We start from the raw sequence: 72,089 nt of genomic DNA on the forward strand, positions 1-72,089 counted from the left end.
GTTTATATGTATGATTAAATACATTTCTTTGCATCTATTTCCTTATTATCTTCTGTAATTTTCTCACACTGACTTCTGAATTCCCTGAAAGGATTAGAGACTCCTATACCAACTGGGCTAAAGACTTGCTTTAAAAACACCCAGTTTCAGCCTCTTTTCCTTCCCGGTCTCACTGACTCTTAGACTCGCTACTAGTGTCTCCTGTGATCGCCTCTAAAATCTATCGCTTCCTTTTAATCCTTGTCCTGAGCCTGCTTCTGATGGGACTGAAACGAAAGAATCAAGGATCCACAGAGAAGAGTAAGAAAGTGAAGGTGGATACATGGGAATCTTAATCATTTTGAAAGGAAAAATCATCCAAATCATTCCAGTCCCAAAGAAAGGCAATGCCTAAGAATGCTCAAACCACTGCATAATTGCACTCATCTCACACGCTAGTAAAGCAATGCTCAAAACTCACCAGGCCAGGCTTCAACAGTATGTGAACCGTGAAGTTCCAGATGTCTAAGCTGGATTTAGAAAAGACAGAGGAACCAGAGATCAAATTGCCAACATCCGTTGGATGATCGAAAAAGCAAGAGAGTTCCAGAAAAACATCTACTTCTGCTTTATTGACTATGCCAAAACCTTTGACTGTGTGGATCACAACAAATTGTGGAAAATTCTTGAAGAGACAGAAATACCAGACCACCTGACCTGCCTCCTGAGAAGTCTGTATGCAGGTCAAGAAGCAACAGTTAGAACCGGACATGGATCATCAGACTGGTTCCAAATTGAGAAAGGAATACATCAAGGCTGTATATTGTCACACTGTTTATTTAACTTATATGCAGAGTACATATGAGAAACACTGGCCTGGATGAAGCACAAGCTGGAATCAAGATTGCTGGGAGAAATATCAATAACCTCAGATATGCAAATAACACCAACCTTATGGCTGAAAACTAAGAACTAAAGAGACTCGATGAAAGTGAAAGAGTAAAGTGAAAAACTTGTCTTAAAGCTCAACATTCAGAAAACAAAGATCATGGCATCCGGTCCCATCACTTCATGGCAAATAGATGGGGAAACAGTGGATGCAGTGACAGACTTTATTTTCTTGGGCTCCAAAATCACTGCAGACGGTGACTGCAGCCATGAAATGAAAAGACACTTGCTTCTTGGAGGAAAAGCTTTGACGAAACTAGACAGTATATTAAAAAGCAGTGACCTTTGCCAACAAAGGTCCAGTCAAAGGTATGGTTTTTCCAGTAGTCGTGTATGGATGTGAGAGTTGGACTATAAAGAAAGCTGAGTGTCAAAGAACTGATGCATTTGAACTGTGGTGTTGGAGAAGACTCTTGAGAGTCCCTTGAATAGCAAGGAGATCCAACCAGTCCATCCAAAAGGAAATCATTTCTGAATATTCATTGGAAGGAGTGATGCTGAAGCTGAAACTCCAATACTTTGGCCACCTGATACGAAGAGCTGACTCATTTGAAAAGACCTGATACTGGGAGAGATTGAAGACAGGAGGATAAGGGGACAACAGAGGACAGGATGGTTGGATGGCATCACCGACTCAATGGACACAAGTTTGAGTATGTTCCTGGAGTTGTTGATGGACAGGGAAGCCTGATGTGCTGTAGTCCATGGGGTCACAAAGAGTCAGACACGACTGAGTGACTGAACTGAACTGAACTGAAGTGATTCCCATAACCACCTTCAATCCACCTGAAGCTATTATAATCCTCCACTGTGGGATTGGGGGCAGGAGGAGAAGGGGACAACAGAGGATGAGATGGCTGGATGGCATCACTGACTTGATGGACGTGAATCTGAGTGAACTCCGGGAGTTGGTGATGGACAGGGAGGCCTGGCGCGCTGCGATTCATGGGGTCGCAAAGAGTCGAACATGACTGAGCGACTGAACTGAACTGAACTGAACTGTGCTCTATTATGGTTACCTGCTTTCTAGCTCAAATTCCTTCTCATGTCACACCCTGAAAATATATACTTTTGACATTGAATATCTTTCTATTGGGCTTCTCAGGTGGCACTAGAGGCAAAGGACCAGCCTGCTAATGCAAGAAGCAGTCCCTGGGTCAGGATGACCACATGGAGAAGGAAATGACAACCTACACCAGTATTCTTGACCAGAGAACCCTATGGACAGAGGAGCTTGATGGGCTACAGTCCATAGGGTCGCAAAGAGTTGGACATGACTAAAGCAACTGAGCATGCAGACTCCCATGCTTTCTATAAATATTGATTCATTGAGTAAATAATTGGAATTTTCTGAAAATATTTCAAAAATCTGTAAAGTGCCAAAAAAAAATCAAAGATTTATTGAAATCATGCAGATATTGGCATACCTATATGATTCTGATATTTTATGAAATATTCACACTGTAGCCACACGTCCTCCATTCATTTCTCTTTTATGCTTCAACTTTTATTTTGTCTTGTAATATAGTTGATTTACAATATTGTGTTAATTTCAGTTGAATAGCCAAGTGATTCAGTCATATATACGCATATATCCACTGGTTTTCAGCTTCCTTTTCCCATGTAGTTAGTTCCAGACTCTCAAGTAAAGTTCCCTGTGCTATACAGTAGGTCCTTGAGTCTCTTTTTTATATATAGTAGTGTGTAAATGTTAATCCCAAACTCTTAATCTATCCCGCCTCCACTTTTCCCCTTTGGTAACCATAACTCCATTCATTTCTTATGTGCTTGGGTCTCCTAGTTGTGTTCCTGGATTCTTTAACTGGATCCTTTAACTGGATCAAAGCCTTTCTTCCAAGACTTCAAAACATTTCTAAAGCAGAGTTTAATTATAAAGAATAAAAGTTTTATGAAATGATTATGTCATAAGATAATTCTAGAAAAAATACTTTCATCACTCTTCTATCCTTGAAGGCAAGTAGTTAGACAACGCAGTGACTTTCTCACTCTGTAACTCCAGGCTGGTCTTGGCATTGGTCAGTTTCTCCCCGCTGGGATTACCGGGAGGTCTCAGTGAGATCAAAGGTCCCCAGTACGCTCACTGCTGCAACATAGGTCTACATTCAAGTTCAACTTTTCTTTTTACTCTTCCCTTCTTGATACTAAATGTTTGTGATCAGTTCACAAGATCTTAGGGTGAATACTAAATCATAGCTGTTAATTTCTAAGAGAGGATTTGTTCAACAACCGCAAAAAGCAGTAGCAAAACTGGTTTAAATATAAGTTAGCTTGGTGGGGAGACACCTACATTTTGGACTATATATTCCATAGAGAAATTGTTTGTCAAGCTAACGTGCAAATGAACTCACTCTCCTATTTACACTAGGAAACAGTATATATGTGTGTATATATATATATATATATATATATATATATTTAGCAGACAGTCTTTGCACTCATCCCATGCAATCTTAAAACCATTACCCCTCATATATCATATGCTAGCCCTGCACTTTGGCTCAAGGCCAGAAGAGTGAAAAAAGAATATATTTCATGAAGAGCACCCTGATGGTGGTGGTTCCACTCCGTGGAGAAATGAACACAGTAGAAAAACATCTTTTGCTGCAGTTATTTCAATTGAATAAGCACAATTTTGACATGAATCCATTAAAAAACTACTTTAGTTCTGGGAAACTGAGTATTAGAAATATGATGAGCATATTGGAAGAAGTTCAAAACTGAACATCAGGAGTAATTAAGGAAATGGAGAGATTGATTTATGAGAAAAGATTAAAAGAGCTCAATCTGTTTAGCTTGGCTAACAGACAACTAAGTAGGGGATATGGTAATTGTTTACAAGTGCTTACAAGGATGCAAATATCAAGGCTGGAGCAGAAATGCTCAGGCTGAGATCAGAAAGCCTGAGTCACTCCAAGTTAATAAAGAGAAAATTTAGGTTGACTGCCATCCAAAATGTGGTGATAGTAAAGGCCTTTCAGCAGGAATTGTCTCTTAGGGAAAATGGAAAAACAAACTCTTTGGGATATTTAAATGTGAGACAGCCTTTGTGAATCTATGGCTTCTGTACATTTATGAGCAGCGATATTTGAAAAGTACTGAAATTGCATTGTTATATGCCCTGAGATGTTCAAATGAACCAGAGTGCTTCAGAGAAATATTTTGTAAAGATGAAACTCTAATACAATATGTGTAGAGAGACATTATTATTATTTAAAAGAAGTAGAGTATTCTCTACTTTTTTTTTTTAACATTTTTCTTTATCCCAAACAATCAGGATTTGGTAGAGTAGCACAGCCAATTTCTTTCAAATTAATATGTATTAATTAGAATATAATAGTGTATTATCACATTTTTTATACATAAACATGTAATTCCTAAAAAATATTCACATAATATTGTTAGTGTTATTAATGTATCGATGTATTTTTAAATCTAGTAGAAATTTTAAAAATTTATAGCAGTTCATATATATTTTTAAAGTTTGGTTTATAGAAAACAATTTGATGAGTATTATGCTATTTAAATGACTCACAGAAACATATGCTGTGATTATGTGATTTGAATATAAAGCCAATCATAATAATCACTCAGAAGCAAAATAACTATTGCATTACTAGAGATCATATATATTTATTTACTTATATGCATATCATGTCACGCTTGTTTCTTTCCCACACCTGTAAAGAATGTAATTTTATTTATTTCTCTATAAAGCTAGCACAGTGGTACAACTGTTTTTATTTCTTATAGTCTTCATTGTGTTAGGTTTTGTAGGAAATAAAGTAACTGGAAGGTATCAGTTTTATTCTTTGTGCTTTTTATTATTATTAATAAAAATTAGAGTTAAATATGTATGCAAGTTTAGGGAGCAACTGAAATGAAATACAAATTCACTTTCTGGTATAGATTGGCTTTTAAATGGATGATTTCATTATAAATGTTTCACTTATGTACAATGAGCTCTTCAGTGACTGACCTTTGAGTTTATCTGCAATCTTTAATTTGCACTAACAGTTTATTTCACGTAATCCATTGCCTAAAGATTCATTGTACCTCTGAATGTATATATGTGCTATTTATAGGCTGCTCAGAGAAATTTGAGGAATTTACATATACACACACATGCACATGTGCCCCCACACAACTTTACACAAGCAAGCACACACAACCATGCACACACACCCAAGCACATACACAACTATACATGCATACATATAGAGACATACAAAACACAAATATATGGAAACCTACAAACACAAATCCACACATTAATGCACACAATCTAGTCTGAACCCTGGCTATCTTTCAAATTATTTTCTCCCTAATTGAAAACATATTACCTTTCAAAATAGAAACAGAATACGGGAGTATATTTGTGCATGTGATTTGCAAAAGAATTGAAAGTAAATGAAGCGGTTTGTGTGATACATAAAACCATCCCTTTTGGAAAGCTGTGCATAGAGTCATCCCAATTTTATATAAAGGGGCTTCCCTTGATAACTCAGTTGATAAAGAATCCTCCTGCAATGCAGGAGACCCCAGTGTGATTCCTAGGTTGGGAAGATCTGCTGGAGAAGGGATAGGCTACCCACTCCAGTATTCTTGGGCTTCCCTTGTGGCTCAGCTGGTAAAGAATCTGCCTGTGATGGAGACCTGGGTTCAGTCCCTGGGTTGGGAAGATCCCCTTGAGAAGGGAAAGGCTACCCACTCCAGTATTCTGACCTGGAAAATTCCATGGGCTATATAGTCCATAGGGTTGCAAAGAGTCACAAATTTTATATAAAATAAATCATAATTCAGGTTCTAAGTTGTTACATTACCATAGAAAACACATTACTGATCTTTTGAGTCCTCACATTGCTTATAGTAAACATGAGTACATTTATCTAAATATAAAATTATATAGATATATTTATCATAGATGAATGTATTAAACAGCACAATGCAAAAAGAGCATATGTAATGACAAAATTAAAACATGTATGTGTTTGACATATGCCAAACATAATATTTATTTTATTTTATAATATTTTGAAATATGCCAAACATAAGGATTTCCCTGGTGGCTCAAATGGTAAAGTGTCTGCCTACAATGTGGGAGACCAGGGTTTGATCCCTGGGTCGAGAAGATCCTTTGGAGAAGGAAATGGCAACCCACTCCAGTATTCTTGCCTGGAGAATCCCATGGAAGGAGGAGCCTGATAGTCTATAGTCCATGGGGTTGCAAAGAGTCAGACACGACTGAGTGATTAAACTATATAAACTATATAAACTATATAAACATAATATTTTACAGTAGGAAAGAGCGAGGACTAGCAGAATTTGTAAATGTAAATGAAGACCTGTAGAGTTTCATTTTCTCATAAACTACAGACACTTCACTTATTTGCATGCATTAAAATGAGTATTTAACATATTCATAATTTTGCCAGGCCATCTGATCTCACTTTGTACATATCCCTGGGCACCTCTTCCAATAGTGTTACACAAAAATCTTGTCTCTACAATTAAGGATGTATTTTTGAAGTATCACCATTACTCTATTGAAGCTAATACTGCCATCATGTCCAATCAAAGCTTGATTTATGTCAGATTATGTGTGCACCATCATGCTTTCTAAAAGATTCTGGAATCCTTCTGGATTCATTGATCTTCATGGGTGGAAAATAAAGAGTGCTCTTTTTATTCCAAGAGAGAAAGGTTTTAGCTCTAAATCTGAGCATAATTGCTGGACTACAATTAGAACACTGTCTAATTTCCATCTATTGTTTCCAAGAATCTATAATAATTTTTTAAAGATGAAAATGATCTCTCCTAGAATAGAGTTACCCCCTGAGTATTACAGAAAGTCTAAAATCACTGCTTTGAAGGCAAATGTCCTAGGATTCTACACTAGTCATGACAATTGCTGAGTCATAGTGAAAGAGGCAGAAATGTCTACAAATTACTCTGAGTAGCCTGGATCAAGAGCCAACAGGATCTAGGAACTTCCACCTTCTCCCAGCATAAGGACGAGCACCCAAAGCCAAGTTCCTACAAGATAAAGACTTCAGTCGCCTGCCAGAGGTGGGTGTGTGGTTCTAATGAACTGCACGTTTCCCAAGTGCTGGAAGACTGCTTTCTGAGATAATACAAGTGAATAGCTTCCCTGAAAATATGCACTGTCTACCGGTGAAACGGTCCTTTCAAATTCTGCTTGGCAGATTGCTCCCATGCTTGTCTTGTAAGTACAGAAAGCAACGGCGGGTCGTATCCAGCAGAATGTCATGGTTTGAGTGTCCCTCTCCATGGGTAAGTGGAAACAGTGATAGATTTTATTTTCTTGGGCTGCAAAATCACTGCGGACGATGACTCCAGCCATGAAATTAAAAGACGCCTGCTCCTTGCAAGGAAAGTTTTGACAAACTTAGAGATTAAAAAGCAGGGATATCGCTTTGCTGACAAAGGTCCATATAGCCAAAGCTATAGCTTTTTTAGTAGTCACGTACAAACATGAGAACTGGACCATTAAGAAGGCTGAATGCCAAAGAATTGACGCTTTCAAACTGTGGTGCTGGAGAAGACTCTCGATAGTCCCTTGGACTGCAAGGAGATCAAAACAGTCAATCCTAAAGGAAATCAACCCTGAATATTCAGTGGAAGGACTGATGCTGAAGCTGAAGCTCCAGTACTTTGGCCACCTGATGTGAAAAGCAGACTTTTTGGAAAAGATCTTGATGCTGGAAAACATTGATGGCAAAAGGAGAAAGAAGGGAGCTGCAGAGAATGAGATGGTTAGATAACATTACTAGTTCGATGGACATGAGCTTGAGCAAACTCCAGGAGACAGTGAAGGACAGTGAAACCTGGCATATTGCAGTCAATAGGGTCACAGAGAAGGGACACGACTTAGTGACTGAACAACAGCAGTTCCGAGGGTAAAATGAGAGGTGAGGCAAAGACGTGTGCTTTGTCTTCTCTTGCTGGCCCTTATCTTGTTAAGTTTCTAATGAAGCTCATTTTGTAATCCATACCACGCGGCATTGTAGAAATTGTTCCAAATTATTTTGCTGATTACTACAAGAAGGTCATCAGCAATCACAAAAAGTAATATTTCATAACAAATATATGTGAAAGAGGTATGGTTGAGAAAACATCACTGGGGTTAAAGTCCATTCTGTAAGCTGGAATGTGGGCCTGCTATGCAGAAGAATGATGAATGTTATAAGTGGATATATCCAGTTGCTATTTTATGATTTGATTAAGAAAAGACACACATCTCCTTCATATTCCCCTTCAGGTTAGAGTGACACCTATTATTCCTCAAGGAGGAAATGTTTGCTCGAATGCAACCTGCAAATGTAATTGATTCCAATTACCTGCGAGGCCAGAACTGGGTCACATGGCCAAATGAATCAACATAGGAGTCTGAGAAATACGAATTTGATTTGTTATCATCTATTGTGAAAGGGAGCATGTGATGCAGACATAGACATAACTTTTGTTGCTGGTCACCACTGTTCTCTTCTTATACTAATATTTTAAGTGGATTTCTGGAGGGAATAGCAATAAATTCACAGGTTTATTCTTTGTTTAATCAGACTCACAGATCTAAAAAATCTTCTTGAGATATATCATACCTGCATTTTACAGTTGGGGTTTGAGGATACTGACAGTAATTCCAGCAGCAGTTGAAGTTATACATTCATCACATAAAGCAGTATTTCTCTTCCAAGAACCACTGTGCAAAGATTAGGTAAGAGATGTCCTGATTTCTTCACAGTCATGCATATTCTAGAATATTTCCAATCTCATCGCCATGCTGGACCAATATCAAAAATGCTATAGGTGTTCACGGTCCAAACCAACATGATCCCTTAGGTGACCTCAAGTGAGATTCTCTCTGGAATCTATGCCTTCCTTGGACCACAGCGTTACTGGGAATCCTGGAAGACTCATACTTCAGACCCATCTTTGGGCTTCCCTCATAGCTCAGTTGGTAAAGAATCTGCCTTCAATGCGGGAGACCCTGGTTCAATTCCTGGGTTGGCAAGATCTGCTGGAAAAAGGATAGGCTACCCACTCCAGTATTCTTGGGTTTCCCTTGTGGCTCAGGTGGTGAAGAATCTGCCTGTAATGCGGGAAACCTGAGTTCAGTCCTTGGGTTGGGAAGATACCCTGGAGAGGGGAAAGGCTACCCACTGTAGAATTTTGGCCAGGAGAATTCCATGGACTGTACTTGTAGTCCATGGAGTCACAAAGAGTCGGATACAACTGAGCGACTTTCCCTTTCACTTTTCAGGAAGTCATCCTGTCTGAGTTGAGGTAATTTATCAAGGCGAGAGTCACCAAATTGAGAACGGATTATTGATACAAGGGAACCCACTGACTCTGACATATTTCAATGACCACATAAATCTCTTCCTATCAGCTCTGACTTCTTCATGAGTTCTTGCATTTTTGAAGCAAGAAAATAGCACTCACTTGCTTCTTCAATCTGTTCTAATTCCAGAATTATCAGCATTCAAAGGATCAATATACTTCTTCAGACTAATTTGCTTCATCTTACCGCAAAATGGCTTTTACTGGGTGCGACTGTGGAAAAATATTACTAACCCTGATCTCTTTCTCTTTTTCTCTTTTTCAGATTTACTGAGATATAATTGACACTTGCAAACTGTATATGTTTAAGATGTACATGTGATGTTTTGATACACGTATATTTTTGAAACATTTACCACACTAGGTAATTAAGATATCCATCAACTAGCATCCATACATTTTATGTGTGTGTGAACAATTAAAATCTACTCTCCTAGTGTATTTCAAGTACATAATATGGAATTTGTAATTGCAGTCACCATGCCGTAAATTGGATCTGGATAACTTACTGACCTGGAGCAACTAAAACTGGCACCCGCTTTGAACAATCTTTCTACACTCCCACTTTCCTGACTCTTGGCAACGATCATTTCACTCTCTGCTCACACTGATTACTCAGTACCTTATATCAAGCAGATTCAGTATGTGTTCAGTCACTCAGTCATGTCTGGCTCTTCGTGACCCCATGGATTGTAGCCCACCAGGCTCCTCTGCCCATGAGATTTTCCAGGCAAGAAGCTGGAGGTGCCATTTTCTGCTCTAGGGGATCTTCTCAACCCAGGGGTGTTCGATCCTGAGTCTTTTGTGTCTCCTGCATCATTGGCAGGCAGATTCTTGGAATTCCATATATACTTTTGGATTTGTCTAATTTGTTGGCTGTAAAGCAATTAGAACTATAACTGTGAAGCAAAACTACTGGGACACAGAAACATTTTGCAATGTTTTAGTTCGATAGTACAGGAAACCTGACGACAAGACGAAGAGAAGAGCAAGGAAAAATGTGAATCCATGAATGTTCTTTCCCTACTCCACAAGCTCTAACCAACACTGAGATGTGGAAGAAGACAGCTCGAAAAAGACATTGCATTTCAAAACAGATTTGGATGGGTGTCCTTACATCACCCTGTGCGTGATACTGGACACATAATTTCAACTTTCTGAGCCTCCTATCCTACTGGCCTCTCTGAGATTTTGAGCTAATGCACACTAAAGAGGTTCATAAACCAAGCTTTCATACATCTGTAAAGTATTATAATACACTTTGGAGTTATTTCAACCTGCCAAGATGATATCGTGCCTTCCTATCCTACTTTCCCTCAAGGATTAAAGGAAAATAATTTCTCCTCTTTCACCAAGATTCAAGAAATATACAAGAAAGAAAAAGTGAAGAAAGAAAAATTTAAAAAAAGAATAGTAAATGCACATTTGCTGGGGAAAAGGCTAAAATGCAAGAAAGATAAACCACTTTGGATTATTGCTTCTGCTCTTGGAGGGTGAGAATAAGGTCAGAGATTTAAAAACCTTGGCCAAGGCTTCCTCAGGGACTGACAGAGCAGCCAAACTCTCACATCTGGTTAAGTTCAGTGGCTCATGTGGCTGCAGCGGAGTGACAAGTTTTCAAAACTATGAAATAGAAATGAAGCTGTTACTGCGAAGTCTGGATAATCGCACGTGGATTATCCGTTTGCTGATTCTATTCTGTTGACATGAACAGTGTCACAGTTTACACTGGGCCAGCGGGAGCTAGCGAGGGCGAAAAAAAGGAACTTTTAAGTCTATTAATTGCTTCCTTTCTCAGAGAAGGTATATACACCAAGGCAGGCTTCTTCTAACTCAGACAGACTGACTGCATTAGGACGAAGGAAAACAAGGGGAATTCATAGTGTAGAATGTGCTGCGTGGAAGCTTACAGTAAGATGACAGAGACTGGATATTCAGATCTGTAAAACACATTGTATGAAAGCATGCTAATCCCTTTCATATTAATTAACTGGCTATTATTCTCCTATACGAAGGGAATATGTAACTGGATCGAGCAATTAAAACAGAGCTTTCAGCATGTGACATTCCAATATGATGTGGGTGGTCTTAGCAAGTATGGGAAAGAATACACTTTCAGAGGGAAACGGCTAACAAAGAAAGTAATTCTGACTTGTCATGATAAAATTAGTATCAGCAGCAGATGATTATTCAGTGGCAAATACAAATAACTACTGGGCATCAGGACCTTGTCATCAACCACACAGAGGCTGCAATCTATTCTCAGGGAGAAAATAGTGTTTGGTGGTGGTGGCAGCTTTCCTGGTGGCTCAGATGGTAAAGAATCTGATTGCAATGCAGAAAGCCTGAGTTCAATCCCTAGGTTGGGAAGATCCCCTGGAGAAGAAAATGGCTAGCCCACTCCAGTATTCTTGCCTGCGAAAGCCCATGGACAGAGGATCGTGGTGGGCTACAGTCCACTGGGTCTCAAAGAGCCGAACAGGACTGAAGCTCCTGAGCATGCATGCACAATGGTGGTTTTGACTGTCCGTTGTTCACTTTTTCGCCTTCTGGTGAAGAACTCTCCAAGATTTCCTTCGTAAGACCAAACATTCCTGTTCTGAATTACGTTTTTTTCTTCAAGGATTGACCCAAAGACTTCTCACAGTGGACCTGATGGAGGTCAGTCATTCAGAAAGCTCATCCTGTGAGCAAGAGGATGTGCTTGTGGAGCTGTGCCAGGCACAGTCAACGAAGTAACATGGAATGTTTATCGGTGACTCTGAAAGCCAACCTCATGCTTTTAAAAAGTGAACGTGAAAGTGAAGTCGCTCAGTCACGTCTGATTCTTTGCGACCCACGGACTGTAGCCCACCAGGCCTCTCCGTCCATGGGATTCTCTAGGAAAGAATGCTGGAGTGGGTTGCCATTTCCTTCTCCAGGGGATCTTCTCTACCCAGGGATCGAACCCAGATCTCCCACATTGCAGGCAGACACTTTAACCTTGGCTCCACCAAGGAAGCCCTTAAATACAAGAATACAGTCTCTCAGAAAACCTCCTATATGGGCACAGAACTTCAGATCTAAGGACTAACATCAAAGATTTCAAGGGAGGAAAGGAAGCCAGGTTGAAAGATGAAGGGGGAGGAGGCGGGAGAGGGGGCAAAATGGGTGGCCTGGCCTTACAGATGTCTCCTGCCACCTACAGATACCCAGGCGTTATGGGACTTTTCCCTGGGCCTCCAGAGAAGGGAGGACTGGAACTCAGCCCTACAGGGACTCAGACAAGACCAGAACCAGAATTCAAGTTCTCTGCCAAGAGGAGGTGATCAGTCTCCAATCCTCAGCTCAGGCTGAGGGCCCTTCAACCAGATTCCTGTGTCCAGGACCAGGGGACTAGATACACAGGGAAGGATAGGAAGGGTTAAGGAGAGGAAAGAGAGAGGGAAGGGCAGCGCCTGAAGGAAATGCTCACTCTTACCTTGGACATTAAGAGGGCAGGACCAGAGATCAGGGAATTTGCACAGTCATGTGGCTACTTTGGGGAGGACAATCTGAAGATGACATTGAAGCGGACAAAGGCAAATATAGAGGACTGTAAAATAGGACCTTAAATCCAAATGGTAAAATTGAAAGTTCCAAAATAAATTAAACTAATAGTCTCCATGAAATTATTTAAATAAAGGAGATATAGTGTATTTTTTTCATTTTTTATTTTTATTAGGTTCTTTGGTTTTTCTTTACCAACATTTATAAGTATCTCTATGATGTCACTTAGAAATATACATGTAACAGGAGTGTTCAGTTGGCTGTGTTTATAGAAAATGGTTTCTACTTCTATCTCTACCACGAACTTGAGGCAATGATGGAAACTTTTTAAATCTTTCTTTATGTAGGATTCTTTCCTCTCTTCCTATTTTTCCTTTTCTTTGCCCTTTTCTCTTTTTTTAATAACCATTTTTGGATGCAATTACAAAGGACTGGGAACTGAGATTTCAAGTATAAAAGAGAATACACTTTCCGATCTTGAAAGGCTTACAGAAGAGTAAAAGTGACATCCAAATAGATGATTCAATAGAGTCATGTTACCAGTGCTACAGAGTCTTCAGTCTTATAAAGTGCTGTGGGAGCTCAGAGCATCATTACATAAGAGAGTCTGTCTATTGAATCAGAGGAGCTCTGGAGGACTGTGATAATTACAATGGTTTGTTCCCCCAGTCCAAAATGTATCTACTTCCTTTCCTATTCTTGTAACACATATGTCTTTCTTGTGGGATGTTCAGTCCAACCTCATTTAGTTCAGGTGGGATTGCCCACCTCCCCTCCATTCCCAATCTATGTGATTTTTACCTGTGTTGAATTTGAGAAATATATGACAGACACAACTACCATAAGAAAGTGAATTCAAGTTCTTTAGATAACAGACAATCTGAAAATACAAAATAGAGGCATTGCCAGCAACTGAAAATGTAAAAGAAACTATCAGATGTGTAAGAACAGAGACATGCTATGAAAACATAAATAGAATTTATAGAAATTTAAAAAATAGAAGCTGATAATAAAATTGGTCAAGCAAAGGAGCAAGAATGCCACAGACAATTCTGAAAATGAATTAAAAAGATGAAGTCAAAAATAAAGAGCATCCTATGTCATCAGAGAGTTGCAGATTAAAACAGAGAGACCCCTGCATGACTATTAGAGGAGCCAAAATCTGAAGCACTGACAACACCACATCCCGGCAAGAATGGGGAATAACCAGAAATTTCATACATTGCTGGCGGGAACGCAAAATGGTACAACTTTGGGAGATGGTTTGGCAGTTTGCTAAAAACTAAACTTATTCTTATCATCTAGTGAAATCACCTTAAACTACTGGAAAATTTATATCTGTAAGAAAATTATAGATGTATGTTTACAGCAGGTGTTTTCATTATTGCCAGGTTGGGAAGCAACTAGAATGTCCTCTGGGAGGTGAATGAATAGATAAATGAATTGATAAGTGAATAGATAAATGAATTGGTATATCCTGGCAATGACATTTCCATCAAGAACTAAAAAGAATTGAACTATTACACCATCGAAAGGCCTGGATAAAGCTTAAATGTGTATTACTAAGTCAAAAATGCCAATCTGAAAAGACTGCATGTTATATGATTCCAAATACATAAACTTCTGGGAAAGATAGAACTGTGTGGACACATCAGTGACTTCCAGGAGGTCTGGGGGGAGAGGGGTGTATGGATGAAGCACACAGCTCCTTAGGACAGTGACAGTTTCTGTAAGATACGCACTGGTGGAGACATGTCCCTACACATTAGTCAGTACCCATGGAACGCACAACTCTAGGAGTGAATCCTATGTAAACTATGGACTCTGAGTGACAATGATGTGTCAATAGTTTCACCTTTTGTAACAAATGGACTACTTTGGTGTGGGATGTTGACAGTGCTGAAGTTTATGCCAGCAAAATTGAGCTGAAAGTACACAGAATTCCCACATGGCCCCTGGACCCAAACTCATAGACTTCAGCTCAAGTTTGCCATGTAGGTAAAACTGCTCTGAAAAATAAAACTTTGTTTTATTTTCCATAGGGAGGAAGAGAAGAAATATAAGGGAGAGATAGAGAGCTTTTTTTAGTGCTCCAATACTTTGGCCACCTGATGCAAAGAACCAACTTATTCACTGGAAAAGACCCAGATGCTGGGAAAGATTGAAGGCAGGAGGAGAAGGGGATGACAGAGAATGAGATGGTTGGATGGCATCACCGACTCGATGGACATGAATCTGAGCAAACTCCGGGAGTTGGTGATGGGCAGGGAAGCCTGGTGTGATGGACAGGGAAGCCTGGTGTGCTGCAGTCCACAGGGTCACAAAGAGTCAGACACGACTGAGCAACTGAACTGAACTAAACTGAACTGAGGTCATGATAAAAAGATCAAGTCAATAACATTGTGTATTAGGAGCACAAAAAGCAAAACAAATAGACAAGTGGGTCAAAACAAGAAGCCTAGAAACAAGCATGTCTATTTGAATATATTTAGATTCTTACCTCACACCATAAACAAATTCCAACATATTTTAAGTATAGATAGTTAAATAATAAGTCTATAACATTTAGAAGAAAAAATCATAGAATATCTTTATACCTTCAAGTTTGAAGGATTTTTAAGGCTCAAACGTACACGCAAAAATTATAGAAACAAAACTTCTCATGTTGATTTCAATTTGAAGACCAAGGAAATTGAATGATAAATTGGCATATGAAGATTTTAACCTCACTGGGTGACAGATATGATAAATACATATCAAAACCGTATTTTATAATAATCAGATGATTTCTTTTAAATAATCAGATAATACCAAATAGGATACAGGAGTAGGATTTAGTTCTGTCACATTAGGAAACAGTTTGACAGTATTAAGCATCATAAAACATTCTACTTATAGGCGTTTATGTTAGAGAAACCTCCTATCATCAAAGGGAGAGTTTCACATTGCTGTTTATTACAGTTTCTTCAAATAGCAAAAAATCATGTAGAAATTTCTTAACTAATTCTAAATAGATCTTTGGGTAAATGTATTTTTTAATAATCTAGAAGATTGCAGAGGAGTTAGATTAAAAAATAGTATGTGTCCACACGCATAGGATCTAAAAACAATGTTGAGTGAACAAATCATACCGTAATCAAATTCATGTTTTAATCTATCTTTTATATGAATAGAGATAAAAACTACAATGTACACAGTTTATAAACAAAAAATAACAACTCAGGTGTTTATCTGAGTATGCTGGCAGAGATGGAAGATAAGAGTTCAGTGGGATCTGTAATGTTTAATTTCTCTAAAAAATGAAAAAGAAACTCAAAACAAACACAGCACAGTGCTAACATCTGGTTAATCTTGGGAGTTGGAGTACAGGGCTCTGTTCTGTTATTTCTGTTTCTTTCCATATGTTTAAAGTGGTTTGTAATTAAAATAAAACACGGATGAGTAGGAATTAGTCTGGTAGAAAAAGACTGAAAATGCATTGCAGGCAGAAGGAAGCAAAGGAATTAAGAAACTCTAAATGAAGAAGATGGTTTCAGAAAGCCATGCACAATTTGGCATGGCTTTGTCCTGAGATGCCAGTGAGAAATTCGGAAAGGGTAGGGATGGAGAACATGGGTGAGAGCAGGATATTAAAAGGGTCCGGTGCTCTGCTATTCAATCTGGACTTCATCGTATGAACCAGTGTGGTAGGCAGAGTAATGGCTTCCCAAAGCCGTTCACCTGCTACTCCCAGAACCTGTGGCTATGTAACATCACATGACAAAGGAGATTTTGCAGATGTGATTAAGTTAAGGAATTCTCTGGTGGAGGAATTTTCCTGGATTTTCTAGATGAGTCCAATGTAATCACAAGCGTTCTTATAAAAGGAAACAAGAGGGTTCAGGGAAGGAGAGGTCATGCTGGACATATAGGTGTGACTGATGCAGGGGCATGAACTCAGGGGCTGCCTCTCAAAGCTGGAGCAGGTAAGGAGATGCTTTGGCCCTGAGGCGTCTAGAAAGCAGTCCTTCCAGCCCATGTCAGTCTCCTTACCCTGGACTGGTAACACAATACCCTTCTGTTGTGTTAAGTCAGTTTGCAGCTATCTGTTGCAGCAGAAATGTAAAACGAGTACAGTGGAGCTGAGAGCTTCCCTGGTAGATCATTTGGTAAAGAGTCTGCCTGCAATGGAGAAGATCTGGGTTTGAGCCCTGAGTTGGAAAGATCTCCTGGAGAAGGAAATGGCAACCCACTCCAGTGTTCCTGCCTGGGAAATCCCGTGGACAGAGGACCCTAGCGGGCTACAATTCATGTGGTTACAAAACAGCTGGGCATGACTTGGCAACTAAACCACAGTAGAAATGATGAAATCTTATTCCAGGGATGGACAAATGGAAGGTCCTGCACTGTGTGTGTGGACATGGAGGAAACAGAAGAAGGCAACCATGCCTTGGCACTGTTGTTATTATCTCTGTAACATTTTTATATATGTCTGTTGTTGTTGTTCAGCCGCTAAGTTGAGTCCAACCCTTTGTGACCCCATAAACTGCAGCACACCAGGCTTCCCTATTCTTCACTGTCTCCTGGAGTTTGCTCAGACTCATGTCCACGGAGTCTTACGTCTGTAACAAAGTAATAATATCTATGTTATGAACATGATTAAAGAGAAATCCAATGATGGTATTCTCAAGATTCATCTACTTTGTTGCAGAAGGACAAATATTCCATGATTCCATTGATACGAAGAATAAAAAATAGTCCAGAACATATAACCAGCAGAGTAAAATGGTACTTGCCAGGGGCTATTGGGAAAGGAAAAGGAAGATTGTCCATGGAATATAAAGTCTCAATGATGCAAGCTGATTAAGTTCTAAAGGTCTGCTGGACAACGCTGTGCCCACAGGTAACAAGGTCATAATGTACAATTAAAGTTTTGTTAAAGAGCATAGAACTCATGGTAAGTGATCTTATCACAAAAATCAATCAAAATATAAATCAAGGGAAAAACAAGCAAACAAACCACAATTGAAACTTAAACTCCTTGGTTATGTGTAAAAAGAATTTGTTTAAAAGAAAAAGTACCAGAAAAAATGTGATAGTTTATCAGTGTTATTAAGAGAACATCAGAGGACAGGCCATGGCTGTGGACAACATATATAAATAAAAATAAATAAAAAGCAGAAAAAGAAAGAAAATTGTAAAAGTTCATTGGGTATGAGTTTATGTTGATTTATAAAAAGCCTATATAGTTCTTTGGCTCATTTTTTGATTGGGTCGTTTATTTTTCTGGAATTGAGCTGCAGGAGTTGCTTGTATATTTTTGAGATTAGTTGTTTGTCAGTTGCTTCATTTGCTATTATTTTCTCCCATTCGGAAGGCTGTCTTTTCACCTTGCTTATAGTTTCCTTTGTTGTGCAGAAGCTTTTAAGTTTAATTAGGTCCCATTTGTTTATTTTTGCTTTTATGTCCAATATTCTGGGAGGTGGGTCATAGAGGATCTTGCTGTGATGTATGTCGGAGAGTGTTTTGCCTATGTTCTCCTCTAGGAGTTCTATAGTTTCTGGTCTTACGTTTAGATCTTTAATCCATTTTGAGTTTATTTTTGTGTATGGTATTAGAAATAGACATTTCTCCAAAGAAGGCATACAGATGGCTAACAAACACATGAAAAGATGCTCAACATCACTCGTTATTAGAGAAATGCAAATCAAAACCACAATGAGGTACCATTTCAAGCCAGTCAGAATGGCTGCAATCCAAAAGTCTACAAGCAATAAATGCTGGAGAGGGTGTGGAGAAAAGGGAACCCTCTTACCCTATTGGTGGGAATGCAAACTAGTACAGCCACTATGGAGAACAGTGTGGAGATTCCTTTAAAAACTGGAAATAGAAGTGCCTTATGACCCAGCAATCCCACTGCTGGGCATACACACTGAGGAAACCAGAATTGAAAGAGACACGTGTACCCCAATGTTCATTGCAGCACTGTTTATAATAGCCAGGACATGGAAGCAACCTAGATGTCCATCAGCAGACGAATGGATAAGAAAGCTGTGGTACATATACACAATGGAGTATTGTGAAGTGAAGTCGCTCAGTCGTGTCCGACTCTTTGCGACCCCGTGGGCTGTAGCCCACCAAACTCCTCTGTTCATGGGATTCTCCAGGCAAGAGTACTGGAGTGGGTTACCACTTCCTTCTCCAGGGGATCTTCCCAACCCAGGGATCGAACCCAGGTCTCCCACATTGCGGGCAGATTACTCAGCCATTAAAAAGAATACATTTGAATCAGTTCTAATGAGGTGGATGAAACTGGAGCCTATTATACAGAGTGAAGTAAGTCAGAAAGAAAAACACCAATATAGTATACTAACGCATATATATGGAATTTAGAAAGATGGTAATGATAACCCTATATGTGAGACAGCAAAAGAGATACAGATGTATAGAACAGTCTTTTGGACTCTGTGGGAGAAGGAGAGGGTGGGATGATTTGGGAGAATGGCATTGAAACATGTATAATATCATATATGAAACAAATCGCCAGTCCAGGTTCGATGCATGATACTGGGTGCTTGGGGCTGATGTACTGAGACGACCCAGAGGGATGGTACGGGGAGGGAGGTGGGAGGGAGGTTCAGGATGGGGAACACTGTATACCTGTGGCGGATTCATGTTGATGTATGGCAAAATCAATACAATATTATAAAGTAGTTAACCTCCAATTAAAATAAATAAATTTATATATTTTTTAAAAAGTCTGTAAGTTCTTAATATGTTTTTCTAAAATATTAAAATTTATTTAAGTTGTAAGTTAGACTTAATATTATCTGTTTTTTAAAATTCTGGTCAAATGTCAGGGCCACATACTAATTTGTCATAGAACCCCCAAATACCTGGAACATTTTGAAACAAGGAGGATATTGGTGGTAGTATTTTAATTATTTTTTCTTTAAAACATCATACAGCCTTGAACATGAATAAAGCATTGTGAATACTACTTTTGCCATAAATTTCTCACATATGATTTAATTATTTAGCTCAAATTTATTGTACTTCCAGAGCAAACTCACCAAAATGAACGTGTTTTAAAATATAGAAAAGCAACAGCCAAAAAGCATCAAGCAAAATGTGTGGGTTTATTTTTCCTGTATCTTTCTTATGAACCAAGTTACAAAAATCAGGGGAAATTCCACCATTTTTCAAAAGACCCATTTTATATTTATATTCAATTTTAACGGGAAAGATTTTGGCAAATTAAGAGAATGCATTAATCCACAACTCCTTCACTCCCTAATCTTCTAAGAATCAAAATAAAATAATATCAAATACATCACTGAAGCAAGTGCTATTTAATAGTTCTCATAAAGAGTAAAACAAACTAAATCACTAGCTTTGAAATCATCCCGTGAGTTAGAATATTGAGTTGTCTGATTCTTGTCTAATAAGTCATCTAGTGTCTAATGCATTGTATGGGTTTTATAAATTCTTGCTGTTGGGAGAATAAATAAGATATTTTGATGTGAAATCACTAAACTTCAAAATGGTTTATGGTTGTAACAATTATATTGCAATCTACCAATGAAGGTAAACGAAGACACAAGCATTATTATAGAAAATTGTGAATAGATTTGCAAAGAATCATTAAAAGATCAGAGATATAATACATATTTCCAAAACTATACCTTTAACACTTTAAAAATCATCTTTAATGTCAAGCTGGAGAAGAAATTTTGCAAGAAAAATAATGCCAGGATCAATGAGAATATCTTATCCTGAGACAATTTGGTAGAATTTAAAGGACAGACTTTTTTCACCTTTTAGAAAAAATCTGGGGCTAAGTGTTCAGTTTCATCAGCATTCTTAAAAGCTGGTTCCCTTAGGCTTAATTTCTCTAACTAAAGTACAATTTCTGAAAAGTTTGAATATTCTTTGCATGTATAAATTACAACTTTTCACTGCAAAATTTCTTTTTTTCAGGAAAATTAGATTCAGAGAAATTTAATGAAGAGTTTCCCCAGTTGTTAAGAGGGCTTCCCTGGTGGTTCAGATGGTAAAGAATTCACCTGCTAATGCAGAGACCAGGGTTCAATCCCTGGGTCAGGAAGATTCCCCTAGAGAAGGGCAAGGCAACCCACTCCGGTTTTCTTGCCTAGAGAATTCCATGGACTGAGGAGCCTGGCGGGCTACAGTCCGTAAAGTTGAAAAGAGTCGGACATGGCTGAGTGACTAACACATACACGTGAGGGTCCTCATCATTGATTCAAAAGCTCCAAGGATAGACACGGCTCAAAAACAGAAATTCATACAAATTTTGAGATTCTTTTCTTGCATTGTTTCATTATTCAATACTCAGTAGCTTAAAACATAGAACAATAAAAATAAGTAAAAAAATAAAAGATTGAAATGTGCCTCCCTGGTGCATGGAAAAACAATGATTTCATGCTTTTATTCAGTTTTGCAGAGATACCTTGAAAAATCCCAATTGTTAAAAATGTGTATATAATTGTAGATATACAAAAATGTTGCAAAGATAGCACAGAGAGTTAAGGCTTAAATACCTTTAGCCCAGTTTCCCCTAAGTTTAACATGTTAAATAATCAAGATACATTGGTCAAAATTTAGAAATTAACACTGCCATAATGTTATTGCACTGATTAGTATGTACCTTGGGTGTATGTAGAGTCCTGTCTGACTCTTTGCAGCCCCATGGACTTGAGCCCACCAGGCGCCTTTTTCCGTGGGATTTTCCAGGCAAGAATACTCGAGTGGGTCAATCCCTTCTCCAGGGGATCTTCCTGACTCAGGGATTGAACTCGTGTCTCCTGCATCACAGGTGGATTTTTTTTTATCTCTGAGCTACCGGGGAAGCCCTATACCATGAACTAATCTCTAGATTTTATTCAGAATTCACTATTTTTTTCCATGAATACAATTTTGTCTGTGTTAAGATCCAATCAAGGAGACCACAGCACATTTAGCTCAATATTTTGAAACTATAGAAAATCTTAAACTGTCTTTGACACATTTCTAGAAATGCACAGAATGAGGATGGTTCTCATTTCTGCTGCCCATTCTTCCTCTTCAGTGCTAGCCTTCCAGACTCAATTACATAGTATCAGCCCATCGTATCCTTGAATTAAAGCTATTTGTAAACTTTAAACATGACAGATGTTTCCGACATCTGCTTAAACAGCCAGCCTTTGAAAAACCATCAAGTGTGCATTTGGCGTTGTTAAGACCGCCTCCCTTCAAATATCGTTCAAATGCTTTGAAATAAACACTGCTCCCTAAACCAGATGATGTACCCCTCTCCTTCCACTGCCCAAAGTCTGCCCTGACCGCCACCAGATCCTGTGTTTCACACATACCTTATTTCCACATATTTCCTATGTATCATGTCAAAATTGATCAGAGAGATTTCCCCCTCCCTGAGGGCCCTTCTCTCTGCATATCAAACACATCAGCACAGTGCAAAGAAGTAGTGAGATAAAGCACCTAGATCCTCCTAACTCATAAGCTTCAGTTCATCCTGCTCTGATCATATCTGCTGCTACTACCCAAAGATACAACATGTTCTTTTATTTATTCTTTCAGGCAAGGCTTTGTCTGGGCTCCCTGCTGCAGCTGGGGGTAACAAGAAGGAACAACAAGTTCCTTTGCTTGCTTGCTTTTTGGTGGGGAGGGGGCTGGGGGTGAGCTTGTTCCCTATGTGGGGGGAGGATAGGGGTGTGTCCCGGGGTCTGGCTGGAGCGGTGGCTTTGCCCACCACTCTGGTGGTGTTGAGTGCAGGAGGCATGTTCAGTACCCTGTTGTTGTTCCCAACAACCTGTTTATGTTGCTTCTTAAAAATGATACCTTGCTATTGTTCCCTTCAAAGCCCTCTTTATGCAGTGAGGAGGCCACATGCCCATCCCAGAAAGTTGGTGTCGGGATGTCTCTATCAATGATAACAGCAGTAAAAATAACATTAGAAATCAGGGACAGTTATATGCTGATCTCACACTGCAGATGTAATAGCGATGCACTCATTTAGGGAATGTGAAGGCAAAAGCTGACAATAGTTAAGTATGTAACACTTGGTCTTTAAGTTATCTGACATAACTTCTCATGAGACATCACTTGTGTGTTGCCGCAGAGCAGGGGTGCTTCTTTGCTATACTGTTTAGCAGACAGAGCTTGGCATCATCCTTGCAAGAAAACACCCTTGGACTGATTCCCCACTGGCCATCTCTCATCTGACACCCAGTGCGTGCTCCTCCTCAAAGATAATGGCCTTGTGCCCTGTCCCTAATGGGGGCAGATGGCTCTCTCTTTGGCAAGACTGATGAGAGAGATCACAGCTGGCTCCAGGCAACTGAAGTCACAGTCTGTCTTCCTGGAAAATCTAATAGGAGTTATTATTTCTGCTTCTTTCTGTTATATCAGCTCCATTTTCTTCTCCATTCATGTGTTTTCTTTCCATCAAGTTTTAAAACTGACTCTGTATCTGCGTCTTTCTCCAACTGTTAGTTCCTCACATGGAATGATGCCACTCCCTTGAATTGAGCTAGCGGGTCTGCCCTCTCACGCATCAGTGTTACAAAGAGCCAAACTTGCAATGAGCTGGCATAGCTCTGCCTTCTCCCTGCTACTAAATATAAATCATTGTAAACTGGAGCTGTTTATTGGGATTGAGCTCATGTGCTCCTTCTAAGTAGAGAAGAAATGTGTCTTTAGCAAGATCTCTTTGAAAAGAATGTCTTTCCTTTTCGAGGAGCAATTTGCAAGGTGGTGATATAGGTCTGATAACACACCTTGGAGGACAGAGGGCGAGGATCCACCTGAAGTCAGCACTTCCACTAGAGCACAACTTCGTGTCATCAAAACATCACAGGATTCCGTAACCTCAGAAGGTCCTGTTATTACTCACAGTATCATAGTGACTCAGAATTGGCAGGTTCAATCCTCTAGTATGAGTTATCTATGTTACAAAAATAGGTTATTTTAAATACTTCTAAAATGACAGCACACTTACAATGAAATTTTATAAATAAAAATTAACTCCAAATGGAACCCAAATGTTCAATTGAAAAGTGACATGCATCTGTAAACATAGATGATGTTTTCATATGTACAACCAACGCATTAAAGCCATAATTAACACTGATGACGTTACTATTATTTACATGTATATATTTTCATGTGTATCTTATTGTGTTCATTTTATACATGTATACATATAAGCCCATTCATATGCCTTATATCATTTGTCAGTGCTTTGTTTATATAGATGTAATAAAAATTATCTAGTACCTATTTTAAAGGTTATTTAGCCTGCAGGTCTATTTTATTTTAAGAACTGGATAAAGAGAGATTCAATAGCCTTTCTAAGCTCCAGCTTTCTTTAAGGTATAGCTCTCAGTTGTATTGCAAACATTTTACCTAAAATAATTCTCCTAAATCAATGTGACAAAGCTATTACAATTGCTCCCTAAAGCTTCATTCCTCTTTTAAAATTTGTTGTTGTTAACTTTGTGCTTTTGTTTAGGGGGATCGTCTTTCTTTTTGTGGCTTTTTTTCCCTTCCCCCTCCCCACCCCACTAGATCTGCCTTTCCCTCAGGTGCTGCTTCAAGAACCTTTTCTAAGTGCTCATGCAAACAAGAGGAGAAATGTCAGCTTCCACGGTTGGCAAGACAACGAGCCTGGGAGAGTAGGAAGCAGCTTCGCGGCAGGAACTGGGCATCCACAGCAGGGATGCAAAGGGGCACTGATCCATTTTCAGCAGGTGCAAAGAGTTCTGAAAGAACCCACCCTTCCTAATATTCTCTGGTATTTCCTAATATTTTATATCCAGCTGCTCCATGTGGATTGTCAAAGCACTGTGTTTCTAGAAGGTCAGAGTCAAGTTGAGTTGGAGAGTTCAATATAGCAGAGACAGGAAGGGACATGTATTAATACACTATCTTGTGCAGCTGCAGTCTTTATCAAACTGTGGCTTATCTAGCACTCATCATGATTCCCTCTCTCCAGCACTCATGAAATTTTCTTCAAAAATGTACCATACTGTAGTTTGTAGTAGAGTTTGTAGACTCTTCAAATTGGCTTCTTTCCCTTGATGAACATGCATTTAAGGTCTTTTCACAACTAGATAGCCCTGGAAACTATTTCTTTTTCTAGATGCACCACTGTTTATTCATCCATTCACCTACTTAAGGGCATCTTGTTTGCATCCAAGAAACAAGGTCCCCCTGCAACAAACAGCCAAGTTGTGAATGCAAAGGAAAAATTCCTGAAGGAAACGAAAAATGCTACTCCAACAAACACACAAAAAGGTAAGAAAGCAAAATACTCCATTCCTACTAATATGGAGAATATGTGAGTAGCCTGGGTAGAAAATCAAGCCAATCGCAATATTTTCTTAAATCAAAACCTAGTCCAGAACAAGTTCCTATCTCCTTGCAGTCTATTGAGGTTGAGAAAGGTAAGAAAGCTGCCAAGAAGAGTTTGAACCTAGCAGAGGTAGGTTCACAGGGTTTAAGGAAAGAAGCCATCTCCATCACATAGAAGTGCAAGGTCATTGGAAGGACTGATGTTGAAACCCAATACGTTGGCCACCTGATGCGAAGAGCTGACTCATTTGAAAAGACCCTGATGCTGGGAAAGATTGAAGGCAGGAGAAGAAGGGGGTCACAGAGGATGAGATGGTTGGATGGCATCACCGAATAGATGGACATGGGTTTGGGTGGACTCTGGAAGTTGGTGATGGACAGGGAGGCCTGGCGTGCTGCGGTTCATGGGGTCGCAAAGAGTCAGACACGACTGAGCGACTGAACTGAACTGAACTGAACTGAAAAGACCATGCGCTGATGTGGAAATTGCAACAACTTACCCAGAAGATCTTGCTAAAATAATTAATAAAAGTGGCCACATTAAGATTATCAGTGTAGATGAAATAGCCTTATATTTTGAGAAGATACCAGCTAAGAATTTCATAGCTAGAAAGGAGAAGTCAACGCCTGGCTTCAAATGACAGGGTGGCCTTTTCCTTAGGGGCTAATGCAGTAGGGATTTTAAGTTGAAGCCAACACTCCTTTAACATTCAAAAAGAAAAACAAAAACTGAGAGCCCTTAAGAATTACGCTAAATCTACTCTTCCTGTGCTCCATAAACGGAACAATAAAGCCTGAGCTTCTGTTTACCACATGGTTTGTTGAATATTTTAAACCTACTGTTGAGACTGACTGCTCAGGAAAAAATTCCTTTCACAATATTAGTGCTCTTTGGCAATGCATCTGGTCACCCAAGGGCTCTGACTGAGATGTACAATGGACTTAATGTTGATTTCATGCCTGCTAACACAGAATCCATTTTGCAGCTCATCAATCAAGAAGTAACTTTAATTTTTAACTCTCAATATTTAAGAAGTACATTTCATGAGGCTATACCTGCCATAGATTGCAATTCCTCTGATAGAACTGGGCAAAATGAATTGAAAGCCTTCTGGAGAGGATTCACCAAGCTAGATGCCGTTTGCAATGTTTGTGATTCATGCCTATGTGCTGAGTCACTTCAATTTTGTTCGACACTTTGGGACCCCATGGACTATAGTCTGCCAGCCTTCTCTGCCCATGGTATCCTCCAGGCAACAATACCAGAGTGGGTATGGGTTGCATGCCCTCCTCCAAGGGATCTTCATGACGCAGGGATTGAACCCAAGTCTCCTGTGTCTCCTGCATTGGACAGGTGAATTCTTTACCCACTGAGCCATCTGGGAATGGGAAGAGGCAAAAATATTAACAAGAGTTTAGAAGTTGATTTCACCCTTCATGGATGACTTTGAAGTATTCTAAGACTTCAGTGAAGGAAGTAACAGCAGATGTGGAAACAGCAAGGGAACCAGAATTAGAAGTGGAGCCTGAAGATGTTGCAACAATGTAACCTCATGAGCACATTTTCACAGAAGAGAAGCGGCCTCTTCGCGTGCTTGAGCACAGGAAGTAGTTTCTAGAGATGAAATCTACTGGGGAAGATTCTGGGAAGATTTTTGAAATGATAACAAAGGATTTAGAACATTATATAAATTTGGTGGCTACAATAAAGGCAAGTTTTGAGAAGGCTGACTCAAATATTAAGAGAGATTCTATTGTAGGTAAATGCTATCAAACTGCATGGCATGCTACAGAGAAACTGTACGTGAAAGAAAGTCAGTGTGTACGGCAAACTTCACTGTTGTCTTATTTAAAGAAATTACCTTAGTCATCCAGTCTTCAACAACTATCACCCTCATCAGTCAGCAGTCACCAACGCTGAGACAAGACCTAACCTCAGCAAAAAGATTACAACTCACTAAAGGCTAAGTCGATGTCAGTAATTTGTAGCCAAAAAAAAAAAAGTATCTTTGAATTAAGGTTGTGTGTTTAGTTGCTCAGACATGTCCGACTCTTTGTGACTCTTTGAACAGGAGCCCACCAAACTCCTCTGCACTTTCCTCCTCCAGGGATCTTCCTGACCCAGAGATCAAACTCATTTATCTTGTATTGCAGGCAGTTTCTCTACCTGGAGAGACATCAGGGAATCCCTTAAATTAAGGTACAGTTCAGTTGCTCTGTAGAGTTCGACTCCTTGTGACCCCATGGACTGCAGCATGCCAGGCTTCTCTGCCCATTAACAACTCCCGGAACTTACTCAAATTAATGTCCATCAAGTCCGTGATGCCATCCAACCATCTCATCCTCTGCCATACCCTTCTCCTCCTGCCTTCAATCTTTCCCAGCATCAGGGTGTTTTCCAATAAGTCAGTTCTTCTCATCAGGTGGCCAAAGTATTGGAGTTTCAGCTTCAACATCAGTCCTTCCAGTAAATATTAAGGACTGACTTCCTTTAGGGTTCACTGGTTGGATCTCCTTGCAGTCCAAGAGACTCTCAAGAGTCTTCCCAAACACCACAGTTGAAAGGCATCAATTCTTCGGCAGTCAGCTTTCCTTACAGTCCAACTCTCACATCCATACATGACTACTGGGAAACCATAGCTTTAACTAGAGGGAGCTTTGTTGGCAAAGTAATGTCTCTGCTTTTTATTATGTTGTGTAGGTTGGCCATAGCTTTTATCCTAAGGACCAAGCATCTTTTCATTTCATGGCTGCAGTCACCATCTGCACTGATTTTGGAGCTCAGCAAAAATAAAGTCTGTCCCTGTTTCCACTGTTTCCCCATCTATTTGCCGTGAAGTGATGGGACTGGATGCCATGATCTTAGTTTCCTGAATGTTGAGTTTTAAGCCAGCTTTTTCATTTTCCTCTTTCACTTTCATCAAGAGGCTCTTTAGTCCTTCTTCACTCCTGCCATAAGACTGGTGTCATCTGCATATCTGAGGTTATTGATAATTCTCCTGGAAATCTTAATTCCAGCAGATTCCAGTGCTTCATCCAGCCCAGGACTTTGCATGATGTACTCTGCATATAAGGTAAATAAGCAGGGTGACAATATACAGCCTTGACGTACTCCTTTCCCAATTTGGAACCAATCTGTTGTTCCATGTCCAGTTCTAACTGTTCCTTCTTGATCTGCATGCAGATTTCTCAGGAGGCAGGTAAGGTGGTCTGATATTCCCATCTCTAGAAGAATTTTCCATAGTTGGTTGTGATCCACACAGTCAAAAGCTTTGGCGTAGTCATTAAAGCAGAAGTAGATGTTTTTCTGGAACTTTCTTGCTTTTTTGATGATCCAACAGATGTTGGCCATTTGATCTTTGGTTCTTCTAGCTTTTTAAAGTCCAGCTTCAACATCTGGATGTTCTTGGTTTACATATTGCTGAAGCCTGGCTTTTGGAATTTTGAGCATTATTTTACTGGTGGGTGAGATGAGTATAATCATGAGGTAGTTTGAACATTCTTCGGTATTGCCTTTCTTTGGGATTGGAATGAAAACTAACCTTTTCCAGTCCTGTGGCCTCTGCTGAGTCTTCCAAATTTGCTGGTATATTGAGTGCAGCACTTTCACAGCATCATCTTTTAGAGGCCCACTTGACTTCACATTCCAGGATGTCTGGCTCTAAGTGAGTGATCACACCATCTGGTAGTTATCTGGGTCATGAATATCTTTTTTGTACAGTTCTTCTGTGTATTCTTGCCACCTCTTCTTAATATCTTCTGCTTCTGTTAGGTCCATATCATTTCTGTCCTTTGTGCCAATCTTTGGATGAAATGTTCCCTTGGTATCTCTAATTTTCTTGAAGAGATCTCTAGTCTTTCCCATTCATTGTTTCCCTCTATTTCTTTGCATTGATCACTAAGGAAGGCTTTCTTATCTTCCCTTGCTATTCTTTGGAACTCAGCATTCAAATGGGTATATCTTTCTTTTCCTTGTGGGTCTTTAGCTTCTCTCTCAGCTATTTGTAAGGCCTCCTCAGATAACCATTTTGCCTTTTTGCACTTATTTTTCTTGGGGATGGTCTTGATCATTGCCTTCTGTAAAGTGCCATGAAACTCTGTCCATAGTTATTCAGGGATTCTGTCTATCAGATCTAATCCCATGAATCTGTTTGTCACTTCCACTGGATAATTGTAAGGGATTTGATTTAGCTCATACCTGAATGGTCTAGTGGTTTTCCCTACTTTCTTCAATTTAAGTCTGAATTTGGCAATAAGGAGTTCATGATCTGAGCCACAGTCAACTCCCAGTCTTGTGTTTGCTGACTGTATAGAGCTTCTCCATCTTTGGCTGTAAGAATATAATCAGTCTGACTTTGGTGTTGACCATCTGGTGATGCCTATGTGTAGAGTCTTCTCTTGTGTTGTTGGAAGAGGGTGTTTGCTATGACCAGTGCATTCTCTTGACAAAACTCTGTTAGCCTTTGACCAGCTTCATTTTGTACTCCAAGGCCGAATTTGCCTGTTACTTCAGTATCTTTTGACTTCCTACTTTTGCATTTCCAGTCCCCTATAATGAAAAAGATATCTTTTGGGGTGTTAGCTCTAGAAGGTCTTGTAGGTCTTCATAGAACCATTCAACTTCAGCTTCTTCAGTATTACTGGTTGGGGCCTAGACTTGGATTACTGTGATATCGAATGGTTTGCCTTGAAACGAACAGAGGTCATTCTGTCATTTTTGAGATTGCACCCACGTACTGCATTTCAGACTCGTTTGTTGACTATGATGGCTATTCCATTTCTTCTAAGGGATTCTTGCCCATGGTAGAAAATATAGTGGTCATCTGAGTTAAATCCACCCATTCCAGTCCATTTTAGTTCACTGATTCTTAAAATGTTTATGTTCTTTTTTGCCATCTCCTGTTTGACAACTTCCAATTTACCTTGATCCATGGACCTAACATTCCAGGTTCCTATGCAATATTGCTCTTTACAGCATTGGATTTTACTTCCATCAGCAGTCACATCCACAACTGTGTGTTGTTTTTGCTTTGGCTTTGTGTCTTCATTTTTTCTGGAGTTATTTCTCCACTGTTCTTCAGTAGTATATTGGGCATCTGCCGACCTGGGAGTTCATCTTTCAATGTCCTGTGTTTTTGCCTTTCCATACTGTTCATGGGGTTCTCAAGGCAAGAGTACTGAAGTGGTTGGCCATCACCTTCTCCAGTGCAGCACGTTTTGCCAGACCTCTCCACCATGACCTGCCCGTCTTGGGTGGCCCTACATGAGTGGCTCAGAGTTTCATTGAGTTAGAAAAGGCTGTGGTCCATGTGATCAGTTTGATTAGTTTTCTGTGATTGCGGTTTTCATTCTGTCTGCCCTCTGATGGAGAAGGGTAAGAGGCCTATGGAAGCTTCCTGTTGGATGAAACTGACTGAGAGGGAAACTGAGTCTTGTTCTTATGGGCGGGCCCACGCTCAATGAATCTTTAATTCAATAATCTATTGATGGGCAGGGTTGTGTTCCCTAGTGTTGTTTGACCTGAGGCCAAAATATGGGGGAGTTAAGTTTTAGAAAAGGCAGAGGAACCAGAGATCAAATTGCCAGCATCTGCTGGATCATTGAAAAAGTAAGAGTTCCAGAAAAAGCATCTATTTCTGCTTCATTGTCTATGCCAAAACCTTTGACTGTGTGGATCACAATAAACTGTGGAAAATTCAGAAGAAAATGGGAATCCCAGACCATCTGACCTGCCTTTTGAGAAATCTATGTGCAGGTCAGGAAGCAACAGTTAGGACTGGACATGGAACGACAGACTGGTTCCATAAAGGAAAAGGAGTACGTCAAAGCTGTATATTGTCACCCTGCTTATTTAACTTCTGTGCAGAGTACATCATGAGAAACGCTGGGCTGGGTGAAGCACAAGCTGGAATCAAGATTGCTGGGAAAATATCAATAACCTCAGATATGCAGATGACATCACTGTTATGTCAGAAACATAAAGAGCCTCAGTGAAAGTGAAAGAGGAAAGTGAAAAAGTTGGCTTAAAGCTCAACATTCAGAAAACTAAGATCATGACATCTGGTCCCATCACTTCACGGCAGATAGATGGGGAAACAGTGGAAACAGTGGCTGACTTTATTTTTCTGGGCTCCAAAATCACTGCAGATGGTGACTGCAGCCCTGCAATTAGCCCTGTAATTAGAAGACGCTTGCTCCTAGGAAGGAAAACTATGACCAACCTAGACGGCATATTAAAAAGTAGAGATGTTGCTTTTCCAACAAAGTTCCCTCTAGTCAAGGCTATGATTTTTCCAGCAGTCATGTATGAGTTGGACTGTGAAGAAAGCTGAGAGCCAAAGAATTCATACTTTTGAACTGTGGTGACAGAGAAGACTCTTGAGAGTCCCTTGGACTGCAAGGAGATTCAACCAGTCCATTCTAAAGGAGATCAGTCCTGAATATTCATTGGAAGAACTGATGTTGAAGCTGAAACTCCAATATTTTGGCCACCTGATGTGAAGAGCTGACTCATTTGAAAAGACCCTGATGCTGGGAAAGATTGAAGGCAGGAGGAAAACGGGAAGACAGAGGATGAGATGGCTGGATGGCATCACCAACTCCATGGACATGAGTTTGTGTGAACTCCGGGAGCTGGTGATTGACAGGGAGGCCTGGCATGCTGCGGTTCATGGGGTTGCAAAGTCGGACACAACTGAGTGACTGACTGAAGTGAACTGAATGAAGATAATGGGACCTCCTTCAGAAGGTTTCATGCCAGCACTACAGCACTCGGTGCCTGGACCCTGCAGCAGGCCACTACCAACCCACCCCTCCAGCAGAGACTCTTGGATACTCACGGATAAGTCTTGGTCAGTCTCTTGTGGGGTCACTGCTCCCACAGTGCTCCCATTAAGATTATATACATCATTTTTAGACCTATGTTGTGGCACATTCAGCAGACAACAGTATGGTGTATATGTAATTTTAATATGCAGTGGGAAACAAAATTTGGGTGACTTTGTTTATTGTGGCATTTGCTTTATTGTAGTAGTATGGCACAGAACATGGAACTTCCCTGAGGTGTGCCTGCATTTGTATTATAGATATATATATATATGCATATATGTATATATATACACATATGTGTATATACATATATGTCTTATAAATTCTTTTCTCTCTGTTTCATTTCAAACAAAGTTTTAAGTTAGAATAATAGCTGAATCTGTTTTTTTGATGACCAAATTTAAAGGACTATCTAAATAGAACAAAATCAAGGAGTGGTTTTAATTTCTGGAATATGCCTCATCATAAAGATGGTTATTAACTAGTCACAGTTGGCAGAGATAGAAAATACAGTGTATATTCATGGAAACTGCTAGAATAATCTGTAGATTTCATTGGGGCTACCAGAATCCTGCTATGAAAGGCCTAAATCTTGGTTCTGCAAGAATATACAGTAACAAATCCTGTGACCTCAATGGAAGAACACCTCATTGATATCACTTGGTGATCATTCAAACCAACCTTTAATTTTTGTAAATGTCTCTTGGAGTTTCTTCTGTTGTGTGCAAATGTTCTGTTCAAACTCTCCTGAAATAGGACCCTAGCCTTAATTATGATTTCAAAGTTTTATTGTTTTATTTCTCACTAAGCAAAATGTGTCAATAATTTGGATTCTGAAACCATAACTAAAATGTCATTACAAGAGATATTTTTTCTTCCTCACTCAGGGGAGTACTGTGTCCATACCAAGAGTTGGCTTTGGACCATGATCACACTGGCCATGAGCTGAAACTGCAGTCTTGGAACCAACATATTGTATTTTGTGCATTTGAACAGAACTCTTGACTATAGCTCTCTGCTCAGCTAAGTTTTCAGACACTCTTAGAGGTACACTGTGTGAAAGGGCATGGGTTAGGGCTGCCACTTGTGAGAAAACTCTCAAGCTAAATTAATTATATTTCTGGAAAATATGGAAAAAAAGGAAAAAAAAACAAGGTTCTGTGGGATTTTGAATTATTGCTCGGGAATTCTTAGCTGACAGTAGAGCATCGCAGAAGGAAATACTATCACTGATAACTAATTCTTATTGAGGACCTTACTGAAGCCTAGCTATGACCTAATACAAAAGGTAGGGCTGTAAATACAATATCTAGCAGGTCTGACCTATACTTCAAGGATTTTTACACCCAGTGAGGAAATGAATTACCATACTTTTGAGCAAAATAGGAATGAAATGTATCTTCTCCCTGTTCTAGTAGATTATCTGGCGCTGGGACAGTAATCCAGGATAAAGTCGTGCATTTTAAAGTCCTTGTTTTTCTGACTTTTATTGGAACCCCAGGTGAACAAAAGGGCTACACTCAAGAACTGTGAGAGGTCAAGGGTTTTATTCTACTTGAAAGTTAGCAAATCTGCCTGCCACCATTTCTTAGGTGCTGGGAGAAGACACTTGGCATCTGGTTAGAACCCAAACAGGAAAGCCAGAGGTGCTCCTCTGTTCCTGTCGGCTTGCCAAGCCGCTCAGATCCCAGGCGGTAATGCGGGCAGTGCGTGACGGAAGCTGGCACACAGCAGGTGGCACAGAGAAGAGCAACACTGAGAGCGAGGAATCTCCTGCTGCAGCAAAAGGGAAGCCAGGGTGCCGTCTCTCATCCTTCAGGACCTCTCACTGAAAGCGCCATCCAAAGAAATCCCCAGGGGAAGGGTGGGCCGAGCTGTGCACTCTCGGCGTCTTTGGTAAGAATGCACCATCCGCAGCAGATGGATCCTCTTTCACGACAGTCACCAGGGAGATGTTACAGAGGAAAAATAAACACCTAGGAGTAACCTGTCAGAAACACCGTTATTTTAAAATACTTGAAAGAGACCAGAAAGGAAGAATAAAAAGACAGGAGAGAAGTCAGAAGAAAATAATATAATCACAGATAAGGATGGAAAGAGGGTTCCCTGGTGGCGATGGTGTTAAAGATCCTGCCTGCCAGTGCAGGAGACATAAGAGACGTGGGTTCAATCCCTGGGTCAGGAAGATCCCCTGGAGGAGGACATGGCAACCTACTGTAGTCTTACCTGGGAAATCTCATGGATGGAGGAACCTGATGGGCTACTGTCCACAGGGTTGCAAAGAGTCTAACTCAACTGAGGTAGCTGAGCATGCACACACATCACTTTTTAAAGTTTATTAATTTTTTTATAATATAGTTTCTCTTTTATGTTTTGTTTTTTTGGCCATGAGGCATGTGGGATCTTAGCCCCCCATCAAGGGATTAAACCCATCCCCCTGCATTGGAAGGTGAACTCTTAACCACTAGACTACCAGAGAAGACCCTATCAGATGTTTTTTCTTAAAGTGGCAAGTTCAATGTCTTTGTTCATTATTAAAAAAATAAAGAGAGCTTTTCTGTCAATCTTTCTTTCAAGTGAAAATGGTGCTTCATGAAAGAGCTAGTTTGGCTTGCAATTCAGACAATTACACAAGCTAGGGAGCAATCATCATACTTTGATATGCAGGAGTAAGGCTTTATAAATGCCTTCATTTCATCACTCAGTAAATTATGACAGCATTACCAGAGAGCTAAGATTTAGCAAAAGTCATAATTTTTATGTTTCACTTAGGAAAGTCTTGAATAAATTTTCTTCTTATGTTTTCCTTACACGTTCCTGACTGTGAAGAAATCCACGGCTACCTGTGGATTAGGGTCACTCAGCTGATTGGCACCAAGCAGCCAGAAGTTTTACCCAAGCTGCTTTACAGGGTGGACATACACCGACGCTGTAAGAAAGGCAAATAACTCGTCAGTATTATCATGAAAATAATTTGCCTATTACAATGAAGGTGTCTCGGGGACCCCAAGAGCCTGAATACTATGTTTTCAGAACTACTGCTTTAGAAGATAAAGACCGGGCCTCTTCCTTCCTTCAATTACTGATCTGTTTCCTTGTTTGCTTTTCATATTTAACTTCTCTGTTTTCATCCTCTCCCTCTGTGTGTGTTTCTGTGTGTTCACACACAGGCATATGGGAATTCTACCAGTGACAATTTGGAGTCTAATGAAAAATTGAAGAAATACTTCATTTTCTCATCGCAGAATATTTCCAGAAATAAATTTTTTCCAATAACTTTTTCAACTTTATATTAGTAGAGTAATTAAAAAAAATTCATGTTAAGATTTCATATTTTAGAGGAGCTCTGTGTTCACAGCAAAACTGAGGTAAAGGTACAGAGATTCCCCCAACAAATGCATAGCACCCCGCCCCACCCAAAACCATTCTCAACTTCCTCCATCAAACACTACATCTGTTACAAGCAATGAAGGCACACTGATCTAACAACATTAGCAAAAGCCCACAGCTTGTATTAAAGGTTTTCTTTTCAGGTTCCAAGAAGCTGCAACTCTCTGTGTTCGCCTGCCTGTCCAATCTTAGAGGCAGCAGTTTGTCCTCTCTCATCTCTTTTTTTAATAGTTTTTTTTAATGTTAATTTTTCCATCTGTTCATCTTTTCACATGTTATTGAAAAGGAATCGTGAATTTCAATCTCTTTACATGTCAAACTAGAAAGCAGAAGTCTTTAACAGAGTATTTTTGAGTATATTTCTCCTCTGCTTTGGAAAAAAATCTCCTAAAAATAGTCTGTAAGTTTCTGATTACATTGGAAACAGCCTCCAAGTCTATGTCTATAACTATCTTCCCTGTATTAAATAATCTACTTAACCTTAAAAAATTGCAAACAGAACTGCCTTATGACCCAGCAATCCCAATGCTGGGCACACACACTGAGGAAACCAGAATTGAAAGAGACACATGTACCCCAATGTTCGTCACAGCACTGTTTATTATAGCCAGGACATGGAAACAACCTAGATGTCCATCAGCAGATGAATGGATAAGAAAGCTGTGGTACATATACACAATGGAGTATTACTCAGCCATTAAAAAGAATACATTTGTATTTCCATACAAATCTTGAAATTATTTGTTCTAGTTCTGTGAAAAATGTGGCTGGTAGCTTGATAGGGATTGCATTGAATTTGTAAATTGCTTTGGGTAGTATACTCATTTTCACTATATTGATTCTTCCGATCCATGAACATGGTATATTTCTCCATCTATTAGTGTCCTCTTTGATTTCTTTCATCAGTGTTTTATAGTTTTATATATAGGTCTTTAGTTTCTTTAGGTAGATATATTCCTAAGTATTTTATTCTTTTCGTTGCAATGGTGAATGGAATTGTTTCCTTAATTTCTTTTTCTACTTTCTCATTATTCGTGTATAGGAATGAAGAAAGAAGAATGGAACTGGAGGAATCAACTTGCCTGACTTCAGGCTCTACTACAAAGCCACAGTCATCAAGACAGTATGGTACTGGCACAAAGACAGACATATAGATCAATGGAACAAAATAGAAAGTCCAGAGATAAATCCACACACATATGGACACCTTATCTTTGACAAAGGAGGCAAGAATGGAGTAAAGACAATCTCTTTAACAAGTGGTGCTGGGAAAACTGGTCAACCACTTGTAAAAGAATGAAACTAGATCACTTTCTAACACCGCACACAAAAATAAACTCAAAATGGATTAAAGATCTAAATGTAAGACCAGAAACTATAAAACTCCTAGAGGAGAACATAGGCAAAACCCTCTCCGACATAAATCACAGCAGGATCCTCTATGATCCACCTCCCAGAATTCTGGAAATAAAAGCAAAAATAAACAAATGGGATCTAATTAAAATTAAAAGCTTCTGCACAACAAAGGAAAATATAAGCAAGGTGAAAAGACAGCCTTCTGAATGGGAGAAAATAATAGCAAATGAAGCAACTGACAAACAACTAATCTCAAAAATATACAAACAACTTCTGCAGCTCAATTCCAGAAAAATAAACGACCCAATCAAAAAATGGGCCAAAGAACTAAATAGACATTTCTCCAAAGAAGACATACAGATGGCTAACAAACACATGAAAAGATGCTCAACATCACTCATTATTAGAGAAATGCAAATCAAAACCACAATGAGGTACTACTTCACACCAGTCAGAATGGCTGCAATCCAAAAATCTGCAAGCAATAAATGCTGGAGAGGGTGTGGAGAAAAGGGAACCCTCCTACACTGTTGGTGGGAATGCAAACTAGTACAGCCACTATGGAGAACAGTGTGGAGATTCCTTAAAAAATTGCAAATAGAACTACCTTATGACCCAGCAATCCCACTTCTGGGCATACACACCGAAGAAACCAGAATTGAAAGAGACACATGTACCCCAATGTTCATCGCAGCACTGTTTATAATAGCCAGGACATGGAAACAACCTAGATGTCCATCAGCAGATGAATGGATAAGAAAGCTGTGGTACATATACACAATGGAGTATTACTCAGCCGTTAAAAAGAATTCATTTGAATCAGTTCTGATGAGATGGATGAAACTGGAGCCGATTATACAGAGTGAAGTAAGCCAGAAAGAAAAACACCAATACAGTATACTAACACATATATATGGAATTTAGGAAGATGGCAATGACGACCCTGTATGCAAGACAGGGAAAGAGACACAGATGTGTATAATGGACTTTTGGACTCAGAGGGAGAGGGAGAGGGTGGGATGATTTGGGAGAATGACATTCTAACATGTATACTGTCATGTAAGAATTGAATCGCCAGTCTATGTCTGATGCAGGATACAGCATGCTTGGAGCTGGTGCATGGGGATGATCCAGAGAGGTGTTATGGGGAGGGAGGTGGGAGGGGGGTTCATGTTTGGGAACGCATGTAAGAATTAAAGATTTTAAAATTTTAAAAAAATAAAAAATAAAACATTTTAATAACAAAAAAAGAATACATTTGAATCAGTTTTAATAAGGTGGATGAAACTGAAGCTGATTATACACAGTGAAGTAAGCCAGAAAGAAAAACACCAATACAGTATACTAACACATATATATGGAATTTAGAAAGATGGTAATGATAACCCTCTATGTGAGACAGCAAAAGAGACACAGATGTATAGAATGGACTTTTAGACTCTGTGGGAGAGGGAGAGGGTGGGGTGATTTGGGAGAAGAGCATTGAAACATGTGTACTATCAGGTAAGAAACGAATCGCCAGTCTAGGTTTGATACAGGATACAGGATGCTTGGGGCTGGTGCACGGGGATGATCCAGAGAGATGATATGGGGTGGGAGGTGGGAGGGGGGTTCAGGATTGGGAACTCATGTACACCGGTGGCTGATTCTTGTCAATGTATGGCAAAACCAATACAGTATTGTAAAGCAAAATAAGGTAAAAATAAAAACTAAAAAAAAGTATTCCAGAAATTTTACCCAGGCATATCATCAAGGGCTTCCTCAGCAGCTCAGATGGTAAAGAATCCATCTGCCAATGCAGGAGAAACAAGTTTGATCCCTAGGTTGGGAGCATCCCCTGAAGAAGGAAATGGCAACCACTCTAGTACCCTTGCCTTGAAAATCTCATGGACACAGGAGCCTGGCGGGCTACAGTCTATGGCAGTAAAACAGAATTGGACATGACTGAGCGCACAGAGTAAAAACAATACCATCTAATCATATATATGTCAGTATTTTAGAGAGGTGTAAAATAATCAATTAACAAAGCCAGGATAAACCTCATAATTTGCTACTATGAGAACTTGACAACTAATTGTAACCTGTTTCTAGTATAAACACATCCATTTGGCAAGTCATGCATTTTATCTATCAGTTGGGTTTAAATATTACATTTTCACATAGTTAAAAATGACGTAGCATATATTAACACAACAAGTAGAACTTACATCAAATTAGAGAGTAAGAAGATGAACTGAGTCAAAAAGCAGGGAGAGGAAAGTTAGAGAAGTTTCTAGTCGATAGCAGCTGTTGGAAGCTGAAAAGAAGTCCAACACACCCACCCATCTGTTCCGTTCAGTGAGATAGAGTTGAAGTGCACATGAGTTTTACAGAAATCTGAGAGTAGTGAAGCCTCTCTATTCCCAAGGATAGCCCATGAATGTTCAGACCTTGAAGAGAGGCTGCACATGATGGTGCCAAACCGTACACTGTGGGCTTGAAGGCAGCTTCAGAAAATGCTGACAACCTTGGTTTGGTACAACCTTAGTAAGGAATCAAGTTTTCCATAAGGTGGCTGTGGCAGGTGGTATTTTTGAAAGACAACTGTAACAATTCCATTTTTCCGCACGCTGTCTTTACTAAGTGACTTTGACAATCCTACCACCAGGAGGAGGGGTTTGTGTTTCTTCCTGAATCTGCTGGGCTTACAAACAGGAAAAGTGACATTGTGTGATTCCAGGGCTATGTAATAAAAGGCAAACAACTTCTGCCTGTTTCTCTTGCTTTTTTTTTTTCTCCCCTGGAACCCAGCCATTCATGCTATAAGGAAGCCCAAGCAGCCAAGAGAAGCTTCGTGTAGGTGTTGGGCCAACAAGACCAGCTGAGGTTGCAACCAACAGCCAGCCTCATTGCTCAGACATGAGAATAAAGGAAAGAAGCCTTCAGATGACTTCAGTCTCCAGACGTCATGTGTTCCAGATAAAGCCCAAAATAGCTCAGAAAAGAAACGAGCTGTCCCCACTGGGCTTTTTCTGGATGCCTGCTCCTCAGAATCCAAGAATATGATGAAATGTTTCTTATGCCATAAATGTGGTTTGTTATGAAGACTAGATAGCTAGAATGGTGGGGAGGGGAAATGGAGGAGTAAGTCTATGTGGCTCATGTAGCAGAAGAAACTGCTCTTAAGAGAGATAAGTGTAGTATCTAAGCGCCAAGATCTCATGCCCACAAGGCATGCAGAGCTCATAGACACCAGGAACAGATTTCACATTCAGTTCAGTTCAGTTCAGTTGCTCAGTCATGTCTGACTCTTTGTGACCCCATGAATTGCAGCACACCAGGCCTCCCTGTCCATCACCAACTCCCGGAGTTCACCCAAACTCATGTGCATTGAGTCGGTGATGCCATCCAGCCATCTCATCCTCTGTTGTCCCCTTCTCCTCCTGCCCCCAATCCCTCCCAGCATCAGAGTCTTTTCCAATGAGTCAACTCTTCACATGAGGTGGCCAAAGTATCGGAGTTTCAGCCTCAGCATCAGTCCTTCCAATGAACACCCAGGACTGATCTCCTTTAGAATGAACTGGTTGGATCTCCTTGCAGTCCAAGGGACTCTCAAGAGTCTTCTCCAATACCACAGTTCAAAAGCATCAATTCTTTGGCACTCAGCTTTCTTCACAGTCCAACTCTCACATCCATGCATGACCACTGGAAAAATCATAGCCTTGACTAGACGGACCTTTGTTGGCAAAGTAATGTCTCTGCTTTTTAATATGCTATCTAGATTGGTCATAACTTTCCTTCCAAGGAGTAAGCATCATTTAATTTCATGGCTGCAATCACCATCTGCAGTGACTTTGGAGCCCCCCAAAAATAAAGTCTGACACTGTTTCCCTATCTATTCCCCATGAAGTGATGGGACCAAATGCCATGATCTTCATTTTCTGAATGTTAAGCTTTAAGCCAACTTTTTCACTCTTCTCTTTCACTTTCATCAAGAGGCTTTTTAGTTCCTCTTCACTTTCTGCCATAAGGGTGGTGTCATCTGCATGTCTGAGGTTATTTCATGTTGCTGCTGCTGCTGCTGCTAAGTCGTTTCAGTCGTGTCCGACTCTGTGCGACCCCATAGATGGAAGCCCACCAGGGTCCCCTGTCCCTGGGATTCTCCAGGCAGGAACACTGGAGTGGGTAGCTGACCCAGTTCAATTGACTAAATTAAATTGCGTCTTGATAAGTGGGCTTCTCTGGTGGCTCAGCGGTAATGAATCTGCCTGCAGTGCAGGAGACATGGGTTCAATCCCTGGGTCAGGAATATCCCCTGGAGAAGGAAATGGCCACCCACTCTAGTACTCTTGCTTGGGATATCCCATGGATAGTGGAGCCTGGCAGGCTAGAGTCCATGGGTTCGCGAAAGAGTCGGACTTGAGTTAGGGACTAAACAACAAGTGTCGCCAGAGACGAAAGATGATAATGGAGCATACGCTTCTTCCTTAGCTCCATGACACTAGCGTGGTTTCCTAGGAATTTAGAGAAACCGTGGAAGAATGAAAGGAAAAAGCAAAATAGACGAGTCATGAATCGGCCAAGCTTCACCCTAAAATACCCACCATTTATAGCACATATTCAAATAAGGATGGTTTAGATTTCCTCTGTCACTTCTGGATTATTTTAAGTTTAGTGAAAGAGAAAACAAGTCCTTTTTTACCTATCTTAAACATTAACTTTATAAAAAAATTCAAAGTGCTAGCTAAATGCTTTTTAGACATGCTTGTAGAAATAGACATTACTCTGAGCAGATAATATATGACATATATGTCATATTATATATGTATGTGATATCATATATGCCTTTACAAAGTTTTAAATTTTAACCAGAGACTAGCAAATGTTGGCATCTTGAAACCAAATCTTCATGTTTTCGGTGGATTTCATTTGAGCAGAAATTAACAGCTTTTTGATTCCACTTGTTAAAGTTTAGTTTGCATTAATTGTAGTAAAGTAAATATAACATGCAATTTATTTTCTTAACTGATTTTAGCTGTGCAGTTCATAGCTTCTGTTTCCACTTTCAATGATTCACTCTGTCCTTTAGACCTCTCTAGAGATCTAATATAAGCTTTCAAAGTGGGATCTTAAGCAAAGAACTTTAAGTATTGCTCATAAATGACAAGTGCTAAGTTTCTGCCACTGATAATTGGCCCATCCCCATCTGATCAGACTCTTCTTATGAATATTCTTTGAGACTGGTAAATTTCATAAGATAAATGGTCGTGATTGAGATGCATCTGTGGCCTCTTTGCAGAATGGAGTTCACTGGCCTGAATGGGTGATGAATGCACAGTCACATGTTCTGAGAAGCTCAATATATTTACACAATCAGATAAAAACATATATATTAGCAGGGGCACTTTCTTGACTAAAATTTATAAATCAATTTGATATAATGAAAAATCTGGGATAAGGGGCTTCAGTTTCTATGGCATCAGTGTTTCTCAGACTGGGTTGGTGAGACCAGTGAAAGGAAACCAAATGAAAGATTTTAAGAGCAGATGGTGCACAAAACCATTAGCTACGCAGGACTCTAAAGGAACCAGATCCTTGGAAAAAATATACACGTTGCAGGGAGATGTACTGTAGCATGTATCGCCTTGTAGACAATACTATGGAAGTTGAGTTCAGTGGCTTCTCGTAAAAATAAAAGTAAGTACTCTATGCTAGCTACTCAGATTGTTAGAACACACTTTCTTTATTTTGTGATGAATCAATTACTAACAATTCCTTGAGCTCAGTTCTCAGAGGAAAGAAGAGAGAGAAAGAGCACTGCATGTTTTTATTTTCTATCCAACCTTGAAAGGAGAATTTTGGTAAGTTAAGTGCACTGATCATACTTTGGGTTCATTTTTAGTATGTCTAGAAAGAAATAAATATGCATGGAGAATTCCTAATAGTTTATTTTAGTAGTTTTTTGAGCCATGAATCCTTTTGGCAATCCAGTGAACCTTGTAGACGTCCAACATTTTTTTACATATAAAATAACATACATAAGATGACAAAGGAACACAATTTATTGAAATGTAATTAGCATATTAAAATGAACAAATTTCATAATTTCAACGTAGTGGTGTGTATACATGATGCTTTTTGATATATTCAAGTAACTTGAACAGAATATGAAAACTTCTGATTTCTATCGGTAACAAAGTTACTTAGAACTCTTTGCACTACTGTGATTTAATACCAGCATGGAATGCCGAAGGAAATGTTAAATTTTAAAGGACAGTAAAAATACTTTTTAAAATTTCATTCACGTTCATGAGTCCTCAAAAGACTAGCCAAAAATCCCTCAGGTTCAGCAGATCCCAGTTTAAGAATACCTGAGTTAAGATTAGGCTAAAGCTTCACTCTACCATGGAACAAATAGTTTTAAGAGTCTTATTAACATCAAGAAAAGTTGTTTATCATAAAAATTCAAGCTAAAGTTCAAAAACAAAACAAAACAAAAGTCCTATCTATATTCACCAGTAGTAAGCCAGCAACCATAGCCTGGCTTAGTCTCAAGAGATGAAAGGTAGTATGCATGAGACTTCAGAAAGGATTTTGAAAAACCTGTTGTATTAAGCTTCGGATGCTTACATTTTTGATTAGTTTTAAAATCAAGTGAAGAAAATGGGTAGCCATATTAGGTGAGCAAGATACAATCTGTGCTCGATCATATATTCTTTTTCTACTGGTTCTTGAAGTGGAATTTCTTCTCTGGTCAATTTTCTCTGGAAGTTTAACTATGCCAATTACATAGGAAAGGGCAAATTACTTAAATATTCAGTTTTCTTTTGTGTAAAATAAATGGGTTAAGCTAAATGATCTTTTAGATGGACTTTAGTGGAAAGAAAATCAGTTTTGAGCTTAAACATTAATTAATATGCCTACTGTAATGTTACTAAATAAAATGTGATTTTAAAAAGTTGAGACCTGGTTCATTATAAAGTTTTTATGAGGATCAAATAAGATAACACAGTATTTCTCTAAGGCATACCTTAGGCACTGAATAAGAGGCTTCCCGGGTGGCACAGTGGTAAAGAATCCGTCTGCCAATACAGGAGATGCAAGAGATGCCGGTTTGATTCCTGGGGTCAGGAAGATCCTCTGGAGAAGGAAATGGCAACCCACTCCAGTATTCTTGCCCGGGAAGTTCAGTGGACCGAGGAACCTGGTGGGCTACAGTCCACAGGGTCACAGTCAGACAAGACTGAATGACTTTTCCTCATTTAGGCTTCTTATTTGGATGGTCAGCATATGAAACCCATAAATAGATGGGGCCCGTTAAATCAGATTATCTTCATTGACCACTATATCCAGTCTAAAAAGAAATTCACTTATTAGAACCCAATGTTAATCATGTCACAACTGGGCTGAAAAGATACTTTTCTCCCTTAGAAACAAACATGTCAAAGTCATGCTATCATTGTGATTTCTGAATTGTGTTGGTAAACATCCAGTAACCAGGGTCCTAGATACCAATCATTAGAATATGGAATGCTCATTCAGAAGCCAGTTCTATCAGAGATGGCTATTGGCTGCTTCCTGAAGCATCCTCTGCCTTTCTACAGTATTGACACAGAACCAATATAATATAGCCTGGTAATTACAAGGCAGGCTGCAAACACATAATTCACTAAATAATCCAGTAGCCAAATGTAACCCACTCAAGAACTTGCCTCCTTAAAGCCTTTGAACACAAGCATGGAATGTTATCATCTATCATTTTCCAGATTCATAACAAATAAATAAATGTACCTCATTATTTGAATATTAATGACGTTTCTCAGTTTACTCTTTTTCAAAATTGTACATCTTTTCTTCCAACTAGAGTATACTATTTCTACTGTACAAATTAACTCTGTACATATTGGATAGAAGCTGTGTGTGTGTGTGTGTGTGTGCGCCCAGTTGTGTCTGACTGTTTTATGACCCCATGGACTATTGCCCACCAGGCTTCTCTGTCCATGAAATTTTCTAGACAAGAATACTGGAGTGGGTTGTCATTTTCTTCTCCAGGGGATCTTTCTGACCCAGGGATCAAAACTGCAGGCAGATTCTTTACCACTGCACACCATGCAAGCTCTCTAGCAACCCAGATGCTTATTTTATTACACTGCTATAATGTATTCTTGAGTCTATGTTAGCAGGCTTAATTTTCATATGTTCTAGTTAATTTCCTACACAGCACAAGTCAGGAAACAAAGCACTTGATTCATCAGAGGCAGAAAGAGAGATGAGATATATCATGGTGAAACTAATATCTGTTCCTCAATAATTGTAGCCTGAAGCTTTGGTTTTATTATCAGCCAGATATTAGCATCATTTTCACAAGGTACAGAAGATTTGCTTGGCTTAATTTTTCCAGTGATTCAATAAACATTTGCAGAAGATCTCAAAAGTCTGACACTATTTCAATTGCTGGCCATATAAATAAATATTCTATTTGTCATATTTTAAAGAGGGGAAAATGGAAAAGTGATTTTAACGTGGACACATTTCTTTTTAGTGGCATATTATTGCATTAGTAGAGAACCAACCTTAAGAAGTGCATTTAGAAATGATGCGATTGTTTTTCTACATTTGACACGCTTTATACATTTTTTACTCTATACCTTTAGATTCGTAATGAGGGGAAAAATAAAAAATGTGGCTTTCGTACATCTGGGGAAGAACTTTCAGTGGTAGGAAAACCACTGATGAAGGGAAGAAGGGAAGAGCCAGTCAGTCCTTAGCTTCATATGGGTGTGGAGCAGAGGAATGATGTGAATAAAGTCAGTCGCAGGCTTCATAGGTGACACCTGCCTTTTCTGATCATTCTTGGTACCAGAGGCTTAGACTACTTTGTCAATCATGCTTTAATAATACTGGAAAGAGTTCTTCAATCCAGGGCTACGGTCTTAGCAACAAAAGCTTTCCTTGGGAATGATTAAAGCAAGATACTAGAACCACATGCAGTTTATTATGTGATTAACTGAATCTGAATATGGGTATCCATCAAAATATGGGTAATGCATAAAGTAATTGTGATTAATCTTTAGTCTTTATCACTTGGAAATTTTGTGATCCTTTGTGTACCACAACCAGCCAGGATCCAATTCTCTCCACAGCACAGGCCACTTTGTATTATTTGTCATACTTTCTGGTGTGTGTACACTGCCCATGTCCCAAACTGTCTACTTTTTAAAGATTGATATCAATGCAAACTGCAAAGGAATTTTGATTTATACTAGTTGCTAATGTTCAAAGTTCAATAAAAGATAGGCCTATTTTTGTTTGTTTGTTTGTTTTTCTTTACATGAGGCTAGCTAATCCTGTTACTAGCTACTGCACTGATCTGTGTAATTCAATAATGTAGGAGCATATATTCTTCTTCAATGGGCTGGCTTCCGATGAATTCATGGTACAGTTGCCTGTTTCTTTAACTGAGAAATGTGCTATCGTCATAGCTCCCCAAGTTTGTTTCCGCAATTGAGATTTGAGCTGTGCTGGGGTGGTAAGAGAGAGTTTATAGTTCACTCGAGTTTGGGGGCTAAAGAAAATTAGTGCTCAGTTTTCGTCCTGATCAAGTCACCACATAGCATTTTTGAGTCTATGATGCTTTCTGGATTCCAGCAGCGAATATTAATATCTCTACTGGCTAGGAGTTTGCTCTTTAACTGTTTTGCTCTCACTTGTCTCCAGTTTTTAGTACTAAACATCCATCATTTTGTCTAAATAAAACAGGTAATGAATGCATTTACCAGTTATTTAAAAATAAATACATTAATTAAAACACTATCTCAAGATAAAGCATGAAATCCTATTACTGTGCAAATAAATATACTATTCCTCCATCTATTAAAAAAACATTTTTGCTACATAAATACAGGAATCTATGGATAGAAAAATAAATAGATGGGCATAGTAAACATCTCATTTTATCTTCCCCTTTAACCTAATTATTTTGATTTGCCAACAAAATTAAAAAAAAATTCTAACAGGTATACATGAATAAGGCTGAATCATTTTCAATAAAACAGCATTTTTCTGATTCAGAAACTGAACAACAGATTCTACAAAGGCTTACTGACAAATTCTATTGTCACTTTAATTCAATTTCCATTAAGTACCATGGTGCTAAGCCTTGTGTGATGCCAATTACTCATTATCATAGGAAGACTTGCTATTTCATATTATATGACATATAGGATTTGCTCAAAATGGAGTAATAGACACTATTTGTGAGATAATTTGTAATACATTATTTACCAGGATTAGAAGATAAACATTTTTTTGGATATACTAAATCTTTATTGCTATAAATATAAAATTTAGGCTAATAGCAACTTTTTCAATAAAAATCTTCAAAATTTTATGCTTAAAAATGACTGAAAGAGATTAACTTGCTTCCTGCTTTTGTAGAATTCATTCAGAGCATATATCAGGATGCTAAGTTTCTCTAAGAACTGCATTTTGTGTTACTATTCCCTTCAGAGAGTTCACTAACTTTAGATAAATGCTATTTACTATAAAAACTGCCTTTTATGTCTCAAAAGGTCTATATTCTGAGCACTCAGAAAAGGCTACTTCCTCTTCTAATGCATCGTGCTAGAGTCTGCAGGACGACAGCGAAGAGGTCAAAAGGACCTCTGAGCCCCAGGATGCTTCAGTTAACAAGACAAGATAAATATTTGAGAAGCTTTGAAGGTTCGTTTCTCATAAAGATTTAGATAACCATCATATGTTAGATAATGGCTTCATCTTCATAATCATCTGAAATTCCCTTCAAATTAAATATATATATTACACGTAAATATTTCTTCTTTGACATAGCCTCCCAGTGAAACAATTACTTTGGTGAATTTAATGGCCTTCTTCCTAAGTGATAGAGCTGTGCAATGTTCGCCATCCTGCTATTAAAATATTTTAATTAAATCAGTCACCCTGGTCCCATCTGTTACAGACTGATCTCACATGGAGAAGCTGCTGGAATGTCTCCAGGGCCGTCCATGTACTTAGTTCCTTGCACGGCTCATTGGATGTCACAGGCATGAGGACCTTGTTCTTGGTTTGAAGTGATAACTCAGGCTCTGGGTATACAATAAACTGCCGTGAATGTTACTGAAGATTAAATCAGCGCTTTTCTTGTACCATCAGAATGCTTGCATAGTAGAAACGGTTGTGGCCCCTGACACTGTTTAGTAATCTCCTCTCAATCATGGTCTGGGAGAGAGACTCAAGGACCATCTCTGGACATACTCCCAGTTCTAAGAGTGAGGCAATGGTCCCAGGAGCCCAGGTCAGCAGGAGCTCTGGAGAACTGCAGAGGCCACCCCAAGGCTGGGCCCCACCAGGATGGATACCAACGCCAGGGCTGAAGCTGGATTTATAAGTGCAGACCTCTGTTCTCCCAAAGGTCATGGCATATTCAATTACCATTTTCCAGCAAAGGTAACTTTTTTTTTTATTTAAATGTCTTGGATATTAACAATGGTTTGACAGGGACTGGAGGTTGGGAGGTGAAGATTAATTTGTACAACTTCACATATATAACTTTCCTGCTAAACGATGATACTAACAAATGTCCTGGTATGTTAATCAGGGGTAATTGGTTGACAAAATGTAGGATTTCATGAGTGACAGATGAGAAAACTACATTTTTCTTTGCGTTTGTCACTGCTATTTTTCAGCTCTATTTGATTCATGAGATGTCAGATGACTGTTATGAGGAATAAAGTCTTAGTTTTAATACCATGTTTTAATAATTCAGTGAGTTAGTCTAGCTGATACCACTGTTCCCTGAAATGTACAGCTACAACCGATTACTTGTGACAAAGCTTCATTACAGAGCTGGCGAATCTATTTCTATCTCAGATCCTTTTTGGAATTAAGAAGGCCGTGAAGTGAAAACAAACAGACACATACATTATTTATTCAATCTGCTAAGCATATAGCTTATCTATATGGATTTGATACACACACATATATACACACATGTCCACATATTTCTTTCTCTCTTAGCCTATTCCTTTTTTCAATTTTTCCAGTCTTAATTTTTTAAATGTTATTTTTACCAAAACTATTCCTTCATAAGAAGAATCAACTGGTTTCATCAGTTTTAAAAATAAATAAAATGCAGTCTTTTTCAGAGGAAACCATTTAGCTCTTGAATCTGGTTCATTGAGAATTCACCTCTTTTTATGCAAATCACATTTGTTCGTACCTATCAAACTTCTGCGATGGTTTTTTTACTTGGCTCTTTCTTCTCTCCTTGTCTTCTCTCATACATATATACCTTCCTCAGCTGTCTTTTCTCCTGATAAGTTTACATTTCACTTTGGGTCTGAGCAATACTCAGTTTTGATGTCTGTGATGTTCTGCATTTTACCCAAAGCTCATGTCAAGGTGACGTGGTCCATTCTCTTTCCCACGCTTACACAGCTACCTTTCCAAACGTTCTCTTGCTCCAAACCTCTAACATCTTCTCTCCAGTGCCCACTCAGAGCCCACCTTGCTTCCTATTTTCCCGAGAAAATCGATGTAAGTAGGAGAGAGAACTTCGGCCATCTCTCAGATATGACACACGGACTCCACGCCTCCACCTCGTCTCCGGTAAAAACAGATGTGCCTCGTTCCTAACTACCTCCTGCCTGACAGATCCTTCTGGCCCAAGCTTGACATTTTTGTGGCTCTCCTCCCTTCCCTGCATTTCTTCTGAATTAGTATTATCATCAAAACAGTTTTCTACCGTTTCTAAAAGAAAAATCCCCCTCTTACTTTTAATACCAGTTCCCATATTTCTTCTGCACTTTCCCTCTTACTCCCATTAGCAGCCCATGGGTGAGTCTACACTGAGCATTGTCTGGACAGACTCATGCTCTTCAGTTGAACTCTGCACATTTTCTCTTGAATCAACCCTCCTCAATTAGGATTCCTCTCTCACCATGCTTGCAAATAGATGGCAAATGGATGGGGAAACAATGGATGCACTGGCAGACTTTATTTTGGGGGCTCCAAGATCACTGCAGATGGAGACGGCAGCCGTGAAATTAAAAGACGCTTACTCCTTGGAAGAAAAGCTATGACCAACCTAGACAGCATATTAAAAGACAGAGACATCACTTTACCAACAAACGTCCATCTAATCAAAGCCATGGATTTTCCAGTAGTCATGTGTGGATGTGACAGTTGGACTATAAAGAAAGCTAAACCCCGAAGAATTGATGCTTTTGAACTGTGGCGTTGGAGAAGACCTTTGAGAGTCCCTTGGACTGCAAGGAGATCCAACCAGTCCATCCTAAATCAGTCCTGAATATTCACTGGAAGGACTGATGCTGAAGCTGAAACTCCAATACTTTGGCCACCTTATGGGAAGAACTGACTCATTGGAAAAGACCCTAATGCTGGAAGAGATTGAGGCAGGAGGAGAAGGGGATGGCAGAGGATGAAATGGTTGGATGGCATCACTGACGCAATGGACATGAGTTTGACCAAGCTCTGAGAGTTGGTGATGGATAGGGAAGCCCGGCATGCTGCAATCCATGGGGTCGCAAAGAGTCAGACATGACTGAGTGACTGAGCTGAACTGATGCTTGGAAGTCATTAACAAGAAGACTAGTTTCTGTTGTCTATCTGACTTCAGTATCAACATTATCATACAGTCTTGACGTACTCCATTTCCTATTTGGACATAATCTCACCCTGAAACATTTTCTTCACTTGGATTCCAGGAGACACCTAGAAGAACTAGCTTTTTTTTTTTTTTCTCTCTCATTCTGCTTTAATAAACTTACACCTCTGACCTCTAAATGCTGGTAAGCCCAGGGACGTCTTCTATCGCCACTCAAACTCCTCACGAAGTCACCTAATCACAAGCTTCACATATATACTTCCAGCCTGATTCCTTCATCTGAATCCCAGAGTGTTAGATTTAACGTCTTCATCAACATTTCTATATAGCTGTCTAATATATATTTCAAGCTCACCATGTTTAAAACAACCCCTGCCCCCCAAAAAATGAGAAAAGAAAGGAAAGGTCGACCACCTTGTTTCTGCCAGCGACACGTTTTGAGTAGAGAAATGGCATCATCTGTCATTTTAACTTGATCAGTCTGAGAACAACAGAAAAAAAGGAAAAGGAGGGTGAGTCTATCCATTTGCAGTGTTTGTGATAAATTGCAGATGAGAGAAGAAAGGGGCTGTGCCTTGGGTGGGAGCAGCAAAGGTATCAGATGATGGGGGGCAAAACTCTCTAGAAAGGAGATGGGCTCTGATGCAGACGCCAGCTGACATGAAGATGGGGATGCAGCCATCGCTGAGAAACTCTGTTGGAAAGCTGGAATTCTTTGCTGGGTTTTGATGGTCTGGCCTCAAAATCTAAAGAAAAGAACCCAACGGGTCAAATCTCCTTAGGCTCAACGTCATACTAAAGTGTTGTTTAAGGATTCAGAAGGAGATAAAAACTTCCTTACTGTGAGGTTGGACTCTCCAGCTGGTGCAGTGGTAAAGAATTCACCTGCCAATGCAGGAGACACAAGAGATGCGGGTTGGATCCCTGAGTCGGGGAGATTTCCTAGAGAAGGTAATTTCAACCCACTCCAGTATTCTTGCCTGGAGAATCCCATGGACAGAGGAGCCTGGAGGGTTGCAGTCCACGGGGTGGCAAAGAGTGGGACACGACTGACTGAGCACCTGCACATGCCCTGTGGGATCAAACACCAAATCAGCCAGAGACCAGCTCTGCTGGGAAAAACGTGAATGCTTCTCAGGGCATTCCTGAGCACTGTGATTGCTTTTTGTCACAGAATGGTGATTCCAGGGTCGTCAGAGACAAACAGAGATGGCTTTTGACAACATGGAACAACAAACTGGTTCCAAACAGGAAATGGAGTACGTCAAGGCTATATATTGTCACCCTGCTTATTTAACATCTATGCAGAGTACATCATGAGAAACGCTGGGCTGGAGAAAGCACAAGCTGGAATCAAGATTGTCGGGAGAAATATCAATAACCTCAGATTTGCAGATGACACCACCCTTATGGCAGAAAGTGAAGAGGAACTAAAAAGCTTCTTGATGAAAGTGAAAGAGGAGAGTGAAAAAGTTGGCTTAAAGCTCAACATTCAGAAAACAAAGATCATGGCATCTGGTCCCATCACTTCTTGGGAAGTAAATGGGGAAACAGTGGAAACAGTGTCAGACTTTATTTTGGGGGGCTCCAAAATCACTGCAGATGGTGACTGCAGCCATGAAGTTAAAAGATGCTTACTCCTTGGAAGGAAAGTTATGACCAATCTAGACAGCATATTAGAAAGCAGAGACATTACTTTGCCAACAAAGGTCCATCTAGTCAAGGCTATGGTTTTTCCAGTGGTCATGTATGGATGTGAGATTTGGACTGTGAAGAAAGCTGAGTGCTGAAGAATTGATGCTTTTGAACTGTGGTGTTGGAGAAGACTCTTGAGAGTCCCTTGGACTGCAAGGAGATCCAACCAGTCCATCCTGAAGGAGACCAGACCCAGGTGTTCATTTGAAGGACTGATGCTGAAGCTGAAACTCCAATACTTCAGCCAACTCAAGCAAAGAGTTGACTCATTGGGAAAGACTCTGATGCTGGGAGGGATTGGGGGCAGGAGGAGAAGGGGACGACAGAGGATGAGATGGCTGGATGGCATCACCGACTCGATGCACATGAGTTTGGGTGAACTCCGGGAGTTGGTGATGGACAGGGAGGCCTGGCGTGCTGCGATTCATGGGGTCGCAAAGAGTCAGGCACAACTGAGAGACTGAACTGAACTGAACTGAACCCTGAACAACCATATGCTTAAGGAGAAGATTTAAGCTCTATATAAAGTAGGACTGCATGAGTGAAGAAGCAGGATGTGTATCAAGCAAAGGAGCCATGAGACTGGTCAATGTAACAAGGTGGGTAGACGCACACGTATTTCTTCCATGGAAAACGTTGTCCTGGGGAGATGCATGGGCATTATTAATACAGAGGCAAGAATTCTAAAGATCCTGCTGGAAAATAAGGTTTCCATCTCTTTGGAGCAGAGGGCCAGTGAAAGTTTAGCCAGAAAATTTTGGTTCTGGGACTATAACTGTTATCCTTCTGTAGAGGATTCTGGGTGCTCTTTTGATCTTGCAATTTATTTTCACTCTGTTGATCCTACAGCAGTGTAAGTGTTAGAATACTTTATCATCTTCATCCATATGGTGGTGTGTATAGACAGTGACCTGCCTTGTCTGAGATTAGATTGAAGAAAGCAATGAAGCAGACGATCATGAAGATCTGAAAGAAACATTAGAAAACTCTAGGAGGAAAAAAATAACATGAATGAACGGAGAAAGTGTCTAGCATTACACTGAAGGAATGCTTTGGCATTTCTGTTGTAGAATCCTTCACCCCAGTGAGCACTTCTTTCTAAGTGAACATTCTGTATTATAGTATTATAAACCTTTCATATGTATGACTGTCAACTGAAGCTTTAAATGCATTATACAGTCTGTCAAAATGGTCTTTGTCCACATAGAGGAACTAAAGATTTTGTTTCCTGTTCCTGACTACATGGATTATTGTTACTGAGAAACCAAAATGGTTACATAACTTCAGCACACCATTCTGTAACACATACACAATACTAAATAAAACCTGCCTTTACCGATTTTTGGAAGGAAATATTTTCTTCCATGATATTTGTAAACTCAAGCCTTGAATTTGTAATTGCAGCGATTATTTGTAATTGGCAGTATTTCTTCCACCAAAAAAGAATTAAAATGGCACTCATTTTAAATCTGCATTAATGAAACCACAATTTAAAATAAAAATTCTATCAGCGTCTTCCGAGAGCCTGCAAGAACATGTTACTTTTCTAGAGTTAAATTACATAATCTCCATACTAAAAATTCTTTTAATTAGATGCACTCAGTTGCTTCAGTCATGTCTGACTCTTTGCTACCCTGTGGACTGTGGCTCACCAAGCTCCTCTGCCCACAGTGATTCTCCAGGCAAGAAGACTGGAGTGGGTTGCCATGCTCTCTTTCAGAGGATCTTATTGACCGAGGGATTGAGTTTTCATCTCTTATGTCTCTTACATTGGCAGGCATATTATTATGATCATTTAATAATAGTAGTTGTTACTATTTGTGCCAAATTTCCAAACTCTGCTTTAAGGGTTGTGCCAGTCGAAAATAAGACACAGCTTTTACACTGAAGTCGTTTATTATACAATAGTGTCTGTTTCCATATGATCATTATGAACAAACCAGAGAAAATTTCATGGCAAAAATGTGGTTCTAGAAGTAGAATGAGAGGTGAGAGGAAGGAATGGTCACTATTGCCTGGAGAATGGAGATGAGACTTTCTATGAAGGATAGAACTTGTCTCAGACTTTGAGGAATAGCTAAGACTTGGAGGGTTCCAGAGATAGGAAGATGCCTTCCAAGTCAAATTGCAGAGTGTCTGAGTAACATCTCATATAAGAACATCACAGACATTTGGGAATTTATGGCCGAAGTAAAGGGGTATTGAAATACGTTCATTTTCAACAGGGCTGTAAAGCATGTCCAGGGGCAACGGATGCCTTGTATTGCTGAACAGTGCAAAGAGGCCCTTCTCCAGACAAACTTTCAAATCAGACTCCAATCCGAGTCAAAGCAGAATGGTAGCCCCTTAGAACAATACAAACAGTGCTATCATAGCATCCTGCAATTCCGCTCCTGGCCGTATATTCAGAGAAAACCATAATTCAATAAGATACATGCATCCCAATGTTCCCTGAAGCGTTGTTTACAGTAGCCAAGGCAGAGACGCAGCCTGAATGTCCATTAATAGATGAACGGATAAAGAAGATGTGGCGCCCACACACACACACACACACACACACACGTATGTATGTATATATGTGTGTGTATATATGTATATATATATGTATATATATAATGTATTACTCAGCCACACAAAAAAATAAAATAATATCATCGGAAGCAACATGGATAGACCTAGAGATGATCATACTAAGTGAAATAAACCAGACAGAGAAAGACAAATATCATATGATACCACTTATATGTAGAATATAAAATTTGATACAAACAAATTTTGTTACAAAACAGGAGCAGATTCACAGACATAGAAGACAAACTAAAGGGAGAAGGGGAAGGGATAAATTAGGAGTTTAGGATTAATAACTGTGTGTAAAAAAGATAACCATAAGGATCTGCTCTATAGCATAAGGAATTATACTCTCTCTATATATATATACATATAAATGCATCACTTTGTTCTATACCTGAAACTAACACACCTTTGTTATACTTCACTAAAATAAAAAGCAAGAACCCTTGTTTGCAACCATGTGAGAGATTCTGCAGGAGGGGACCCAGCTAAGCTGTGTCTAGAACTCTGACCTTTGGAAACTGTGAGAGATTATGGATGTGCCATTTTATGCCACACATTTCACACAGCAGTCATAGATTAATGACAAAACACGTTAATTTAAGATGATAGACAAATGATAACATCGTGCTCCGCAGAGGAAGGCATCACCCAAGTATTATTCAGTTGGCGTGACATTCTTCTAAGCGTAGAATTGGAGGAAAGTCATGTGATCTAAAGCTTGTGGAATTATTTAAGCTTGGAATGTTAAGTCTCTATTAGAAGTCATGGGAATTAAGACATTACTATTCCTGCTGCTGCTATTGGTCATCTATTGAGAACTTTTTTCACGGAAACACACGTCTAAGCACCTAATGCATACTGACTCAGGTAAAATGTGTAACGACCTTGTGTGACGATTCTTTCTCATCCCATTTTACAGGTGGTGAATAATAACTGGGCGAAACTAATGGGTAAAGATCCAGGCAATATGATCCTGAAACCAATGTTCGTAGAGATAAGATGTTCTTAACGCACTCAAGAATAGAGATAGAGACACTCCACCTGAGGCCAGATGGTGACAGACATCAGGGTTTAAAGGTGCCAAAAACTGCTCACTACTAATATAAACAGGGTATGTTGAGGCATATCTGAATCCAACCCTAAAAACCCAAGGATGTCATAGTGACCTTGGTCATAAAGGGACAGTTTGGTTACTAATTTATTAAGTAATGATAACAATAAAATCTATTTACTATTTAAGACTTTCTTTTTAGGTTGAAATCTAACTGTAGAGATATATAGAAGATGCTCTGAATAGAATTTATATGACTTATGGGAAAAAAATAAGATAGCATATGCTTCATAAATGTATGTTTTGTGCCAGAATAGATTCCCAAATGGTTTTACGGTTTGAGATGGCAAAAGCTAGGAAGGATAGGGAGTGGGTTAATAGCGTCACGGTTGCATAATTACAGCATAACTTTTATCCTAAAGACAAGTGTACCATAACAATAAAAATAGTCTTAGAAGTGATGGGACACTTATACCTTCAGTAAACCACGTAAGCAGTTTATATTATATCTGAAAGAGGACACATTCCTGTATCTCATCATGAACAAGCCACTGTTGTCTGCTGTAGACTTTGCAACCTTTTTATTTATTGGACTTCACTATTCATGTATCTATGCATTTTATAGTAATTATCAATTATTTTATGCTCATGAGAGAGATTTTTTAAAGTAAGTACAGGTACAGGGCCAGATCATCGAGAAGAAAAACAGCAATGTTGTGTTCTTGTTTGCATGGGCGTCTCTGGTGATTTTGCTGGTGAAGAATCCCCCTCTAATGCAGGAGATGCAGGGTCGATCCCTGGCTCGAGAAGATACCCCAGAGAAGGAAATGGCAACCCACTCCAATATTCTTGCCTGGAAAATTCCATGGACAGAGGAGCCTGGTGGGCTACAGTGCATGGGGTCACAAGAGTCAAACATGACTGAGCGACTAAACCACCACTGCCACTTTATCCAGGGACTAAAATGCAAACCATGTCACAATCATTAGATATGGAAAAGCGGGAATTAGAGCGATGGAGAATGGTGAAGATTGCTAAGGAGAAATGATGATGGAATTTATACAGAAAAAGACAATGAATTTGGTTGCATGAAACTCAGATCCTAGAAGTTCTACCCATATTTAAAGGTAAAAAACACACAAAAATTCTACTAAGTAATTCTACTTAGTAATTCTACTTAGTAACTCTGCTAAGTAATCTGTAATTCTAGTTGTTGCTTAGTTGCTAAGTCCTGGACTAGTCTTTTCGACCCCATGGACTGCAGCACACCAGGCTTCCTTGTTCTTCAGTGTCTATCTCCCGGACTTTCCTCAGACTCATGTCCATTGAGTTGGTGATGCCACGTAGAAGGGAACATTTCTCTGATAATTCATAATTACAAGTCACTCCTCAAAGAGTTTTGATGTACATATTCATGTAACCTGTATATTCCCTAGATCTCCAAGAAAAGTGTTTAATTCATAGCGGACTCAGATTGATGATTCTGAATTCTGGTTTTGGAGAAAACTCTTGAGAGTTCCTTGTACTGCAAGGAGGTTAAACCAGTCCATCCTAAAGGAAATCAACTCTTGAATATTCATTGGAAGGACAGATGCTACAGCTGAAACTACAATACTTTGGCCATCTGATGGGATGGGATGACTCGTAAATAAGACTCTGATGCTGGGAAATATTGAGTGCAAAAAGAGAAGGGCGGCAGAGGATGAGATGGTTGGATGGCATCACTGACTCGATGGACATGAATGGAGCAGACTCTGGGAGATGGTGAAGGACAGGGAAGCCTGGCATGCTGCAGTTCATGGGGGTCACAAAAAATTGGATGCCAATAAGAGACTGAAAACAACAGATTGTTGTTATTATCCTCAGGCATTTTCAGAAGTAAAAGCAAGCTTTCAAGAAAAATAAACAAATTTCAACCTAGGTCTCAAAGATGTTTATGAATAAAGCAGGAAAACACTGGGTTTCACAGCGTCAGATTATAAAATGCCCAGGCAGCTTGGTACCATGGATAAGAGTTGGCACACAGGACACAGAGACTTCAGATTTTGGAGCTATCACTCACAGAATATAGAATAAATATGTTTAATATATGTTTAAGAGAACAATTATGAAACTGTGAGCAACATTTAAGAGATAAACCAGTAGGTTTTAAAAATAATGGGCTTCTCTCATAGCTCAGTTGGTATAGAATCTGCCTGCAATGCAGAAGACCTGGGTTCAATTCCTCGGTTGGGAAGATCCACTGGAGAAGGGATATACCCATTCCAATATTCCTGGGCTTTCCTTGTGGCTCAGCTGGTAAAGAATCTGCCTGTAATGGGAGACATGGGTTTGATCCCTGGGTTAGGAAGATCCACTGGAGAAGTGAAAAGCTACCCACTCCAGTATTCTGGCCTAGAGAATTCCATGGACTGTATAGTCCATTGGGTTGCAAAGAGTAGGACATGACTGGGAGACTTTCACTTCACTTCACTTTAAAAATGATGGAGAGAATACTTAGAAATAAAAACTACAACTGAAAAATTGAAACTCAGTGGATTATACATAGATGGAGAGAGATCCTCATAGCTCTCAGAACACAGTCCAGAGAGGAAAAGACATGGAACTGTGAAAGAAAGGCTAAAAATTGTGTTTAGAAAATAGAAATATTTTGTTGCTATAGCCGTTCAGTCACTTAGTCATGTCCAACTCTTTGCAACCCATCGATTGCAGCACACCAGGCCTCCCTGTCCTTTACCATCTCCCAGAGTTTGCACAAATTCATGGTAATTGAGTAATATATATTTAATTAATTTTCCAAAAGGAAGGAAGGGGAAACAAATTTAAAAAGAAGCACTATTTGAAGAAACAATGGCTGAAAATTTTACAGCCAAAAGACAGTAAACTTCAGATCCAGGAAACATGGAAACTACAGGTAAAAAGTAATCCGCATCTACACATTTCACACTGAAATGAAAGAATATCAAAGAAAGAATGAATTAAAAACATTCACAGAGAAAAGAGAAATTACCTACAACGAATCATTAGGCTAACCATTGACTAATTGACAGCATCAATGAAAAGAAGCCGAACAACAGTGAGAAAATGATTGTAATGGTCTAAGAGAAAAATAGAAGTTGAAACTCAAGATTTCAATCAAGAATGAAATTTAAGTATTTTTGATATTTGAAACTTGAAAGTGTTTGTCACCAATATACTTTCACTAAAATAAATTGTGAAAGACGTATTCCAGGAATGAGGAAAATGGTTTTAGAATGCAGACTTGACACACACACAAAAGCACAGGTTAAAAATGTGATTTAACTGCTCGGGTTAAATATATGAACATTAGTTCTATAAAACTATAGTATGTGATGTCTAGTTTGAGAGATCAGAATAAAGCAGAACTGGAGAGGAATACTTAAAGCTAAGTGGTAAATTTCTCAATTAAACTAGGGGAATAAACAAAAGCCTTTAGGAAACAGGAATGAGGGGTGTGCAAATGAGCTTAGGGGCCCCGGAGACAGAGTTGATCAAAGAATGTCTTTGGATTTGTAGTCTGAGAGAAGAAGCAATCCCTGAAGGCTGGACCAAACATAAGGAAATGTAAATTCTTGGCAAAGCGATATAAACACCCAAGTCAAAGCGCCTTTACACTGGGAAGTCCATATGGTCTTTTATGTGTTACCACGATACATGAAGGTTAACAAATGAAGGAAACTGTCTACACAATCATGAAGAATAAAAGTTCTTTACATCCTGGGGCTGACTCGATGCTCTCATCTCATTAACATATCATTCTTACTCCATGGTTTGTCTGGTCTCATTAAAGGTAAAAGGAGCTGTAACCTTCACACCACAGTGCAAGAGTTTATGTTCAGATGTATTTATTTAAAGAAGTCAGAAGGGAGGAGACTATTATTACTCAGCTTAATTTCACTTTGAAAGGAAAGCTCTAGCATTAGATGCTAATGTGTTCAGTTTCCTAAACAAGTTCCCTTTGAGCAGTAAAAGCATTTCTTTGCCAAAATCTTCTTCCATTTTTTTTCTCTCTCAAAGGAATAGAAAAAAATGTTGACTTTCCTTTTAATTCATATTGTATCAATTAGTCATAAAAGCTTTTTGCAGATAATTTTAATTTTCCCAGATACGTTCAAGTCTGAAACCATTGTGTAATTTATTTCACTTATGAAAAGATGAATCTGCAGTGTGTATTTATATTTGGGAAGAGGACTAAGAATAGTAAATAGAGTTGGTCATCTTGTTTACATCTATTTGAAATTTCTCTAGATTTTTGCGTTCAGTCTGGGTAGACTTAGCCATAGAGACTGAAGAACCGTGTAATTCCTTATAACTTTTTACTTCCCTGGTGGCTCAGATGGTTAAACGTCTCTCTACAATGTGGGAGACCTGGGTTTGATCCCTGGGTCAGGAAGATCCCCTGGAGAAGGAAATGGCAATCCACTCCAGTACTATTGCCTGGAAAATCCCATGGACATAGGAGCTTGGTAGGCTACAGTCCATGGGGTTGCAAAGAGTCGGACACGACTGAGCGACTTCACTTCACTTCACTTATACCTTCATAAACTCCACCTTGTGACACAATCACTATAACTTAGTCTGTGACCATCATGTGGGTCCATCAATCACTGATGCCATTCAAAGAGCTAAAGTCCTTTTTATACTTATGTATCAAGTGAGCATTCTCTGTTAGATAACTTTTGAATTCTTAAAGAGCATCATACACAGATTTGCTGCTTTTTTTAAAAAAAAATAGTTATTTATCTAAGTATTTATTTATTTGGCCATTCTCAGTCTTAATTGCTGCATGGGGAATCTTTAGTTTCGGCATATGGACTTTCACTTGAAGCATGTGGAATCTAGTTCTCCGACCAAGGATTGAACCCACATCCCCTGCCTTGGGAATGCAAAGGATTAGCCAACAGACCACCAGGGAAGTCTGTGATTTTGCCGCTTTTTACCTCTTTATCTTCACTAGAAGAAATAATTCTATTTTCTTCCCTTTTCTATATCATTTTCTAACTTTTATCTTACATTTCTTTTACTGTCCCTGTTCCTTCAGTTCAGTCGCTCAGTCGTGTCTGACTCTCTGTGACCCCATGAATTGCAGCACGCCAGGCCTCCTTGTCCATCACCAACTCCAGGAGTTCACTCAGACTCAACGTCCATTGAGTCCGTGATGCCATCCAGCCATCTCATCCTCAGTCGTCCCCTTCTCCTCCTGCCCTCAACCCCTCCCAGCATCAGAGTCTTTTCCAATGATTCAACTCTTTGCATGAGGTGGCCCAAGTACTGGAATTTCAGCTTTAGCATCATTTCTTCCAAAGAAATCCCAGGGCTGATCTTCTTCAGAATGAACTGGTTGGACCTCCTTCCAGTCCAAGGGACTCTCAAGAGTCTTCACCAACCACCACACTTCAAAAGCATCAATTCTTCGGCACTCAGCTTTCTTCACAGTCCAACTCTCACATCCATACATGACCACAGGAAAAACCATAGCCTTGACTAGATGGACTTTGTTGCCAAAGTAATGTCTCTGCTTTTCAACATGCTATCTAGGTTGGTCATAACTTTTCTTCCAAGGAGTAAGCGTCTTTTAATTTCATGGCTGCAGTCACCATCTGCAGTGATTTTGGAGCCCCCCAAAATAGTCTGACACTGTTTCCACTGTTTCCCCATCTATTTCCCATGAAGTAATGGGACCGGATGCCATGATCTTTGTTTTCTGAATGTTGAGCTTTAAGCCAACTTTTTCATTTTCCACTTTCACTTTCATCAAGAAGCTTTTTAGTTCCTCTTCACTTTCTGCTATAAGGGTGGTGTCATCTGCCTTAAATGTATGTATTATTCAAGATGTGGTCCTTGGTCTTCTGCTTCTCTCCACCATTTCATCCTTGGATATGCCTCTCTCAGTCTTAAACTATCCTCTCCATATTTGTGTAATGTCCAAGAGGGATTGTAGGGCTCTCTGAAAAAGGTAAAAATTTACATGCAAATTAGGTCTATGCTTAAACAGTTAGCCTGTTTCTTTGAACATCTAAAACAGTAGTTACATTATCATCTATCAAGCTTAAACATATAATTAGGAGAATAAACATATCTGATACTTTAGAATTAAGTGATGCACTAAGATATTGGACCTTATTCGTGCCTATGTTCTATATTTAATTACTTCAGAATTTGACAGATAATGTAATCATAGCTAGCGCTCAGCCATGTCTGAGTCTGCGCTCCCCTGCACATGAAATTTTTCAGGCAAGAATACTGGAGCAGGACACCACTTCTTACTCCAGAGGATCCTTTGGACTCAGGGATCAAACTCCAGTTTCCTGAGTTTCCTGCATTGGCAGGCATATTCTTTACCAATAGCACCACATGGGAAGCCCAATATGAGCACTGGTCCATGATATTTTTCTCTTGCTCTTTCCTTACATTATCCTTGACATTAACTGAATCATTTCAGGTAGTGATGCTAAGTGTAAAATCTAGGATGATAAAAGGAATTCGCTAACCCCCAAATTCCAAGGGTCTCATAATTTTTTCTTTATGTGACGCTATCACTAGCAACTTCAGAGTGACCTTTACTTTGTCAGTGTGCCCAACTTTCATCCACTTTGGCCACAGGTTGATGCCTTCCTTATTTCAGTTACCACCAACCCTACAAAACTCTTTCTTTCTTTCTCCTGCCAAGTGTTGTTATTTGAATTTTTGCCATTGGTGTCCTGCATGCCTACCTCTTTGGGAAAATAAATTTAATGGATTCTCTCCATTTTAAGGACTCAGAATCTGAGAGATACTCAGATACACCATCTCATTTGAGTCCTTGGTCTTTAGACTTAAGCCACTAAACAGCCTTGAATACCCTTTCACTAATCCAGTTACTCAATTGTTCATAAATTCTTGATTTTGGGAAATAAAAACTAGGCCCATTCTATGTACCTGGAATTGGGCTAGATGATGTCTATTTGCCCTTTCACTTTAAAAACCAACACATCCAATATCTTTAAGACATCCTAATTCAGACAACACATGCTGAATAATCTGTTATGCAATACTGTGCTAGACTCGAATGCATTACCATATCTGATCAGATGGAGATGATGCTGGAAAGACTATGCGGTGCTACCAAAAACAAATTTTAGCATCTCACAGACTGTTTTCTGATTTATATAGGTACCCCTTTTCACTCTAAAACATGGATAAATGTGTAATCTCATATCCAAATAAGTTAAAATCGGTTCTGATCCCAAATGAATCTCTGTACCTTAAGGCTAGAGAAATCTTGAAAACCAATCCAACCCATTAGGATTGCTGATCTGACCATTTTTCACATCAGAACTAGAGAGGACAGCTACCAAGTGTCCTCTTATTAATGAAAATGTAGCCTGTCACTCAGAGGTCTTGGGGCAGAGGAGTGGTTGGAATGTCTTGACTTAGTGAAATGGATTTGTTTTGCTTACAGGTTTTATGGGATCTGTGTGTGGAAATCCCAGACTTGATTTAACTGGTTTTCATGTTTATGTTGACTTTATTGAGGTCAACATTTAAAAACAGAAAATTCCATATCATTGATCTATGCTCTTAAATGATTGTTAGAACAAAATCACAAGACTAAGCAAACCATCAAGCAAACAATTCTCAAACAAAAACTTGTAAATCAATCATAAAAAATGTATCTAGCAGCTATTAGATTCATAATATATATTGATTGACTGATGATCATGAAATACTGAATATAAACACAATAAAAACACAACATGGGGGAATCTGAGAACTACAGATATAAAATATATTAAAGGAAGGACTTCTCCAGATGAAATGGAGAGGTTTCTGTGCTCAGCCACTCAGTCGTGTCCCGCTCTTTGCAACTCTGTGGACTGTACCGCCAGGCTCCTCTGCCCATGGGATTCTCTAGGCAAGGATACTGGAGTGGGTTGCCATTTCCTCCTCCAGGGACCTTTCTGATCCAGGAATTGAACCCATGTCTCTTGTGTCTCCTCCACTGGCAAGCAGATTCTTTACCACTGAGCCACCTTGGAAGCTCGGACAGGGTTTGTTTCCTGTATCATTTGGGACTGACTTCTCTGAGACATTTCTCTGGAACCATAAGAGTTCAGGGTAGGATTTCACAAGAATGAAAAAAAAAAAAAAAAAAAGAAGGAAATTAAAAAAAAAAAATGCTCAAGACCCAAATTTATGAGTAGGTAGTACTTAACCTTGGGATTTGTGACTGTGCTGCCATGCCAGGACTTTAGTTCATTTTTTATCCCTAGGATTTAAGTAATGTTGCCCTTTTAAACTGAGTAATTTAATGATCACTTCTAGATGGACCAAGGGACAAACAATAGAAGACAAGAACAGCACACACACGTCTCATTACTGAGAACTTGATAGGTGTGATTTGCTACAATTACTGAAGGGAAAAGAAAGTGAATTGCAATACATAAGTTGTCTAATATTTGTTTATAACCCAGAAAGATGTTTCTCGTGGAGTATAAAACTTCAGTGGGGGATTTTAAATATGTATTACCGACAGTCATCACCAGAAACAAACTGAGTAAACGCCTCTATGTATGAAGTGTGAGGAAAATTCCTCCACACTCAGAAAAAAATAGTGCTAAAATGTTTGTGCATTCAACTGAGAAAAACATGGTGCTATCTTTGTATTTATCACTATAACATTTTCCAGTTATGGTAGTTTCAGCTTATGATATTAAATAGGGAAAGACTAAATAAAAATGAATAGTAAGATTCTGTAAAGAGTCTCATTTAGGTAAATGTTCTGATTATAAATACTGAACACATGAGTGATTACCAGAATAATGCACATAGATAGCCTACTTCAATGTGTCAAAAACTGCAAAAATAGCACTTTATTAATAGATGATATGATAATATTCTAATATTTTTGTCAACAGAAAACTGCTTGGCTGCAAATGGTCTTCACTAGAAGCATTTGGCTATGAGATATGTGGAATTTTCCATCAAGCACTCAGTTAAAAATAATATATCAGAAATGCAATTGTCCTGATATGTTTCAAAAAACCATCCTAGAGATAGTCATATATATGAGAATCTATTTCTATAAAACAATTGCAAAAGTTCCAAGAGGTAGATTTTGTCCTCATTTAGTATGTGCTGTAAGCCATCAGGCTACAAGAATAAAAAGCTCACCCCCAAATTACTTTAATGGAGATTATGAATGCACAAAATTAATATTACCAAACTGATTTTAAAAATAAAAAGAATCATTCAAATCAATGGTAAGTACAAAGATAATTCACACTCAGTTCCTAACCTTTTATGTGATAGTTTAATGTTTCAAAAAAATGTTTTTTCTAAAGTTGGTTTTTCAAATCCTCCTTTGATCCTTTTTCAAATGCTCCAGATCTTTAAAGACGATTGACAAGGATGCTGCAAAATTTTGACTTTAAAATAACCTGACTGCTGGGGAAGATCTATTCATTTGTTCACTTATTCATTCAACAATTACATGTTAAATTCCTACTATTGCCAAGCAAGTTTTCTTGCAAAAAAATCTTCCCCTTACAAGTATTTTATGATCTAGTGGAGAAACAAGTCATAACAAAAATAAGGAAAACATGATACTAAATGACAAGTCCTAGAAAGGGAAAAAAAAAAAAAGTGATGCTCAGTGAGATTGGAAGTGCTTGAGAGAGTTATCCATGGGAAGCCCCCCAGAGAAGAGGAATTATGAATAAAGTTAGGAGAGAAGCAAACAAGTGAGCCACGCAGGGGCTAGTGGAACGATCGCCTGTTGCTTAGATGAGGGCCTGCCTGATGTGTTTAGGAAACAGACCAGAGCCCCGTGCGGCTGGACCAAAGAGAACAAAGGAATCTGCAGGAGATGTCAGGCAGTGGTGAGAAGACAGAGAATGTGGGGTCTAAGCAGGCATAGGAGGAGCTTGGGGTTTTGCTGAGAATGGCATAGAAACCAGTGGAGGGTTTGCCTCGAATATTTACTGAACTCCTGAATTGCTATGTCAACGACATTCTACAGGGAGCAAGGCAGAAATAGGGCTGATTCAAATTGTTTTACATCTGTTTCTTAAGCCAAAAAAATACATTGATTTTTATTGCTCTTGTTACTTAAAAGTATCTTCTGAAGAAATCGACATTATATATTTTTATATATTATTTGTAAAATAATATGTATTATTTTTAAAATTTCAGATATGTGACATTATATGAAACTGTGTGTAAAAAAATTACCCAAGCATGTACCAATCAGGTTAAGTAATCAAGAACAGCCAACTGAGCTGGAATTGCCTGTAAAGCTTGCCTTGCCTGTCCCGTCAGTTACCACAGTTTCTTCTTCCTCATCCCAGAGAGCATCACTGTCATAAATGCAATGTTTATGATTCTACAATTACTTCAGCGTTTGCATTTTTCCCATGCAGAATATAAGTATTTCCATTTCCCGTTAATGGTGTATCAGGAAAACTGAACTCCTCTAAATATTTTGAACTGACTGAAAGTAATACAGTAATTTCCAATAAATCCTAAGGAAAATCGACACTGAATGTTCATTGGAAGGACTGATGCTGAAGCTGAAGCTCCAATACTTTGGCCACCTGATGCAAAGAACAGACTCATTAGAAAAGACCCTGATGCTGGGAAAGATTGAAGGCGGGAGGAGAAGGGGACAGTAGAAGATGAGATGGTTGGATGGCATCACTGACTCGATGGACTTGGGTTTTGGGTGGACTCTGGGAGTTGGTGATGGACAGGGAGGCCTGGCATGCTGCAGTCCATGGGGAAGGAAGAGATTGGTTGGATGGCATCACTGTTTTGATGGAAATGAGTTTGAGAAAGCTCTAGGAGTTGGAGATGGACAGGGAAGCCTGGCATGCTACAGTTCATGGGATCCCAAAAAGTTGGACACAGCTGAGCAACTGAACTGAACTGAACTGACGCTAAGCATCAATAAAGCTAAAGCTCCAATATTTGGGCACCTGATGAGAAGAGCCGATTCATTGGAAAAGACTCTGATTCTGATGTTGGGAAAGATTGAGGGCAGGAGGAAAAGATATTTGGAGAGCATCACCAACTCAATGGACATGAGTTTCAGGAAACTCTGGGAGATAATGAAGAAACTTGGTATACTACAGTTCAGAGGCAGAATTGCAAAGAGCCAGACATGACTTAACAACTAAACAACAATATTGAAAGGATGGGAAGGTAAAAACAGACAACAAGCCTTAACCCAGAGCCACAGGAACTTTAATGCTTTCACAGAAGCTGCTGCCTCTGCTGTTGTTAGAATGATTGACATGCAAAGCCTGTATCCCTGCTTTGTTTTAGGAGGAGCCCAGGAGGATGGAGTCTCCCAACACTGATATTAATACTTCCCTCAGAGAAATGGGCCAGGGCGGCGAGCTGATGTGAGACTACTGAATCCTGGCTACTTCCATGGGAGAAAGAAGTATGATAAAGAGGGAATGGAAACTGGCTGACACTGAAATCTGGGAAATGTAGCTTTCAGACCTCTACCTGTCCACCCTACAGAGAGAAAGCACAGAAGGTTGGAATATAAACTTGCACACTTCCATATAGTCTTCTAAATTATCACAGATTGTTTCCCCTAGTATGTAAATCTCCTCTGTTGCCTGGGATTGATTTCTGCTCTCTTTGGTGTAGAGAGCCAATTTTACTTTTTATAAGCTAATAGTAGATTTATCAGATTATCTAGCGGTACCACTCCTGGGCATATATCCTGAGTAAACTCTAATTCAAAGGGACACATACACCCCAAAGTTCATGGCAGCACTGTTTACAGTAGTCAGGACTTGGAAATAACCTAGATTTCCATCAAAAAATGAATGGATAAAGATGCGCTATTTATACATATATATACTATAACCTACCAGGCTCCTCTGTCCATGGAATTTTCCAGGCAAGAGTACTGGAGTGGTTGCCATTTCCTTCTCCAGGGGATCTTCCCAACCTGGGGATCCAGGGAATGAACCCAGGTTTCTCACATTGCAGGCAGACACTTTACCCTCTCAGCCACCAGGGAAGCCCATATATGTATATGTGTGTATATATGATGGAATGCTACTGAGTCATAAAAAAGAATTAAGTAATGCAATTTGCAGAAACATGGATGCAACTAGACACTGTCATGAGTGAAGTGGGTTGGAAGGAGAAAGACATATATGATATCACAGGTATTTGTAATCTAAAATGTCATTCAGGCAAATTTACCTGTGAAACAGAAAGAGACTCACAGACATGGAGAGCAGGCTGGTGGTTACCCAGGGGGAAGGGGCTGGAGGAGAGAAGGAGAGGGAGTTGGAACTGGGAGATATGAGCTTTTATGCATGAAGCAGATAGACAGCTGGGCCCTGCTCTACAGATCAGAGACCTATGTCTGGTATCCTGTGACAGAGCATAATGGGAAAGAAGATAAAAAATTATATGTATATATATATAATATAATATTATAACATATAATGTATAATATTATACATATTATATAATATATATTGCATACTATATTATATATTATGATTATATTATAAAGTATATATTATACATCATAATATATTATAATGTATACAATACATTATAATGTGTTATAATATAATTATATTATATATATGTATATATTATACATTATACTATATTATAATGTATATTATACATTATAATATATATTATACCATATAATATAATATACATATATTTTCAATTTGTACATAAATATGTACAAACTGAATCACTTTGCTTTATAGCAGTAATTAGCACAATGCTGATTATCAATCAACTATATTTCAATACAAATTAATAAAGTTTACTTTTTCTAAATACCTGCCTAATAATTCATATTGGTATCACAGACTCACTAAAGATTAATGCCAACTCTGTCATATTTTGGCCATTTTCATATGTGATGTTCTTTTTCAGGACTCTGTTTGCTATAGCTTACATACATATGTTTAATTATCTCTGCAACAGTAACTATGGATTATAGGCCTTAGATCTGGCTTGAAAAATTTCCTCACATTAATCTTTAATAGCCTTAGCTATTCTTGGCAACTCTCTCTTTCAAATACAATATAAGATGGTCCAGTTTTCTAATAAATAATGTAGAAAATATTGATATTACATTAAATTCATAGAGTACTTTTAGGGAAATTATATCTTTACATTAGTAAGATTTAACCTATGAATGTGATATCATATCCTTAACATCTCTTAATAAAGCTGTGTGCCTCCACATGAAAGACATTTTGATTTGATAAATCTGTACTTGAATTTTTTAATTGATATAATTAGTATAATCTTTCTTTTAAATAATTGTAAAAAAGCAATCTGTGACTAGCATATAGGAATACAATTGATTTTTAAACTATGTATCTTATATATAGCTACTCATTTACTTTAGAGACTTACAGATGCTTTGCGTATAAGCAATAATATATATTAATTATTATTTTCATGCCACCTTTGAAGCAATATCCTTCTAATTTTTTCTACTAAATATTTGCAGTAACAGCAAATGTATATGTTCAATCTATTTTTGTCTGCTTTGGTAAGATATAATAGATGTACATCACTGTATGATTTTCAGGTGTGCAAGACTTGTTACTTATTTGAGTGAATAAATTTGAGTATGTTAGAAAGTTAGTTTAGACAATTTTATTAAAGAAACTCTTGTTACCCGAGAATGTAAAATAAAGTTCTTCTTATCTTTCTTGAGATGAAATTAATATTTCCTGATTATAGAAACCCAAAGGCAAGAAACAAAATGCTTGCTTTAGCTTACTACCTTCCATCAGCACATAGCAAAGCAAATATAAGTCCTTCTGTGGGGACAGCTGTATAAATTAGTCAATATTCGTACACAAGGAAATGAGTCACCGTGAGTGAGGAGTGGCAATAACAACGCACGCAGGGAGACCAGTAACCCGGGTCGCAATAATCAGGTAAAACACACAATAACCATCTATGACATATTTCATGAATTCTTGTTGGTGTTTCTCCAGACACACTTTTCCATGCTTTCTGGGTGTCCGAATAAAGTCAAGGCAGGAAAGATTATCAAAGACATCAGAGAAAAACAAAAGGGACTTCTAGAAAAGAAAAATGTTAAGATTCAGCAGATGGATTAGACACAGCTTGAGAAAGGCTGCTGCTAAGTCACTTCAGTCGTGTCCGACTCTGTGTGACCCCATAGACGGCAGCCCACCAGGCTCCCCCCCGCCCCGGGATTCTCCAGGCAAGAACACTGGAGTGGGTTGCCATTTCCTTCTCCAATGCACAAAAGTGGAAAGTCGAAGGGAAGTCGCTCAGTCGTGTCCGACTCTTCGCGACCCCATGGACCGCAGCCTACCAGGCTCCTCTGTCTATGGGATTTTCTAGGCAAGAGTACTGGAGTGGGGTGCCATCGCCTTCTCCATGAGAAAGGTTAGAGACATAGAAATCACAGAACACAGCAAAATAGATCACAGAATTTAAAGTGAAAGGGTGATCAAAAGACAGTGGGCATGGAATAAGGCTGCTGAGACGCCTGGTGAGCTCCTTAGCTCTCCAGCCAGACCTGCACTTGTTCCTGCCAGGCCCAGCTCGGAGCTATCAACTTGGGATCATGTCATCTTAATTTCCCAACTTTAGCATTTCCTGGATCAGGACCATAGCATTAATAATACAGATACAGATCCTGAACCTATCTAAGAGACATTTAATGAGTGTTAAGTATCTGTAAGATGTTTCCCCTTTTGAGACTCTAGGCTCATACAGATAAAAATCCTCTCCCCTACTTGCTGTTCCTTTTTGCTGAGAATATAGCATCATGAGGGTTCCACACTTTTGTGTCTGGTGGGAATTCAGCTGCATGCACAGAGTCCTGCTTCTTGCCGCCCACACCGGTATTTACACGCAAGCTTTGGGGTGAGCAAAAGTGGCTATACACCCACAGCAGGAGGCTTCGGGACTACTTAGAATGCTGGTTTCCTGCTCCTTGTTACCTTTTAACCTCCCCGATCTCCTTGTTCTCTGAGAAGCTCAATAAATTATTTACAAGGATATTCTAGAGACTGTTCAGAATAGAGTTTTCAGGATATCAAGTATGCCACAATATAGAAATGCAAATATTTTAGTATGTGCTTTGTATTTTGATGAGGAATTATGAATAACATGATAAAAGTATATTCTGGTGAAATGGGTGATCACATTTACCTGGTACTCTCTCAAAATTTCATTGTCCACCTTTGCAACATATAATTCCATGCTTAATATTATGGGTTAATAAGACCTAAATCTTGTTGATTTAACACATGACATATTTACTTACATCAAGGGAAGACTAAATGACATGTTTTGTTATGATTGTTCTAATAAAGAAAATTACTGTGATCTGACCAAACCATAGAGATGGAACGTATGAAAAGATCCTTTTAAGCTTAATCAAAATCCGCTGTATGAAACTCATAGTGATGAGCTATGGGATGTCCAGCTTTATTAATTACTATCTGTTAATAATAACTCTGCTCTTAAAATATTCCTGATAAACCAGACTTTCTTTAAAGTACATGTTATAGTCATATTAATCTTTTATTTTCATGGTGATATGTAAAAAAACTGATAACAAAATATATAGAAACGCATTTAGTGATTTAAGTATTTAAAATAAAACTTATATTACAGACATGAACACTCTTCTCTAATCATCTAATAATACGTGTGCCAATTAAAAACTGGGTTTTTTAAAGGGTGATTTTTTTCTTTGTTGTATGAGATTATTTCCTCTGAACCAGTAGACTTACAGAATAATTCCAATTAAGTAAGACTGATTTCAGAAATGGTTTTAAAACTATTTAGAAACCAAAACCTTTCATTCTAAACCACAGAAAGTGACTCTACACTAATATTGTCTGACAGTGACCTAATTAGAGTAATTTGCATACTAATGAGACTTTGAAGGAGATAAGCAATAGCATGCTTGTAATAGATAATTAATTTGTATTTCAAAATAAGCTATGGCTATTTAACAACAACTCAAATGACACATCGAATTCAAAGAGTTGTTCAAGTTACTTCTTAACAATAAATGCCTGTTACAGCTTTTCAATTTTGCTTAAACTTCAAGCGGATGAACAGATCCCAAGAATCAATTTATATTCATAAGGTGGCTCTTCATTAAGTGCTTAATTCTCAAATTCATCTTCAAAATAATATCTCCTTGCCAAGAAATTCAGAGTGATTTATGTAGCATTAATTAGAATGTTTTCTACCTACGTAGTGAAGTGCCTCTGAATAGTACAATGCACTTTTCAAGTAATCTTACATCATCTCCCAGGATCCTAATTCCCATGTTTTAGTTGTTGAAATGGTCGCACTGAGAGTTATAGTGATTTG

The sequence above is a fragment of the Capra hircus genome, chromosome 12 (genome assembly GCF_001704415.2).
Source record: "Capra hircus breed San Clemente chromosome 12, ASM170441v1, whole genome shotgun sequence".
Taxonomy (NCBI): Eukaryota; Metazoa; Chordata; class Mammalia; order Artiodactyla; family Bovidae; genus Capra; species Capra hircus.